Source organism: Salmo salar, chromosome 15 (assembly GCF_965601325.2).
Source record: "Salmo salar chromosome 15, fSalSal1, whole genome shotgun sequence".
Lineage (NCBI taxonomy): Eukaryota > Metazoa > Chordata > Actinopteri > Salmoniformes > Salmonidae > Salmo > Salmo salar.
Window position 1 is genome coordinate 64135733 of NC_138305.1, and position 72089 is coordinate 64207821.

General features: G+C 43.2%; 1 protein-coding gene across 2 annotated transcripts; it reads left to right on the forward strand.

Moving 5' to 3' along the window:
• The first annotated feature begins 35458 nt into the window (after positions 1 to 35458).
• On the forward strand, positions 35459 to 40075 carry LOC106571796 (osteopetrosis-associated transmembrane protein 1). 2 transcript variants are annotated; one of them, XM_014145255.3, is made up of 6 exons: positions 35459 to 35924; positions 36412 to 36526; positions 37282 to 37379; positions 37537 to 37647; positions 38792 to 38899; positions 39402 to 39819. In XM_014145255.3, the coding sequence occupies exons 1-5, from the start codon at positions 35538 to 35540 to the stop codon at positions 38852 to 38854; spliced, it is 774 nt and encodes a 257-aa protein (XP_014000730.2). In that variant the 5' UTR covers positions 35459 to 35537; the 3' UTR covers positions 38855 to 38899; positions 39402 to 39819. The 2 variants fall into 2 exon arrangements, with proteins under 2 accessions (XP_014000730.2, XP_014000729.2); XM_014145254.3 differs by having other exon boundaries at positions 35461 to 35924; positions 38734 to 38899; positions 39402 to 40075.
• Positions 40076 to 72089: the final 32014 nt, after the last annotated feature.

Here is a 72089-nt window from a genome sequence, read left to right on the forward strand (position 1 = left end):
GTTAATTAGAGTTACCAGCCTCAGAAATTGCAGCCCAAATAAATGCTTCAGAGAGTTCAAGTAACAGACACATCTCAACATCAACTGTTCAGAGGAAGCTGTGTGTATCAGGCCTTTATGGTCAAATTGCTGCAAAGAAATTACTACTAAAGGACACCAATAAGAAGAAGCAGTGATGAAAATTGTTAAGGGCCCAAAAAGGAAACATGCAAAAAATCCCTGCTGGGGGAAATGCAGGTTTTAACTAATTAAACAACAAAGAATATGATCTACATGATCAGTCTCTGTGAGTAAAATAAAAAGTGGTTAATGTGAACCTAACTCACAGCTAAACAATTTAAGGAAAGCAATCCAATGTTATTTGTTGCCTTGACTTGACACACATCTAAATATTGCACTTGGGGAAAAAACTTCTTAAAGTAGAAATAGAATAAAACAAACAGGCATTCTATTTTTGCTTTATTATAGTGGCCACTACAGTAGACATCGATCATGTGCACAAGGCTACATGTGTGCAAAAATAAGGTTCACTGAGTAAAAAATGTAATAATCGCCCCTCAGTCACACACACAAGTGTTACTGTCAAGTTCAACACAAAAAAAACAATATCTTTGGGCTACACTGCACATAATTACATTGTACACTTTCTGCCTGTGGACATCTGTTCTACAATGTGCCAGCAGAGCATGATACCATTTATTGGCATATTTGATATCTTTCTGGCAGAGTACACCTGGCATACCCCTTTTTATCCACTGTATTGAAAAAGTGAGAAAGAGGGAGTGTGTGGTGTTCCTTTCACCATAGTGGCATCCAGCTTAAGCCAGGCACAGCTCCAGCTACACTTGATCCCTGAATCCACTTGTTTAACAAGCAACGCCTCATTTTCACCTAATTATCTCATTCTGAAAATTAACCACAGAATGTTACCGAAGAGGGAAAACATTAGTTCAGATAGTAGTTAGTTCGTTAGCTAGTTAATATTTCACACAGATTGCCAGGGTCCAGTAAGCAACTAACGCATTATAATTTGAGGAACGGCAAGGAGTCGTATACCAGCTAATACTATAGCAAATTGGTTAGGTAACTAACGTAAGCTCATCTCATTTTGTAACGTTAGCTAGCTAACGACTGACTTTATTAGCCAGCTAATTTTCACACCATAAACTCAAGTATTTGATCAGTTAAGTTGGCTAATGTTGCTCAGCATTTCTCTGGCTAGCTAATGGAGAATTCGATCCAGCTAGCAGGATACTTATCAATGCTAACAATACCTGTTCCACCACACTTTCTCCCTCACCTCAAACTTTCCAAATGCCAGTAGTTTTTCTGTTAGAGCTGATGAAGTATGTTTCATCACCTTCTCACCCCATCTCCGTGGTCAGGCTTCTCACCTACCTCTTCGTTATCTTTCAGGGGATGCGCTGCTGTAACTGGCAAACTGCCTTTCCACTCTCTGCTGTCTTTCCAGAGCGCGCAGATGCTGTAACTAGAAAATTGGTTGTCTCCACTCTCTTTAGTCGTGTGCTGCATTCTGTTGTCATGTGAACGATTGGCTGAGGCTTGGATAAGGTACAGTATTGCTCCAAACGTGTATCACTCACTCACTTACAGCCAGTAGTGATCAAAGGCATTTCTCATTGGATCTACACAAATCACGTAGGTCCCCTATTTTGGATTCAAAATGGCAAATTTCGCCTAAAAGTGACTAGTTTGCATCCCTGAGAAGAGACTTGCTTGGGCCAAGAAACACAAGCAATGGACATTAGACCGGTGGAAATCTGTCCTTTGGTCTGATGAGTCCAAATTTTAGATTTTTGGTTCCAACCACCATGTCTTTGTGAGACGCAGAGTAGGTGAACGGATGATCTCCCCATGTGCGGTTCCCACCGTGAAGCATGGAGGAGGAGGTGTTAGGTTCTCTCGAGACCTGACTGCCCTTGACCAGCACAAAAACATCCTGTGGCGTTCTGCATTAGCATCGAATAGCCCCCGTGATATGCAACTTTTCAGGGAAGTTAGGAACAAATATACACAGGCAGTTAGGAAAGTTAAGGCTAGCTTTTTCAAGCAGAAATTTGCATCCTGTAAGACAAACTCAAAAAAAATTCTGGGACACTGTAAAGTCCATGGAGAATAAGAGCACCTCCTCCCAGCTGCCCACTGCACTGAGGCTAGGAAACACTGTAACCACCGATAAATCCACTATAATTGAGAATTTCAATAAGCATTTTTCTACGGCTGGCCATGCTTTCCACCTGGCTAACCCTACCCCGGTCAACAGCCCTGTACCCCCCACACAGCAACTCGCCCAAACCTCCCCCACTTCTCCTTCACCCAAATCCAGACAGCTGATGTTCAGAAAGAGCTGCAAAATCTGGACCCCTACAAATCAGCCGGGCTAGACAATCTGGACCCTCTCTTTCTAAAATTATCTGCCGAAATTGTTGCAACCCCTATTACTAGCCTGTTCAACCTCTCTTTCTTATCGTCTGAGATTCCCATAGATTGGAAAGCTGCCGCGGTCTTCCCCCTCTTCAAAAGGAGAGACAATCTATACCCAAACTGCTACAGATCTATATCTATTCTACCCTGCCTTTCTAAGGTCTTCGAAAGCCAAGTTAACAAACAGATTACTGACCATTTCGAATCCTACCATACCTTCTCCGCTATGCAATCTGGTTTCAGAGCTGGTCATGGGTGCACCTCAGCCACGCTCAAGGTCCTAAACGATATCATAACCGCCATTGATAAGAGACATTACTGTGCAGCCGTATTCATCGACCTGGCTAAGGCTTTCGACTCTGTCAATCACAACATTCTTATTGGCAGATTCAACTGCCTTGGTTTCTCAAATGATTGCCTCGCCTGCTTCACCAACTACTTCTCTGATAGAGTTCAGTATGTCAAATCAGAGGGCCTGTTGTCCGGACCTCTGGCAGTCTCTATGGGGCTGACTCTCTTCTCTGTATACATCAATGATGTTGCTCTTGCTGCTGGTGATTCTCTGATCCACCTCTATGCAGACGACACCATTCTGTATACCTCTGGCCCCTCCTTGGACACTGTGTTAACTAACCTCCAGATGAGCTTCAATGCCGTACAACTCTCCTTCCGTGGCCTCCAACTGCTCTTAAATGCAAGTAAAACTAAATGCATGCTCTTCAACCTGCCCGCCCGTCCAGCATCACTACTCTGGACAGTTCTGACTTAGAATATATGGACAACTACAAATACCTAGGTGTCTGGTTAGACTGTAAACTCTCCTTCCAGACTCACATTAAACATCTCCAATCCAAAATGAAATCTAGAATCGGCTTCCTATTTCGCAACAAAGCATCTTTCACTCATGCTGCCAAACATACCCTCGTAAAACTGACCATCCTACCGATCCTCGACTTCGGCGATGTCATTTACAAAATAGCCTCCAACACTCTACTCAACAAATTTGATGCAGTTTATCACAGTGCCATCCGTTTTGATGCACAATGGGTTTATAATAAATGGCTTATAAATGTATAACATTAGGCCTACTATTATTATCGTTGCAGTGCAGCATCCGGCATTGCAGAGCCTTTGCAAATATTGATGAAGATATTTTTTGGTGAGATGATTATCTACTTCACATTACATGCTATTCAAGTCTCTTTCCTTTCAAAATCACAAAAGGGATGAACATCAATTAATTTAACTCTAGACAGGGGAACAACGATTTCAAATAAGCAGACGGTGGTGCACCGTATGGCCAGAATCCATATAAAAACTGCATATTTATTGCCAGACTTCTGAGCAGGCGTTAGAATAGGCACTAATGCCACGCATTCTCTCCCCCTTATTTTCATTAGGCTCTGATGATTAGAGCCACTAACTAGAGCCACTCATTTCGCATTAAAGACCATTGTCTTGATTCAAGGGTTTTAGACAATAATCACATTCAGAATTTTATCCCAGATCATTTACCTTGACTCCGTGAATATTTGCTCCATGCCATGGCCACATTTGAAAATTGCATGGTGTCAAAACGCGCGGCGGTAAATAATGAGGTGAGTGACGAGATCAGGATGTGCACATACAGTATCTCGCCGCGCTCCTCTCCAACGATCACACATCTTCACACAAACAGTCATTCATTAAATGGCTTCCTCAACAACCTTTCTTCTCTCCTCTCTCTCTAACACACACACAATTGGACATTTTATAGTTTATTTTTTTCTCTCATCTTCCACTAATTTGAAGCTACACATTTCAAATTCCCAATCACTAAATTGATTGGGTTGAAGCTCATTTACTGCCTTTCTATACAATTCAAAAATGTCAAAATGCTTTTTGGAGAACAGAAAAAACAAGCAGAAATTACCCTAGCCATTATCAACTTGGTTGCTGGGGGTTCATTCACCTCAGTCAATCTACAAACACAGCCTTTCAGCTATACAATTTTAATGTTATAGCCCCAGGCAGGTCACCGATGATACAAGTCAGTATTCAACGTCCATTCATGTCTGAGGTCAGATGACATGGAAACCAGCCACTAGGGGCAACAATGAGCGCTGTTACCTTCAAGTGGGCTTTGGTTTAGCTTGGGCGTTGTGAACAGGGATGGCTGATGGGCGTAAAAAGAAAAGGTTCCTGGAGGCACCTTTAGGGGTTCCTCAGATTGCAACACTGGCGGAACCCCTAAAGGTGCTTCCAGGAACCTTTTCCCTGTTAAGGTTCCTGTAGGAACCTTTTATGTCCCATGTATTCTATTATGAATAATAATATAAAAATAATAATACAAATAACATTGAGTGGCAAACTTGTAAAGTCACAAAATAATTGTATTGACTTTAAAAGTCACAGAAATCTCACTTGCAGACATCACAGAAATCTCTGGTCACCCTTATCCCTCTCTACAGCAAAAAGTTTGCCATTTGTACAACATTAGTTGGTAATTTACCCCCCTCATCAATTCCCAGAACACATTTCTGAACAAATAGCTTAGTGCCTTTCATGATGCTGCATACTCAATATTAACCTCTTGACGGTCGCCTAGGATAGGGGGCGCTACAGCGATTTTTGAAAAGAAATCGTGCCCATTTTAAACGGCCTCCTACTCAAACTCAGAAGCTAGGATATGCATATAATTAATACTTGTGGATAGAAAACACCCTAAAGTTTCTAAAACTGTTTGAATGGTGTCTGTGAGTATAACAGAACTCATACAGATCGTAACAGGATGTGGAATTCTGAATTGCGGACTCAACTTCATCACTTCGCCTATAAATCACACCGTGAGCTATGGTTCATTGAGCACTTCCTATTGCTTCCACTAGATGTCCCCAGTCTTTACAAAGTGGTTTGAGCCTTCTACTGTGAAAACTGACAGAATGAGAGTCTGTGGAACGTGGTCACATGGGGAGGGCCATCACCATTATGACGCCGGCGCCCCTGGTTACCCTCCCCTTTCGAAATATTTTGAAAGACAATGCAATCATCCCCCTTGAATGTTATTGGAGCTCTGGTTGAAAAAGGCCCTAAAGATTTATGTTATACAACGTTTGACATGTTTGAACGAACTTAAATAAAATAAAAAATCAATTTTGGTAAGAGAGGAGTCCCGCGCACGACGGTACTTTTGGTGCAGCCTTCAGAACGCGCTAACAAGAAGACATAAAGGATTCACTTTTTCGAACAAAAATACATTTGTTGTGGACCTGGGAATCCTGGAAGTGCCTTCTGATGAAGATAATCAAAGGTAAGGGATTATTGACAATAGTATACAAGACTAGATTTGATATGCGATTGTTCCAGGATGGCACTGACCTGTATTGCTAGCCTATTTTTCTGAGTATCGCATTCCCTTTTATCGCAAAGTGTGATTACCCAGTAAAGTTATTTTTAAATCTGGCATTACAGGTGCTTTCAAGAGATATTCATCTATAACTCTTAGAATGACAATATTACATTTTAAAAATGTTTTCGAATAGTAATTTAGTAAACTGTAGCGCTGTTTCACCGGACGCATTTGAGGGAAAATAGTTAGTCAACGTCACGCGCTGATGTAAAATGCTGTTTTTATATATAAATATGAACTTTATCGAACAAAAGAATGCATGTATTGTGTAACACGATGTCCTAGGAGTGTCATCTGATTAAGATTGTCAAAGGTTAGTGCTGCATTTAGCTGTTTTTTGGTTATTTGTGATGCATGTGGTTGGTCGGAAAATGGCTATGTGGCTACTTCTACGATATACTCCTCTAACATAATCTAATGTTTTGCTTTTGCTGTAAAGCCTTTTTGAAATTGGACAACGTGGTTTGATTCAGGAGAGGTGTATCTATAAAACGATATAAAATAGTCCTATATTTGAAGAAAAAAAAATATATAAAATGTTGTTATGCAAATGGCGATAGGATTTTTCGCTGGATGTCCGTCCCGTAGCCCGTCCAGAGGTTAAAAAGGAAATGGACCCCCATTGCCACTCCCAATCCCATGGAGATGTCCTCCGGCTCTTCAGTGAGTAGCTCCTCTCCATCCAGGAAGAGTTGGATATGGCTCTCATCCGCAAAGGGATTCCCCTCTATTCTTATGCTAGGTGATGGGAACTTTACACACTTTAAGAAGTAAAACAATTTAAAATGAAGGTTAGTCAAGTCATATTTGAAACAGTAGGTTAACAACTGAGCATAGTACACCTTACACAGTACTACTAGCTTTGCATTGATTTATTTTTATGCTGGGAAATACATACCGTCTGTGACATACAGCCCACTTGGATCTTCTTTGAAGAGGTAGGGAAGGAGCAAAATGGCTGCAGTGATCTTCAGACCTTAAATTGGAGGGTGTGTAATAAAAAAGCTGGATTACAATCAATTGAATTAGAACGGCTCCTTTCTGTTAGGGTACATTTTACATGAAGTAACATTGATAATGTGTGATTTTTTTTTATAACTAAACCAAGATAGACCACTGTGTCACGTCCTGACCAGTTTAGGGATTATTTGCTATTGTAGTTTGGTCAGGACGTGGCAGAGGGTATTTTGTTTATGTGTTTCGGGGTGGTGGTGTATGTAGTAGGGTGTTTAATTTATTATTTCCGGGTTTTGGTCTATGTTCTATGTTTTGTATTTCTATGTTCTTTCTGGTTTGTTGTATTTCTATGTTTAGGTTGATGGGGGGTTGGACTCTCAATTGGAGGCAGGTGCTTTCTCGTTGCCTCTGATTGAGAGTCCTATATATGGGTAATTGTTTGGTTTGGTGTTGTGGGAGATTGTTTCTTGTTTTGCCTGTGTGAGCGTGACAAGACTGTTTTGTTGTTTGTGTGTTCTTCGTTTTGTTATTTTGGTGTTCTCTTTATTTAAAATAAATAACAAGATCAGCATCCACATTCCTGCTGCGTTTTGGTCCTCTATTCCCGACGACAGCCGTTACACACTGCTTGTTGTTTCCAATGATAACAAATGAGTCATAGTGGGCAGAACAAGGAAGGAAGTGGGCAGAGCCAAGCACGCGCTAGCAATATTCTATTGGCATGTTCTAGTATTCATTTGCACGTTTCATTTAGGGAAGTGTGCGTGTGCAATTAACTCCACACTTCTTCTAAACAGCACCATTTTTTTTTACTTTTGCAAAGGGTAAAGTCTACAAAACTTAGTCCACTCCATTCACATTCTATTTTTGGGAACAGAAAACTGTATTGAGATCAAATGTTTAATTGATGAAAGAAATTTGCAGGATGTCGTCCAAAATCCATCTCGTTCCATCTTCTCCCACAGCCAGCCGGCTTCCTCTCACTACCACAAGCATCCGCCAACCGGATGCTTCACAATTATATATCCTGAAACTAAACAAGAAACAAAACAAGGACAGCATCTGGACAGGGGGAACAAAAATGACATTACTGCGGACACTGGGAAGTGACAGATATAGGGGAGGCAATCAATAAAGTAAAAGAGTCCAGGTAAGTCCCATGAAGCACTGATGTGCCTAACGATGGTGACAGGTGTGCGTAATGATGGGCTGCCTGACACCCTCGAGCACCAGAGAGGGGGAGCGGGTGCAGGCGTGACACATCCTGTGAAATATATGTCCCATTGTTCTATCTGTGGTGCAATCTTGTAAAGATTCAGCAACTCCACAGCCATACCTCTCCGATTCTGCAATGATTTTATCGACCATTTTGTTTATAATGCATCATCAACATATCTTGGATTCAGATGACAGTACTTGGCTATGTTACAGTGAGGGAAAAAAGTATTTGATCCCCTGCTGATTTTGTACGTTTGCCCACTGACAAAGAAATGATCAGTCTATAATTTTAATGGGTGGATTATTTGAACAGTGAGAGATAGAATAACAACAAAAAAATCCAGAAAAACGCATGTCAAAAATGTTATAAATTGATTTCCATTTTAATGAGGGAAATAAGTATTTCCCTCATTAAAATGATTTCTGGCTCCCAGGTGTCTTTTATACAGGTAACGAGCTGAGATTAGTAGCACACTCTTAAAGGGAGTGCTCCTAACCGCAGCTTGTTACCTGTAAAAAAGACACCTCTCCACAGAAGCAATCAATCAGATTCCAAACTCTCCACCATGGCCAAGACCAAAGAGCTCTCCAAGGATGTCAGGGACAAGATTGTAGACCTTCACAAGGCTGGAATGGGCTACAAGACCATCGCCAAGCAGCTTGGTGAGAAGGTGACAACATTTGGTGCGATTATTCGCAGATGGAAGAAACACAAAAGAACTGTCAATATCCCTCGGCCTGGGGCTCCATGCAAGATCTCACCTCGTGGAGTTGCAATGATCATGAGAACGGTGAGGAATCAGCCCAGAACTACATGGGAGTATCTTGTCAATGATCTCAAGGCAGCTGGGACCATAATCACCAAGAAAACAATTGGTAACACACTACGCCGTGAAGGACTGAAATCCTGCAGCGCCCGCAAGGTCCCCCTGCTCAAAAAAGCACATATACATGCCCGTTTTGAAGTTTGCCAATGAACAGCTGAATGATTCAGAGGACAACTGGTTGAAAGTGTTGTGGTCAGATGAGACCAAAATGGAGCTCTCTGGCATCAACTCAACTCGCCATGTTTGGAGGAGGAGGAATGCTGCCTATGACCCCAAGAACACCATCCCCACTGTCAAAAATGGAGGTGGAAACATTATGCTTTGGGGTGTTTTTCTGCTAATGGGACAGGACAACTTCACCGCATCAAAGGGACGATGGACGGGGCCATGTACCGTCAAATCTTGGGTGAGAACCTCCTTCCCTCAGCCAGGGCATCGAAAATGGGTCGTGGATGGGTATTCCAGCATGACAGTGACCCAAAACACACAGCCAAGGCAACAAAGGAGTGGCTCAAGAAGAAGCACATTAAGGTCCTGGAGTGGCCTAGCCAGTCTCCAGACCTTAATCCCATAGAAAATCTGTGGAGTGAGCAGAAGGTTCGAGTTGCCAAACGTCAGCCTCGAAACCTTAATAACTTGGAGAAGATCTGCAAAGAGGAGTGGGACAAAATCCCTCCTGAGATGTGTGCAAACCTGGTGGCCAACTACAAGAAACGTCTGACCTCTGTGATTGCCAACAAGGGTTTTGCCACCAAGTACTAAGTCATGTTTTGCAGAGGGGTCAAATACTTATTTCCCTCATTAAAATGCAAATCATTTTATAACCTTTTTTACATGCGTTTTTCTGGATTTTTTTGTTGTTATTCTGTCTCTCACTGTTCAAATAAACCTACTATTAAAATTATAGACTGATCATTTCTTTGTCAGTGGGCAAACGTACAAAATCAGCAGGGGATCAAATACTTTTTTCCCTCACTGTACATTAGTTGTGCTTTTTACAATTTCTTTCTATCGGACTTTTGTCTACTTACAATGGCTGACAAAGGGAGTGCTGGTTACTGTTTTAAGATGTCCTTGGTGCCTTGATGTTTCATAAAAAGTTATCTTTCTCTTTCAGTCCTTTTCATTTTGTCTTGATGGGAATTTATGTTCGGTCTCTTTTTTTGGTACTCCAACTACATCTTTTCAACATGTAACTTCTGACTGAAGGAATCCTCACCAGTGTCAATCTGAAAATGAAATATAAATATTGTCAAATATTGATACATAGAGCATCAAACACAATCAAAGTCTATAGAAAAAGGCTAAATGTTCTCTATTCACAAAGCATCTCAGAGAGCTGATCAAGGATCAGGTCCCCACCTGTCCATACAATCTATTTATGATCTTAAAAACTGATCCGGGATCAGCGGTTCGACTTTGACCCACTGAATATGGGCCATTATTTTATAAGCAGTTACATTGGCTATTTTGGTCAGGTCTTCATTTTTGGTGTCATCTGGGCTTATTTTTTTCCCCTTTCCTCCCAAACATCATCTGCATTTCCTGTACTTGTGCAACACGAGCAAGTATTCTTGTGGCCAAGATTTCCTAATCTAAAGTACACTGTGGTCAATTTGTGCTTGCCTTTTTTAGAACCCAGTGGATTGACAAATTCAAATGAATCTACATAGAACTGCAGACGGAGGCTCTGGTTTGTCAGGTTGGGATTTGATTGGAACAATGCATCGTCAGTAAAGTATTCCAGAATTCATCATTATGTGGCTTTTGGTCTTGACTCAAGGTGGCCCCGACCTCTTCATTACTTGCAATTTTTGCAGTATGCTGACGAATGGGGTGTATTGAAATGACTTTGTATTATAACCTTCTTTGTTGCTCAGGGGCACTTCAATTGGCCTGACCATGCCCAATTCTTTCACACAGTAATGCTCCAGCATCCACTCAGAGCTTATTGTTAAGCAAGTCCCTGAGATCGTCATCTTCATCCACATTTATTTTCTTATTTGTAAGGTGAAACCTGAGGGCTTCACTGTAGTGTGTCATAAATGCATAAAAAATGGTTCTGAGGTCGTCAACAATGCTATTCTCTACCGTAGCTGGGATGCAGTGTTCTTCACTGATTTTCACAATAAAAATACATGTTATTTTTGAGACCTTCATTTAGCTCTTCAGTGTCAATCTCTGTGACTTGAACATGTTCAGCCGTTGGTAGATTCTATACATCGCTCACATCATCTTTAAATGAGATCAGTCCCAGTCTCAAATTCATCATGAGGGCAATTCTCATCTAAGTTGGCGCTTAAAAGCTCTCTGTAGTTTCGGCAGATGTGTGACAAATAGGCGCTGAAACATCTATTTGTTTTCCCACACCCATTAAGTCCACAGGTAATTAGAAAAAATGGTTCATGCTGGCCAATGTGTGTGAGTTGTCTGGACACAGAGAAAGTATGTTTGTTGCAAAGTAGACATTTGAAAAGAGTTCTTCATACAGATTGTGAACCTTGGAATGATGGGATGGAATTATGGAGATCATTGGTACTCAGCCGGCAGACATCTTCAAGGGACCAGTCTTCCACAGCAACACTTAAATTCCAGTTAACACTAAAATAAAAAGTGAAATGTATTAGTGAGGCTAAAGCAATACCTATACCGCTCTTTCCAGACAACCACCTGTCCTCCTAATTTGTAATTATGGTTGTTCCATAATGAAGAAGAGCTTGTCAGGAAAGGTGGTGATGTCTCTCTCTTATTAATCTGACGCCATGGGATTTTGCAGTCCCACACATTTAAGTGTTGACTCAGATAATATGATGCTCTTAACCTGTTGGGTCTAGGGGGCAGCATTTGCACGTCTGGATAAAAAAAATGTACCCGATTTAATCTGGTTACTAATCCTACCCAGTAACTAGAATATGCATATACTTATTATATATGGATAGAAAACACTCTAAAGTTTCCAAAACTGTTTGAATGGTGTCTGTGAGTATAACAGAACTCATTTGGCAGGCAAAACCCTGAGACATTTTCTGACAGGAAGTGGATACCTGATGTGTTGTATTGACTTTAAACCTATCCCATTGAAAAACACAGGGGTTTAGGAATATTTTGGCACTTCCTATTGCTTCCACTAGATGTCACCAGCCTTTACAAAGTGTTTTGAGTCTTCTGGAGGGAGATCTGACCGAACAAGAGCCATGGAACGGTGATGTCCCATTAGACACCTGGCGCGCTACTGTTGGGTACCCTCGTTCCAATACGTTATAAAAGACTATGCATTCGTCCACCTTGAATATTATTCATGTTCTGGTTAAAAAAGGCCCTAATGATTTATGCTATACAACGTTTGACATGTTTGAACGAACGGAAATATATTTTTTCCCCTCGTTCATGACGAGAAGTCCGGCTGGCTTACATCATGTGCTAACGAGACGGAGATTTTTTGACATAAATGATGAGCTTTTTTGAACAAAACTACATTCGTTATGGACCTGTGATACCTGGAAGTGACATCTGATGAAGAGAATCAAAGGTAATGGATTATTTACATAGTATTTTCGATTTTAGATCTCCCCAACATGACGTCTAGTCTGTATCGCAACGCGTATTTTTCTGGGCACAGTGCTCAGATTATTGCAAAGTGTGATTTCCCAGTAAGGTTATTTTTAAATCTGGCAAGTTGATTGCGTTCAAAAGATGTAAATCTATAATTCTTTAAATGACAATATAATATTTTACCAATGTTTTCTAATTTTAATTATTTAATTTGTGACGCTGACTTGACTGCCGGTTATTGGAGGGAAACGATTTCCTCAACATCAATGCCATAGTAAAACGCTGTTTTTGTATATAAATATCAACTTGATAGAACTAAAAATGCATGCATTGTCTAACATAATGTCCTAGGAGTGTCATCTGATGGAGATTGTAAAAGGTTAGTGCATCATTTTAGCTGGTTTTATGGTTTTGGTGACCCTGTCTTTGACTTGACAAAACATTACACACAACTCTTGTAAATGTACTGTCCTAACATACTCTAAATTTATGCTTTCGCCGTAAAACCTTTTTGAAATCGTAAAACGTGGTTAGATTAAGGAGATGTTTATCTTTCAAATGGTGTAACATAGTTGTATTTTTGAAAAATTTGAATTTTGACATTTATTTGGATTCAAATTTGCCGCTCTTGAAATGCACCTGCTGTTGATGGAGTGCACCACGGGTGGCACGCTAGCGTCCCACCTAGCCCCAAGAGTTAATGGGGCATTAAGTTCTTCTTCCATGTCAACCAAAATTAAATAAAACGAGCCTAGTTGGACAGTTATGAAGGCTTCTTGATATACAGTTGAAGTCGGAAGTTTACATACACTTAGGTTGGAGTCATTAAAACTTGTTTTTCAAAGACTTCACAAATTTCCGGCAAACTATAGTTGTGGCAAGTAGGTTAGGACATGTACTTTGTGCATGACACAAGTAATTTTTCCAACACTTGTTTACAAACAGATTATTTCACTTATAATTCACTGTATCACAATTCCAGTGGGTCGGAAGTTTACATACACTAAGTTGACTGTGCCTTTAAACAGCTTGGAAAATTCCAGAAAATTATGTCATGACTTTAGAAGCTTCTGATAGGCAAATTTACATAATTTGTCATGATTCCCACCGACGATGGCGCCCCCTCCTGCTCGGGTGGCGCTCGGCGGTCATCGTCACCGGCCTATTAGCTGCCACTGATTCCCATTTTTGTTTTCCCCCTTTTTGTGATTGTGTGCACCTGTTCTTAGTGGGGGTGATTAGCGGGGCTATTAGTATTAGCTGGTCCGCCTTCTCATTGTACGGGATTGTCATTCCTGTTTGTGCTTGTGTTTATGCTTGTGCGTTAGTTTTTGCGCCGCATGTGTTTTCCCCTGTGTTTGGGGAACTTTATTTTGTGTGCGCGTTATTCGCTGTTTGGGGTGGCTTGTGTGTGCTCGCCTGTTGACCCATTAAAAAGCCACTACCCTGTGCTCGCTGCTTCCTGCTTTTGATTCCTCACTCACGACGCCCGAGCCTTACAGAATCCCGCACCACAGTACTATGGAGTCAGCAGGAGCAGCGGCCAACCCCCTTCCCTCGATGGAGGAACGCGTGCTCCACCACACTACTGTCCTCCACCGAATCGGATCCGCGATGGATCAGATGATGGAGAGGATGGACCGATGGGAGAGGAGTGGTCTCCTCTCTCCACCTCCGGCTCCTCCGACGCAGCCACCTCCCGCCTCCCACTGCGTCTGGCTCTGGCGCGCTTCGTCTGGCGCTCCCGAGGGAGTATGATGGAGAGGCGGCTGGGTGCCAGGGATTTCTGCTCCAGCTCGAGCTGTACCTGGCCACCGTCAGACCTGCTCCCTCGGGAGAGGAGAGAGTGAGTGCCTTCGTTTCCTGCCTGACGGGCCGAGCTCTGGAGTGAGCAAATGCTGTCTGGAATGGTCCAGACTCGGCGAGGGATCACTACCCAGAGTTCACCCGCCGCTTTCGGGCCGTGTTCGACCACCCTCCGGAAGGAAGAGCGGCGGGTGAGCGGCTGTTCCACCTCAGGCAGGAGACGAGGAGCGCGCAGGACTTCGCGCTGGAGTTCAGGACCTTGGCTGCTGGGGCGGGGTGGAACGACAGGGCCCTTATAGACCATTACCGGTGTAGTCTCCGGGCGGACGTCCGCAGGGAGCTAACCTGTCGAGACACCGCTCTGTCTCTTGATGAGCTCATCGATATGTCCATCCGTCTGGACAATCTGCTGGCTGCCCGCGGGCGTTCGGAAATAGTCCTGTCCATTCCACCTCCGTGCACCCCCGCCCCTACTCCTATGGAGGTGGGGGGGGGGGGGGGGGGCTGTGCCAAAGGGTACCGGAGGAGGTGGCTCCTCCTGCACCAGCTGTGGTCGGAGAGGACACACGGCCGACCGGTGCTGGAGGAGCCAGTCTGGGAGTCGAGAGGGCAGGCAGAACACTTCTCGGTCACCCCAGGTGAGTCAGCACCAGATTCACCCAGAACCCCCTGTTGGTCACGTGTTCTTACCTATTTTGTTTTCAGATTTTTTCCCCCTCTTCCCAGCATAGGGCGCTAGTTGATTCAGGCGCAGCTGGGAACTTTATGGATTGCGGACTTGCCATTAAGCTGGGCATTCCGCGAGTGCCGATAGATTCCCCCTTCCCAGTGCACTCCCTAGATAGCCGACCATTAGGGTCAGGGTGTGGGAGATAAGCAGCTGTGCTGAAGGGGAAAGAACATAAATATTTTGGCTATAGGAGGAGAAGAAGACATCTGGTTCTGATAGAGCAACAGGCCACGGTGGGAGGCATAGCGACCTGACAACCAGACTTGAGTTATGCAGAAAGGGCCCCAAATACTCAAGATAGCCAGACAAAGGGGTACAGAGGAAAGGATGAGCATACACTGCATGCATTATTTTTGTACCACATGAGGAGGCCCTGCTAGCATTATAATCTATACAGCTGTCAGATGTGGGCGTTAACAAGCAACAACTGATATGGAGAGATAATGGTAAAGAACGGTCAAGGGAAGCTATTTTCATATAGAGGGAGGGGACTCTATACGTTATGCAAAGACATAATCATATAAAGATAGGACTCTGTAATATGAGAATTTAGTCTTTTCCATGGAGGGGCTTGGCTCTGTTACGTGTGTAATCGGGTCCTTCCATGGAAGGGCTCGGCTTTGCTACTCTGTATTAAAGTCTATATTGAATTCACAAGTTCTTGTAAGAGTATTATGTTCTTAAGACAATTTTCCACGACATAAATGGCGAGCTTGCCAGGAGATCGAAGGAACCTCGGACAGTGTCGTTCTTGGCTGGTGACAGTTTCTCTGGACAATCTCACAAACGGGTGGCCGCCCAACTTTATACAGGTAAGCTTGTTCTTACGCAGTTGAAATGTTTGTGTAGATTGCTTCAGGAATTCTGTCTCAGCGGAGGGGACGTCACGTAGGTCTCTCTTTAAATTCCCCAAAAAAACAGTAATACTAAGAGCTTTTGAATTCAATAGAACTGCATGCATGATTGAATTTTGGGGGTTGTTAAATGTAATTATATGTACATTTGTGAGGATTACATGCGTAGTGAGTTGTGAACCTGCTGGTGTTGGGTGTTTAGCGGAGGGGGCTTGCGCTTGCGCTGATCGGACCGCTCTAACGGACCCACGTGTGGTTTGGTTGGGTGGGGTTGTCCCGTCTGATTCTACTTGGCCGAGCTTGACTGTTTCAGGATCTGTTTTGGGATGTGCGTTAACACAGCCCAATCAACCTGATCTGGCGGATCGTGTTGGGTGTGTGATTCGGGATTCGGGTGTGTGATTCAGGTTGCTCCTCTCTGCTCTGGCTGGGTGCCGGCAGAGGACATCTTGGATCCATCTATGTTGAGGGATTTCCATCGCCTCCGTCCGGATCGCCCTGCGCCTCGCCCTCCGGGTCGTCCTCAAGGCCGGTGTCGGGGCGCTGCAGGAGCCGCGCGTCAGGAGGGGGGTACTGTCACGATTCCCACCGACGGTGGCGCCCCCTCCTGCTTGGGTGGCGCTCGGCGGTCGTCGTCACCGGCCTATTAGCTGCCACTGATTCCCTTTTTTGTTTTCCCCCTTTTTGTGATTGTGTGCACCTGTTCTTAGTGGGGGTGATTAGCGGGGCTATTAGTATTAGCTGGTCCGCCTTCTCTTTGTGCGGGATTGTCATTCCTGTTTGTGCTTGTGTTTACGCTTGTGCGTTAGTTTTTGCGCCGCATGTGTTTTCCCCTGTGTTTGGGGCACTTTATTTTATGTGCGCGTTATTCGCTGTTTGGGGTGGCTTGTGTGTGCTCGCCTGTTGACCCATTAAAAAGCCACTACCCTGTGCTCGCTGCTTTCTGCGTTTGATTCCTCACTCATGACGCCCAAGCCTTACATAATTTGAGTCAATTGGAGGTGTACCTGTGGATGTATTTCAAGACCTACCTTCAAACTCAGTGCCTCTTTGCTTGACATGATGGGAAATCTAAAGAAATCAGCCAAGACCTCAGAAAAATAATTGTAGACCTCCACAAGTCTGGTTCATCCTTGGGAGCAATTTCCAAACACCTGAAGGTACCTACCACGTTCATCTGTACAAACAATAGTACGCAAGTATAAACACCATGGGACCACGCAGCCATCATACCGCTCAGGAAGGAGATGTGTTCTGTCTCCTAGAGATGAATCAAATCAAATCAAATGTATTAATATAGCCCTTCTTACATCAGCTGATATATCAAAGTGCTGTACAGAAACCCAGCCTAAAACCCCAAACAGCAAGCAATGCAGGTGTAGAAGCACGATGGCTAGGAAAAACTCCCTAGAAAGGTCAAAACCTAGGAAGAAACCAGGCTATGAGGGGTGGCCAGTCCTCTTCTGGCTGTGCCGGGTGGAGATTATAACAGAACATGGCCAAGATGTTCAAATGTTCATAAATGACCAGCATGGTCAAATAATGGTAATCACAGTGAGCAGGTCAGGGTTCCATAGCCGGAGGCAGAACAGTTGAAACTGGAGCAGCAGCACGGCCAGGTGGACTGGGGACAACAAGGAGTTATCATGCCAGGTAGTCCTGAGGCATGGTCCTAGGGCTCAGGTCCTCTGAGAGAGAAAGAAAGAAAGAAAGAAAGAAAGAAAGAAAGAAAGAAAGAAAGAAAGAAAGAAAGAAAGAAAGAAAGAGAGAGAATTAGAGAGAGCATACTTAAATTCACACAGGACACCGGATAAGACAAGAGAAATACTCCAGATATAACAGACTGACCCTAGCCCCCCGACACATAAACTACTGCAGCTTAAATACTGGAGGCTGAGACAGGAGGGGTCAGGAGACACTGTGGCCCCATCCGATGATACCCCCGGACAGGGCCAAACAGGCAGGATATGACCCCACCCACTTTGCCAAAGCACAGCCCCCACACCAGTAGAGGGATATATTCAACCACCAACTTACCATCCTGAGACAAGGCTGAGCATAGCCCACAAAGATCTCCGCCACGGCACAACCCAAGGTGGGGCGCCAACCCAGACAGGAAGACCACGTCAGTGACTCAACCCACTCAACTGATGCACCCCTCCTAGGGACGGCATGGAAGAGCACCAGTAAGCCAGTGACTCGGCCCCTGTAATAGGGTTAGAGACAGAGAATCCCAGTGGAGAGAGGGGAACCGGCAATGCAGAGACAGCAATGGCGGTTCATTGCTCCAGTGCCTTTCCGTTCCCCTTCACACTCCTGGGCCAGACTACACTCAATCATAGGACTTACTGAAGAGATGAGTCTTCAATAAAGACTTAAAGGTTCTAGTGAGATTGCTAAGGCGAACACCGCGTGTTTAGTTTTGCCCCACCTGGGTCGAGGCACAGACACGGTTTCAATGGGGATAGCTGAGCTGACTACACTAACTGTGCTAGTGGCAGACTCTACTAAGCTTGCAAGCTGGCTAACAGCCTGCTGCCTGGCCTGCATCCTATTTGATTGTGGAGCTAAGGGTGTTAGAGCCCTGTCTATGTTCGTAGATAAGATGAGAGCACCCCTCCAGCTAGGATGGAGTCCGTCACTCCTCAACAGGCCAGGCTTGGTCCTGTTTGTAGGTGAGTCACAGAAAGAATGCCAATTATCTACAAATTCTATCTTTTGGGAGGGGCAGAAAACTGTCTTCAACCAGCGATTGAGTTGTGAGACTCTGCTGTAGAGCTCATCACTCCCCCTAACTGGGAGGGGGCCAGAGGCAATTACTCGATGCCAACACATCTTTCTAGCTGATTTACACGCTGAAGCTATGTTGCGCTTGGTGACCTCTGACTGTTTCATCCTAACATCGTTGGTGCCGACGTGGATAACAATATCCCTATACTCTCTACACTCCCCAGTTTTAGCTTTAGCCAGCACCATCTTCAGATTAGCCTTAACGTCGGTAGCCCTGCCCCCTGGTAAACAGTGTATGATCGCTGGATGATTTGTTTTAAGTCTAATACTATGGGTAATGGAGTCGCCAATGACTAGGGTTTTCAATTTGTCAGAGCTAATGGTAGGAGCCTTCAGCATCTCAGACCCCGTAACGGGAGGAGTAGAGACCAGAGAAGGCTCGGCCTCAGACTCCGACTCGCTGCTTAATGGGGAGAACCGGTTGAAAGTTTCTGTCGGCTGAATGAGCGACACCGGTTGAACATTCCTACAGCATTTCCCTCCAGAAGCCATGAGAAAGTTGTCCGGCTGCGGGGACCGTGCGAGAGGATTTATACTACTATCTGTACTTATTGGTGGCACAGACCCTGTTTCATCCTTTCCTACACTGAAATTACCCTTGCCTAACTATTACATCTGAAGCTGGGCTTGCAGCACAGCTATCCTCGCAGTAAGGCGATCGTTCTCCTGTATATTATGAGTACAGCGACTGCAATTAGAAGGCATCATGTTAATGTTACTACTTAGCTTCGGCTGTTGGAGGTCTTGATGAACCATGTCCAGATAAAGCGTCCGGAGTGAGAAAGTTGAATTTAAAAAAGTTGAGTGAGGGATAAACTAAAAATATAAACGCTAATTAAAAAGTAAAAACCGTAAAGCTGTCAGGTAGCAAAGTAAGGTTAGCAACAAAACGCACAGCAGCACGTAAACAAGTCTGCAAGTTGTGAACGTATTTTGGTGCGAAAAGTGCAAATCAATCCCAGAACAACAGAAAAGGACTTTGTGAAGATGCTGGAGGAAACAGGTACCAAAGTATCTATATCCACAGTAAAACAAGTACTATATCGACATAACCTGAAAGGCCGCTCAGCAAGGAAGAAGCCACTTCTCCAAAATGGCCATAAAAAAGCCAGACTACGGTTTGCAACTGCACATGGGGACAAAGACCGTACTTTTTGGAAAAATGTCCTCTGGTCTGATGAAACAAAAATAGAACTGTTTGGCCATGATGACCATCGTTATGTTTGGAGGAAAGGGGGAGATGCTTGCAAGCCCGAAGAACACCCTCCCAACCGTGAGCACGGTGCTGGCAGCATCATGTTGTGGGGGTGCTTTGCTGCAGGAGGGACAGGTACACTTCACAAAATAGATGGTATCATGAGGTAGGGAAATTATGTGGATATATTGAAACAACATCTCAAGACATCAGTCAGGAAGTTAAAGCTTGGTCGCAAATGGGTCTTCCAAATGGACAATGACCCCAAGCATTCTTCCAAAGTTGTGGCAAAATGGCTTAAGGACAACAAAGTCAAGGTCTTGGAGTAGCCATCACAAAGCCCTGACCTTAATCCTATAGAACATTTGTGGGCAGAACCACACCTGAACCAGAACTAACTCAGTTACACCAGCTCTGTCAGGAGGAATGGGCCAAAATTCACCCAACTTATTGTGGGAAGCTTGAGGAAGGCTAAAGAAAACGTTTGACCCAAGTTAAACAATTTAAAGACAATGCTACCAAATACTAATTGAGTGTATGTAAACTTCTGACCCACTGGGAATGTGATGAAAGAAATAAAAGCTGAAATAAATCATTCTCTCTACTATTATTCTGACATTTCATATTCTTAAAATGAAGTGGTGATCCTAACTGACCTAAGACAAGGAATTTCTACTAGGATTAAAAATCAGGAATTGTGAAAAACTGAGTTTAAATGTATTTGGCTAAGGTGTATGTAAACTTCCGACTTCAAATGTAATTACATGTTAGAGAGCTTTAATCCTCTCTTCTAAAGATTTACCTGTAATCTAGCTAGGTTAATCCTTTCCCTTTTAATAGTCAAAATAAACTGAGTAATAATTTTGCCGATGGTATTAAAGCTGCAGGCAGGTATGGACAGTGGAAACATGCTGATGACTTCATTCAGTTTAGGAGCTTTAACCATCTTTATAACATGTGGCATACCCCACAATGAGATTTGTAGCTTATCCCAGTTCTTAAACTGGAGTTGAATTTTGCTCAAATATACAGGTAATTTTCTGTATAGCCTGTGTGCATTATGGAACTGTTTCGTAGTCTGTTTATTTTGTTTTGAGTGTTCTTTCTAATAAAGTAAGAAGCTGAGCACTATAACCGCTGCGCCTTGGTCTGTCCCTTTCGACGCCTGTGACAGAACCACCCGCCAAAGAAGGACCAAGCAGCTGAAGAGGGAGCAGCAGGAGAAGTATTTGGAGTCATGGACGTGGGAGGAGATCCTCGATGGCAAGGGTCTATGGAGCCAGGCTGGGGAGTACCAGCGCCCGAAGGCGGAGCTGGAGGAAGCGAAGAGGTAACGATGGAAGTACGAGGCGTTGTATCCTCCTATTCAGGAGGTGGAGGGGCAAAAAAATTGGGTGGGGGGGGGGGGGGGGGGGGCATAAGGGGAGTGTTGCTAGGTCACGGGGGAACCCTGACCTAACTTCCCGGGCTATTCGGAGGGAGCCATGGAGGAAACCAGGCCGGTCGAGGAGTCAAGAGCGGATGACGATGCTGGATTCTGGAGAAAGGGACTGGTGGAGAGCGCATGACGAAGCAGACGCACAGAGGGAGGAGCTAGGCAGCATGGAGGTATGCGCACTATGTCGCCCATAAACACTCAGAGCCCGGTGCGGTCGATACAGGCTCCGCAACGTTGTCGTGCGACAGCTAGCCGGCAGCCAGGAAAGAGTGTGCCGGCGCAGCGTAGCTGGCCTCCAGTACGGCTCCTCAGCCCAGGATATCCCACGCCTGCTCCACGCACAATACCCTGCATTCCCCAGCACAGCCCAGTTCGTCCTGTGCCAGCGCTTCGCCCTTGCCGGGATAGAGTGAGCATGGAGCCAGGACGGGTTATGCTGGCTGTAAGTGTCAGACCTCCAGAGAGAATCCTGGGCCCAGTATATCCTACGCCTGCTCCAGGTACGGTGCGCCGCATTCCCCAGCACAGCCCAGTTCGTCCGGTGCCAGCGCTCCGCCCTTACCGGGCTATAGTCAGCATTGGACCGGGACGGGTTGTGCCTGCCCTGAGCGCCAGACCTCCAGTGCGCCTCCAAGGCCCAGTACGTCCTGTGCCTGCTCTGCACACTCTCCGTCCAGCGACGCTCTTCAGGTCGGAGCCTCCAGCGACGCTCCCCAGTCAGGAGCCTCCAGCGACGCTCCTCAGCCCAGAGCCTCCAGCGACGCTCCCCATTCAGGAGCCTCCAGCGACGCTCCCCAGTCAGGAGCCTCCAGCGACGCTCCCCAGTCAGGAGCCTCCAGCGATGCTTCTCAGCCCGGAGCCTCCAGCGACGCTCCCCAGTCAGGAACCTCCAGCGACCCTCCTCAGCCCGGAGCCTCCAGCGACGCCCCTCAGCCAGGAGCCTCCAGCGACGCCCCTCAGCCAGGAGCCTCCAGCGACGCTCCTCAGCCAGGAGCCTCCAGCGACGCTCCTCAGCCCGGAGCCTCCAGCGACGCCTCTCAGCCCGGAGCCTCCAGCGACGCCTCTCAGCCCGGGGCCTCCAGCGACGCCTCTCTGCCCGGGGCCTCCAGCGACGCCTCTCTGCCCGGGGCCTCCAGCGACGCCTCTCAGCCCGGGGCCTCCAGCGACGCCTCTCAGCCCGGGGCCTCCAGCGACGCCTCTCAGCCCGGGGCCTCCAGCTACGCCTCTCAGCCCAGAGTCTTTGGAACGGGAGCTAAGCCCAGAGCATGAACCACCTCCGTAGTGAGAGGATTGGCGAAGGGGGGGTGTAGCACAGGAAACGTCGTTGACGGTGGCCACCCTCCCTTCCCTCCCTTTAGGTTTGGGGTTGGTTTTGTGGGGTTTTTTGTTTTGGAGGTGCAGTCGGGGTCTGCACCTTTGGGGGGGGGGTACTGTCACGTCCTGACCAGTAAAGGGGTCATTTATATTTGTAGTATGGTCAGGGCGTGGCAGGGGGTGTTTGTTTTGTGTGTTTTGGGATTTTTTGGTTCTAGGGGATTTTGGTTCTAGTTTTCTATTTCTATGTTTCTTTTTCTATGTGTGGCCAGGTATGGCTTCCAATCAGAGGCAGGTGTCTTTCGTTGTCTCTGATTAGAAGCCATACTTAGGCAGCCTGTTTTTCCTGTGTCTTTGTGGGTGGTTATTTTCTGTATAGCCTGTGTGCCTTATGGAACTGTTTCATCGTCTGTTTATTTTGTTTTGAGTGTTCTTTCTAATAAAGTAAGAAGATGAGCACTATAACCGCTGCGCCTTGGTCTGTCCCTTTCGACGCCTGTGACACACTGCAAATACATCCAAATGATTTATAGAGGCTAACCTGTTTGTAGATCCATAGTGAGTTTTAAACATTGTCTTGATATGGTCTGAAATACAGAGGACAGAAAAAGCCACCCCAATACACCAACCTGAAAGACATCAATTAGACACAAACACAACATAAACAACATGAGTATTCGATATAAAATGCATCTAATTAATCTGATCAGTTTTATGTATTCTTCTTTTTGTCAAGTGTAACAACCTACATTTGGTCGTGTGTGTGTCTTACCTGTTCATGGAGGTTGATACATTTCTCGATCAGAGCTCACAGCTCCCAAACTCTCCACCACTTAACTGGACCTGGACAGGATAAACCAGGTACTAAAGGGAGGGGCTAAACGGAGGAGGATGGAAGGAGATGGTGAGAGAGTGTATCATGGGACTAAATGAGGACTGAAATGTCTCAATATTTAATCTAGCTAGCTAAAGTTAGCTAACATTACAGTAAGTTTAACTAGCTAGCTAACATTAGCGAGAACGTACCAACACTTATACAACAATTACCAGCTAACATTACAGGCTATGTAGCTTGGCTAGCTGATGAAAAACAAAGATTACATTACATTATGTATTTTTGTTTTGTTATTTGATAGTAGTTTGATTAATTATTATCTTAGTTAGCGAATAGCTAAGGTTCACTCACCTTTCACATCAATCTGTTGCAAGTCATCTCTTATCTGTCGCGTCTCTCCAACCATCCGCGCGCTTCCCGCTTCCAGTTGTCTTTTGACCAACGTTCTCAATTTTAATTATACACCCTTTACTCATGAGCGCACTGGTGGTTCCAAAATGAACCCCTCTTTTGAAAAGGGTTCTTCAAAGCACCCCTTAAGTCTACAAGGTTCAAAAACAAACAGACGGCAGTGTATAGGTTCTTATATTAACCTTAAGGTTATTTTTTTTTTTACCTTATATTATACTAAAGGATCCTACAGGAACCTTAAGGTTAGTTTTTAACCTTAAATTATCCTGAAGGATCCTCCAGGAACCTTTTATTTTTACCGTGTAGTTGCCTACTTGAGCCTACCGCGAGTTTGTTTCACGTCTCAAGCTGCGAGATGGAGATAGCCATTTGAGAGAGTGGTGAATGTGACGCTAAAATAGCAAATCCAGGAGGCAAATCAGGACTCAGGCGAACTTAACAAACAAACCACTGTTCATGATTCCACTCATTCTGAGCTTTAATCAACACTGGGAGCAATATTTAGATGTTTACCCATAATAGATTTTCTTTATTATGTACAAACCATATACACTGACTATACAAAACATTACGAACACATGCTATTTCCATGGCATAGACTGACCAGGTGAATCCAGGTGAAAGCTACAATCCCTTATTGATGTCACTTGTTAAATCCACTTCAAATCAGTGTAGATGACGGTAAGACAGGTTAAGGAATAATTTTTAAGCCTTGAGACAATTGAGACAGATTGTGTATGTGTGCCATTCAGAGGGTTAATGGGCAAGACAAAAAATGTAAGCTCCTTTGAACAGGGTATGGCAGTAGGTGCCAAGTGCACCGGTTTGTGTAAAGAATTGCACCGCTGCTGGGTTTTTCACGCCAAACTGTTTCCCGCCTAAATCAAGAATAGTCCACCACCAAAAGGACATCCAGCCAACTTGACACAACTGTGGGAAACATTGGACCTGCATCCCTGTGGAACACTTTCAACACCTTGTAGAGTCCATTCCTTGACGAATTGAGGCTGTTCTGAGGGCAACTCCATATTAGGAAGGTGTTCCTAATGTTTGGTACACTCAGTGTGTATTTTGTTATAGTCTTTATTTATTTCGACTTTTTCGAATTTACTAAGGTTTGGATCTCGGTGTCCTTATATGTAGTTACGGCAATGATACTAGAATACTACATAAACTGCATACTCATTTCGGCGTGTAATGGTAGTTTGTCTACAAAATATTATTAATGTAACTCAAATAATATTTTCATAAAGCACAAAAAGTTTGACTTTGTTGCTCGGTCTCCCCTATGACAAAGTTAGCAGTAGGCCTATGACAAATCGGGTTTAGGGTCATTAAATATTCTGTGGATGATGGACGGTGGCGGTGGGTTGAATAAAAAGAAAACAACAGCCTACCTTAAAACAGCCATCAATGTATAATTATTGTGCAATTTATATGTATAGGCTACATTGAGGATTTTCTTTCATTATTTTAGGCTATATGGCATTAGTGCTTAACCAGTGGCGACCCGTCATTCAAAAAATAAATGTAAAAAAAAGAATATATATATATATATATATATATATATATATATATATATATATATATATATATATATATATATATTTCTGGGCTTGCCTGTTTCGCATGTTATTTTGACATTAATACGGGTCACATATCAGTTTGCAAACAATGTAAAAGAAGATATACACTACCGTTCAAAAGTTTGGGGTCACTTAGAAATGTCCTTGTTTTTGAAAGAAAAGCACATTTCTTGTCCATTAAAATAACATCAAATTGATCAGAAATACATTGTAGACAATGATAATGTTGTAAATGACTATTGTGGCTGGAAACGGCTGATTGTTTATGGAATATCAACATAAGCGTACAGAGGCCCATTATCAGCAACCATCACTCCTGTGTTCCAATGGCACGTTGTGTTAGCTAAAAACAGACGTCTCACAAGTCCTCAACTGGCAGCTTCATTAAATAGCACCCGCAAAACACCAGTCTCAAAGTCAACAGTGAAGTGGCGACTCCGGGATACTGGCCTTCTAGGCAAAGTTGCAAATGTCATGACGTTGGCCTGTGGGTAAGGTTTATGACCCCCCCATAAATACCTTTCTCCCTTCCCTCTCTCTCTGACTCTACTGAAGGACTCTTGAATAGCCTTTGTTAAACATAGAGAGTCTGGGAACATCAAACAAGTGGGGGGAAAGGAACCATATTTCGGTAATAGAACCAGTTGAAAATATGCGTTGGTACTTAATGAATATGATGTCAGTTCGGTTGTCATCTGAGACATTATGACTGATGACAGGACGACATAAACTGTATCTGGGAAAGTCTACACATTCTAGTTATCAGATTCACATGGAATTGTTGTGCAATTTAAATGTTTGAATATGAAACTATTTGTGAAAAGGTTAAATGTAATTTTAGCGTCCAAATGAGAGAATTGGGTTTTCATAAGGTTAGAGCCCTGCTCAATCAGTGGCCCGCCCCTGTGAAGAGACATGGGTTATAAACTATGAAACACACCCTTCTCTCCCTCCACTATATAAGCTCTTGACGAAAATGTAACCTTCTGTTCCGAGGACGAAAGGACGACGGTCCATACGTTAGAAAGGACTAACATGTCAACTACAGAACTAAACCAACCTCAGCATGAGCTTTGGTTGTGAATGGTATGAACTTTGAACTCTTATTCACTAAAGAAGTGAGACATCCTAGCCGTTGAGTTAGCAACAGCAGCTGTAAACGTGGGCTAGGAAAGGACGGACGACGTATCCAGTCTAACACACAATGAAGATACTACAATGTATCCAATTTACCACCAGATACATTCTTCCGAGGACAGCATGATCTCTGTTGGGCAACACGACCAGCATCTACAACCAACCTACCGAAGTGCAACTCAGAGTAAATATTTACTGCATTTCCCTTTTCCAAATGGGCGGTAATTTAGAATGCATAAGATACTGTATTTACGAAAGCTTAGCTTCTCCCTTTGTTCCTGTCTTCCCGCTCTTTCATTCAAGCCCAACCCCCTCTCTTTGTGTAACAAGCCGTCATACAGGTTCCGTCCACCAGGGACGTTTTCTGTATGACATTATTTGCATTCTGTGTATATGTAATTCTGTGTGATTAGTTAGGTATTTAGTAAATAAATAATTAAACCCACTTTTGTATTGCTGATTCAACTTGTTAGCCAGGGTTCGTGAAGATAACCAAGAATTTACAACTTTCAGATGAGACTGAAATAAGGTGACGATTAATATTGACTGCTGTTGATGTAAAATATTACTAGGTCTTTAAGAGTTTATTCGGAAGATAACAGCTCTATAAACATTCTTTCGTGGTGCCCCGACTTTCTAGTTAATTACATTTACATGATTAGCTTAATCAGGTAATATTAATTACAGAGAAAGGATTTTATAGAATAGCATGTCATATCACTTAATCCGGCATAGCCAAAGACATAACACAAAGAAAAAGCCATATCTCAGACTGGCCAATAAAAAGAAAAGATTAAGGTAGGCAGAAGAACACAGACACTGGACAGAGGAACTCTGCCTAGAAGGCCAGCATCCCGGAGTCGCCTCTTCACAGTTGACGTTGAGACTAGTGTTTTGCGGGTACCATTTAATGAAGCTGCCAGTTGAGGACTTGTGAGGCGTCTGTTTCTCAAACTGGACACTCTGATGTACTTGTCCTCTTCCTCAGTTGTGCACCGGGGCCTCCCACTCCTCTTTCTATTCTGGTTAGAAACAATTTGAGCTGTTCTGTGAAGGGAGTAGTACACAGCGTTGTACGAGATCTTTAGTTTCATGGCAATTTCTCGCATGGAATACCCTTCATTTCTCAGAACAAGAATAGACTGACGAGTTTCAGAAGAAAGGTCTTTGTTTCTGGCCATTTTGAGCCTGTAATCGAACCCACAAATGCTGATGCTCCAGATACTCAACTCGTCTAATGAAGACCAGTTGTATTGCTTCTTTAATCAGCACAACAGTTTTCAGCTGTGCTAACATAATTGCAAAAGTATTTTATAATGACCAATTAGCCTTTTAAAATTATAAACTTGGATTAGCTAACACAATGTGCCACTGGAACACAGGAGTGATGGTTGCTGAAAATGGGCCTCTTTACGCCTATGTAGATTTTCCATAAAAAATCTGCCGTTTTCAGCTACAATAGTCATTTACAACATTAACAATGTCTACACTGTATTTCGGATCAATTTGATGTTATTTTAATGGACCAAAAAAAAGTGCTTTCTTTCAAAAACAAGGACATTTCTAAGTGACCCCAAACTTTTGAACAGTAGTGTATATATCATTGAGTTAATAAAGCCGCATACAAACATGGTCTCTTTTTTGTTTTCTTGAGTAAGGCAGCTCCAAAATGCAGCTGTTACAGCCTAGCTCAGTGCTGTCTGTGGTGGTGGGGCAAGCCAGCAGAAAATAGGAGCGTTGCACCGTGATTGGGTCAGTGTTCTGTCACCGCCAAGTCTAAGTCCTTACTAAGGGTAGACATAAAAAATTCTAGCCCTTTGGCTGCTGCCATAGAGTTACGTTAGAAGTGCCCTTCCAAGAAGGCTCAAGGTCATTGGCCACAGATAAAATGAGACACACGCTCACCTGATCTCGCAGGTACGTCTACTGAACTGGAAGCCGCAAGAATGATGATAGCAACACTTGCTACATATTACATAATCCTATAGGATCAGTGGCGACCCGTCATTTAGGGCAGGTGGGGCAGAGACCTGTTTTGCGCCCCACATTTTTTGCAAATTATAATTTTTTCTAAATGGGCTTGCCTGTTTTGCATGTTATTTTGGCATTAATATGTGTCACATATCAGTTTGCAAACAGCGTAAAGAAAATATGTATAATTGAGTTAATAAAGCTGCATACAAACATGGTTGTTTTTTTGTTTTCTTGAGTAAGGCAGCTCCAAAATTCAGGTGTTTCAGCCTAGCTCACTGCTTTCTGTGGTGGTGGGGCAAGCCAGCAGAAAATACGTAGCGTTGCGCCGTGATTGGCTCAGGGTTCTGGGACTTATGGGGACACTACGTCACCACCAGGTCGAAGGGTAGACCTCGAAAATTCTAGCCTTTTGGCTGCTGCCATAGAGTTACATTAGAAATGCCCATCCAATAAGGATTAAGATCATTGGCTACAGAGAAAATGAAGTCAAATCATGTTATATGTACAGTAGCTTTGATTGGACTGATCATGTCAACATCTTCCTTTCAAAATCTTAACTAGCAGTCATCATCATGAATCAAGTCAACAATCTACTGGCAAATCATTTTTAATCCTTGTCTTATGAAGAGAAATTATAGATAAAATGTATCGGTGCTCATTGGACATAAACATTACACAACAAGTTGGAAATCGCAAATTAAACAACGAGTGGTTTGTAAGGAATCGATGACAGTGGCCTACTGCAAGCATTGCAACTGGAAAGTAGGGAATAAACAAGCTCAGAATGGGAAAATACGTTTTGAATGGTCATCCAACTTTCTCTTTCTTTGATGACAAAATTTGCTCACGAAGGACCTTTGCGCCACCTTCCTGTTCAAATGAGCACATCACAACAAGGTGAGTCAAAAAATGTCTTACATGCTGCTGCATAAATTATGTAATATGGCAGGGAGATATGTGTACTGTAGCTAAGAAAGTAATACTAAGTGTATGTTGTGTTGTAAACTGTTAGTAGCTCATGTGCCTCACTCTAATAATTTGGTATATTTTCACCTCTTAATTTCACCTACTGTTCTGACTCGGTGGTGCAGATGTAGCCTATAACCTGTTTTTGAGAAATGTAATCATCTAATATTGTAAGTGCTTTCATTGTCTGCTTATTTGCCCCCTTTGTTTATCCTACGGTTCTGACTTGGTGTACAGGGAGAACACTGTAAGAACGGCCAATGTTCTGGATTCTGTTGCAAGATCAAATCCCTGAGCTGACAAGGAAAAAATCTGTCGTTCTGGCCCTGAAGAAGGCAGTTAACCCACTGTTCCGGCCGTCATTGAAAATAATAATATGTTCTTAATTGACTTTCCTAGTTAAATAAAGGTAAAAAAATATATATATTTATATTGACTACGTCCGTCCTGGCTCGCTCATTAATGTCTTAATCAAAATGACGGATTGCCTCTTATCACCTTGTCTTCCCCTTATTCCAAAGTTTGTACATCTCAATTGTCAGTAGACACCACATTTGTTAAAGCAAATCGACATTAACTTTTTCTGCCCGTTCCCAAAAGCATTTGACGTGTAGACTATTTGGGCGTATACAGTAATGGCCAGTGGTGATTTTAGCATGTACACTACCGGTCAAAAGTTTTAGAAACCTACTCATTGAAGAGTTTTTCTTTATTTTTACTATTTTCTTTATTGTAAAATAATAACGAAGACATCAAAACTATGAAATAACACATGGAATCATGTAGTAACCAAAAAAGTGTTACATCAAAATATATTTTATATTTGAGATTCTTCAAATAGCCATCCGTTGCCTTGATGACAGCTTTGCACACTCTTGGCATTCTCTCAATCAGCTTCATAAGGTAGTCACCTGGAATGCATTTCAATTAACAGGTGTGCCTTGTTAAAAGTTCATTTGTGGAATTTCTTTCCTTCTTAATGCATTTGAGTCAATCAGTTGTGTTGTGACAAGGTGGGGGGTATACAGAAGATAGCCCTATTCGGTAAAAGACCAAGTCCATATTAAGGCAAGAACAGCTCAAATAAGCAAAGAGAAATGACAGTCCATCACTACATTAAGACATGAAGGTCAGTCAATACAGACAATTTCAATAACTTTGACAGCTTCTTCAAGTGTAGTCGCAAAAACCATCAAGCGCTATGATGAAACTGGCTCTCATTAGGAACGCCACAGGAATGGAAGACCCAGAGGTGAGGATACTGTAAGAGGATACTGTAAGTTCATTAGAGTTACCAAATAAATGCTTCACAGAGTTCAAGTATCTCAACATCAACTGTTCAGAGGAGAATCAGGCCTTCATGGTCGAACTGATGCAAAGAAACCACTACTAAAGAACACCTATAAGAAGAAGAGACTTGCTTGGGCCAAGAAAGACGAGCAATGGACATTAGACCAGTGGACATTTGTCCTTTGGTGTGGGAGTCCAAATTGGAGATTTTTGGTTTCAACCGCCGTGTCTTCGTGAGACGCGGTGTGGGTGAACGGAAGATCTCCGCATGTGTATTTCCAACCGTAAAGCATGGAGGAGGAGGAGGTGTTATGGTGTGGGTGTGCTTTGCTGGTGACACTGTCTGTGATTTATGTAGATTTCAAGGCACACTTAACCAGCATGACTACCACAGCATTCTGCAGCGATATGCCATCCCATCTGGTTTGGGCTTAGTGGGACTATCATTTGTTTTTCAACAGGACAATGACCAAACACATCTCCAGGCTGTGTAAGGGCTATTTTACCAAGAAGATGGAGTGCTGCATCAGATGACCCGGCCTGCACAATCCCCCGACCTCAACTAAATTGAGATGGTTTGGGATGATTTGGACCGCAAAGTGAAGGAAAACCCTCCTCTCCTCCCTTTCTGCATCCTTTGATTTTCTCTGTCCCCTATCCTCCAGGCCGGCTCGGTCCTCCCCTCCAGCTCCATGGCTCGACGACTCACTACGAGCTCACAGAACGGGGCTCCGGGCAGCCGAGCGGAAATGGAGGAAAACTCGCCTCCCTGCGGACCTGGCATCCTTTCACTCCCTCCTCTCTACATTCTCCTCTTCTGTCTCTGCTGCTAAAGCCACTTTCTACCACTCTAAATTCCAAGCATCTGCCTCTAACCGTAGGAAACTCTTTGCTACCTTCTCCTCCCTCCTGAATCCCCCCCCCCCCCCTCTCTGCGGATGACTTCGTCAACCATTTTGAAAAGAAGGTTGACGATATCCGATCCTCGTTTGCTAAGTCAAACGACACCGCTGGTCCTGCTCACACTGCCCTACCCTGTGCTTTGACCTCTTTCTCCCCTCTCTCTCCAGATGAAATCTCGCGTCTTGTGACGGCCGGCCGCCCAACAACCTGCCCACTTGACCCTATCCCCTCCTCTCTTCTCCAGACCATTTCCGGAGACCTTCTCCCCTTCCTCACCTCGCTCATCAACTCATCCTTGACCGCTGGCTACGTCCCTTCCGTCTTCAAGAGAGCGAGAGTTGCACCCCTTCTGAAAAAACCTACACTCGATCCCTCCGATGTCAACAACTACAGACCAGTATCCCTTCTTTCTTTTCTCTCCAAAACTCTTGAACGTGCCGTCCTTGGCCAGCTCTCCTGCTATCTCTCTCAGAATGACCTTCTTGATCCTAATCAGTCAGGTTTCAAGACTGGGCATTCAACTGAGACTGCTCTTCTCTGTGTCACGGAGGCTCTCCGCACTGCTAAAGCTAACTCTCTCTCCTCTGCTCTCATCCTTCTAGACCTATCTGCTGCCTTTGATACTGTGAACCATCAGATCCTCCTCTCCACCCTCTCCGAGTTGGGCATCTCCGGCGCGGCCCACGCTTGGATTGCGTCCTACCTGACAGGTCGCTCCTACCAGGTGGCGTGGCGAGAATCTGTCTCCGCACCATGCGCTCTCACCACTGGTGTCCCCCAGGGCTCTGTTCTAGGCCCTCTCCTATTCTCGCTATACACCAAGTCACTTGGCTCTGTCATATCCTCACATGGTCTCTCCTATCATTGCTATGCAGACGACACACAATTAATCTTCTCCTTTCCCCCTTCTGATAACCAGGCGGCGAATCGCATCTCTGCATGTCTGTCAGACATATCAGTGTGGATGACGGATCACCAGCTCAAGCTGAACCTCGGCAAGACGGAGCTGTTCTTCCTCCCGGGGAAGGACTGCCCGTTCCATGATCTCGCCATCACGGTTGACAACTCCCTTGTGTCCTCCTCCCAGAGTGCTAAGAACCTTGGCGTGATCCTGGACAACACCCTGTCGTTCTCCACTAACATCAAGGCGGTGACCCGATCCTGTAGGTTCATGCTCTACAACATTCGCAGAGTACGACCCTGCCTCACACAGGAAGCGGCACAGGTCCTAATCCAGGCACTTGTCATCTCCCGTCTGGATTACTGCAACTCGCTGTTGGCTGGGCTCGCTGCCTGTGCCATTAAACCCCTACAACTCATCCAGAACGCCGCAGCCCGTCTGGTGTTCAACCTTCCCAAGTTCTCTCACGTCACCCCGCTCCTCCGCTCTCTCCACTGGCTTCCAGTTGAAGCTCGCATCCGCTACAAGACCATGGTGATTGCCTACGGAGCTGTGAAGGGAACGGCACCTCCATACCTTCAGGCTCTGATCAGGCCCTACACCCAAACAAGGGCACTGCGTTCATCCACCTCTGGCCTGCTGGCCCCCCTACCTCTGAGGAAGCACAGTTCCCGCTCAGCCCAGTCAAAACTGTTCGCTGCTCTGGCACCCCAGTCGTGGAACAAGCTCCCTCACGACGCCAGGACAGCGGAGTCAATCACCACCTTCCGGAGACACCTGAAACCCCACCTCTTTAAGGAATACCTAGGATAGGATAAAGTAATCCTTCTAACCCCCCCCCCCCCCCTTAAAAGATTTAGATGCACTATTGTAAAGTGGTTGTTCCACTGGATATCATAAGGTGAATGCACCAATTTGTAAGTCGCTCTGGATAAGAGCGTCTGCTAAATGACTTAAATGTAAATGTAAATGTAAGGAAAAGCGCTCATGTTTGGGAAAGATTTGGTAACGTGGTAAAAAGAGAATGATATGTTATGTGTGATGATTGTGAGATACTATACAAATTTGACAGTCACAAGATGGGGACTTCAAATAAGCTTATGGCACATTAAGGTACTGTAGCCTACTTTTCAGATGGTTTAAATGGAAACTGAAATCTGGACAATGACTGTAGGTCTATAACCTTTCACATAGCCTAACATTAACTCATGCAGAAAGATTAAGAATTTCTTGCAGTAAAAATGTAGGCTAAATTTGGACTCTGGAACAGGAGTGGAGAAATATTATTTATTTATTTTAGTATCTTGATGGAATGCGAACGTGCGTTTAGAAACTGTTTGTATAGAGGTGATATCTTTATCAGCATCCTAAAATTGGATTAGTATTTAAACCACATAAAATATGCATCCAAGCCAAACTGAAATCTTATCAGAAACATTTTGGGTCGTTTTTAAAGCTTTCTATTTCCTTACAACCTGTCAAACTGATGTCCATTGGAAATGTTGCACAGAAAATCTTTCCTATTTTTTTGGAGTTATTGCATTTTCTCCACGTCCCTAAATGTCTTTGCTCCACGAAAGAAGCAGAGATGACAGAGAAATGTACTAATGTCAACTAAACTGAAGCATTCATTCTATAATTTATGACATCATTCTGGTGAGCATGAGTTTATTTAGTCATCTAGGGCAAGATATCATAACAGAAGAGAAGCTGCATATCTAACTATAGACAAGTTGACTAACAAAAAGCAGTAGCATAGGCAATCTAAATCAGGCAACAACAAAAAATCTGCACCCCGTCATAAAATCTTTCCGCTGTCTGTTATTGTAGCCTGAGGTGCGGGCCTTAGATTTGCACATATTGTTGGGTGGTTGTGTAGAGTAATTAGCAATTGCGGGCAGGTGTGGGTGAACAAACAGCCGACCTTCGCACAAGTAATGTTTAGCTAGCCCGTGACACCGGCATGAGCAGTTAGCACCCACCGAACGACTTGGGAAACCCAGCTTCAGCTTGATTACAAATTAATTGGGAAAGAAATGAAAGCTTCACTAGCTACCAATCTATTTTAGTTTCACTGTCCGATCCTTCAAAAAATGAGCTTACTAATTGTTATTTTATACCTTTTCACAAACGGTCTGGTATGTGTTGCTTGATTTGAGCAAGTTAACCGAAATATATCAAAGAATATGACATGCGTCCACGACTAGTCAGTGGCTAGTGCGTGGCAGTGATCTAGCTAGCTAGCGTTACTTTTCAGTAATTAGCTGTCCTCCTAAATGCAGTCAAAGACTTGAACATGTTTGTCTGAAAACGAACTAGTCACCAGTGGTGAAATATGTCTAACCAGTTGGCTTATGTAGCCTGTGTGCCCATGAGCTCCCAAGTGTAGATACTAGCTAACTACCTAAAGCTGGCATGGGGCTATGGTTGGCTACTGTACTGGAGTGGCAGGTAGCCTAGCGGTTAGCGTGTTGGGCCAACCAAAAGGTTGCTGGATCGAAACGCTGACAAGGTAAACATCTGTACTTCTGCCCATGAACAAGGCAGTTAAACCACTGTTCCCTGGGAGGCCGTCAATGTAACTACAAATGTGTTCCTAACTGACTTGCCTTGTTAAAAGATGTATGTATGTATGTATGTATGTATGTATGTATGTATGTATGTATGTATGTATATATATATATATATATAGTAACGACCCTGGGTTTATAAAATCTGCCACACGAACATGCTTTTGGGGCACAGTCAATAGCGCGCTGGACTTCGGGCAAGAAGGCCGAGGGTTCGAGACCTGCTCCCTGCCTGTTTCATTACAATATGGTTTCAGATCCGATGCAAGAGAAATTGTCCGCCATGTTTTGGTAAGGGCTTAGAGGGACGTCACGCACTCAAGAAGGCTCAACCAATCACTCGACAGGTTCTACATCGCGTGCTTTACACACCAGGAACAGGAAGTGATGGACTGTTATGAAGAGTGAGTTTTGGAATACAGTCACGGTTTGGAAGGTGCTTCTTCAAACATGTATATCTTCCAGGTGGCTGCGTTATTGATAGCGTTGCTATATTATGGCAATGCTCAAACGTTTACTGTCGCTGTGAACTCCACCATCCTGGGTTCAGAGTTGAGCGCAGACGGCTTGAAGCAGCTCGCTGCGGCAGTGGCGTCGCAGTCGCCCGTGTTTCAGCCTAGCCGCGGTTCCTATTTTTCTCTCAATCTGTTGTCGGCGTTTCCAGAAGATCTGGAGGTCAGCGATTACTGCGTCGAGCTGCTGGCTATCTTTGGGCAGCGATATTCAACCTATGTGAATTGTTTGGTGTCCGCCGCGCGTCCTGTCAAAGTGTGCCAAAATTGTTATGGCACCTACGACAACCTTATGGAAATTTACACAAACATATCATCAGACCAGGTAGGCTAAGTAAGTTAGCATTTGTGTTTTCTCAGTGGACTTCTTTGAGTTTATCATTGTGTTTTTAATATTATGCGTTTCGATGTTTTTGTCCTGTGCTGCGGGTTAATTAATATATATCATCTATGGGTTAATACGTGCGCCATTGTCACATGCGTCATGGGACCGTTGCTAATGCGCCTCTGGTTGCAGTATAACATGTATAGTGGTGAGGTGTGTACTGTGTAGTAGGGGGAAATAGGAGATCACAAGACTAGCCATCCTAGTCACATGCCTGGTGACTAGGAGAACAAAAGCCACGACTGACTGTTGCCATAATGGGCGTTAAATAGGTATTCTATAGCCTAGTGGCAATGTTTTGCCACATCAATTTCTCAGTACTTTAAGCTGTATCCATTGAATCCTCAATATAAGAATCTAATTAGTAAGGCTAAACAATAGGGATGGTAAACGCCCTCATTGAGACTGCTTGTGTGTCTGTTTCCAGATGGGCCCAGGGAATGTGAGCTGCAGAGACAGCCTCCTGCGTTCTGATAGGCTGATGTTGGTGTTCCTGCTCTACAACAACCTGAAGGACATCTGGACTGGTTCAGAATGTAACAGTAGGTGGACTGTCTTATATTATAAACACATGAAGCTTTTTTTCCTATTGCTGATATGTATACCAAACATTAGGAACACCTTCCTAATATTGAGTTGTATCTCCCCACCCCCTTTGCCCTCAGAACAGTGTCAATTCGTCGGGTCATAGACTCTACAAGGTGTCGAAAGCGTTTCACAGGGATGCTGGCCTATGTTGACTCCAATGCTTCCCACAGTTGTGTTAACTTGGCTGGATGTTCTTTGGGTGGTGGGCCATCCTTGATACACATGGGAAACTGTTGAATGTGAAAAAATCCAGCAGTGTTGCAGTTCTTGACACAAACTGGCACCTACTACCATACCCCGTTCAAACACACGTGTCTTGCCCATTCACCCTCTGAATGGCACACGTACACAATCCATGTCTCGATTGTCTCAAGGCTCAAAAATAATTTAACCGGTCTCCTTCACTTCATCTACACTGAGCTGAATTTGAAGTGGATTTAACAAGTGACATTAATATGGAATCATAACATTCACCTGGCCAGTCTGTCATGGACAGAGCAGGTGTTCTTAATGTTTTGTATGCTCAGTGTATATTATTACCTTTTCTATGTCTCAATAAGTCCCTTGCTTCCTCTCCTTGCCTCATTTCTTTTGTGATAGATTCTTTGAATATAATTGATGTGTGCCAGGAGGCAGAGTATGCAAGTTTGATCTTTAACCCTGCCATGGTACATCATTTCTGAATGATATCTGACTTCCTGTTTCTAAGGTTGTGTAAGCCTGGGACTCCACAGCCTGACCAATGACACCCTTTACTTCATGGCCACTCTAAACCAGTCCCTCAGATGTTTTGAGAAGTTCCAACAGGTGGGTCACTGTTGTAAGTCAAAGAGAAAGATTGTTTAGCTAGTGCATACCAAAAGCCATCTAAAACCACTAGGGAGGGAGAGAGGAGTATAGAGATGAAGTTTATAAATTACTAAAACGGTTTCCAACTGTTTGTGATTTATTAATTTTTTTCCAGGGGAACCACTCAGCGCTATGTAAGGAGTGCAAGACCACATACAGAGGACTGAATGAGCTGTACAGCCGCATGGAGAAGAATCGCACACTCTGCATCGACATTGAGGACTCTGTATGTATTTCACAGCCACAGTTTGTCATTACATCTTGTGCTTTGTCATTCATGTTAGCCTCTGAAGCCCAGGCTTGTCACGTATTGTTCAAAAGCCTGGGGAAGTTCTCCTCAAAAAGACGATTAAAAGGTGTGGATTATGATGGCATCGAGATGGAAACTAGTGACATGTTTACACTTATCAAACCAATTAAATATTTATTCTACCTCGGAGCCAATCAAATGCAAGCGTTGAATGCCAGTGCTCCCATTCGAACGCAAAATCTAATACTGAAGTACTACAGACTTGCAATAGTCAAGTCAACGAGACTTGGAAGGATGGCCACGTGAGACTACATTAATGTATAATGTGCACTAAAGATATGGAATGTCAAAGTTTTTCGTGCTATATATAGTAGAGGTCTGTTTGTGCACTAGTGCCCAGGAGACTGCAAAATACATTGGAGAAGGTAAAGTTTAGCAAGCTTCCCCACTTCAGTGAGAGCACAACTAATAGATATGTGGAAGATGTAAAACAGCACCCACTAGGGGGCTCTTAGGCTGTGTTTAGACATGCAGACAAATTGGTTGTTTGATTAATTAGATCAGATCTTTTGCCAATAATTGCCTGTCTAAACGTAGCCATTGAGAAAGGAACAGCGAGATGTCACCAGGGTTGCGGCCCAATCATCACTCCTTTCTGTCAAAGTGTGCACTTGCTCAATTTCCTTCATGGATTTGAAAGGAAATGACTGGTATGGAAAATCCCTCTAGCCCAAGTCAACACCAATCCAATGCTTTTAAACTTGAGTGGGGTAGTGAACGGGTGCATACTTCAGGACAAGGAGAGATTATTGGGACGCACCCCAGTTCTGGTGGTGCCAGTGAGTTTCAAAGGAGGAGGTGACGTAGAGACTAGTAACTAGAAAGGGGCACTAGGGACAGAAGGCCAAAGCCAGAAATGGAGCAAGGCAGTCAGATGGACAAAAAAAGAGTGAGCGACTTAAGAATAGAGAAGTGGGCGAGAGAGAGAGACTTTATCCCCTTTGTGGTTCTTTAAGCTCTTGTGTTGATGGTGGGTGGGGGGGGGATCTTGCCTTGTTTCAGATGAATATGACCCGCAGACTGTGGAGCAAGAATTTCAATTGTTCCTTCCCCCGGGCAGAGAATGTTCCTGTCATCGCCGTGTCCAGCTTCATGCTCTTTCTGCCCATCATCTTCTACTTGAGCAGTTTCCTTCACTCGGAACAAAAGAAACGCAAGCTCATACAACGTGAGTAACCGGCTTAAAACATCCATTCTTGCACAGAAAGATTTGACGGGTTGGTTGGGTGGGAGGCTGTAGGGTGGGGGGCCTTATTGGGGTGTCACAGGTTTTTAAAGTGAAGTATGTATGGAAGCCAGGGTGTCTCCTGCATGAATGTTCCTGGTTTATAGAGATTTTATTGAAGGGGAGAAGGGAGTTCGTCAATGAGTGCCCCCTAATAATGTGGGCTGGAGAAGGAGGGGTGAGGTAATTCAAGCTGTTGGGAGTGGTGGAGGGGAGCAGTTTAGGGGTTTCCTTGTTAATAGTGGGTTTAGGGGTTTCCTTGTTAATAGTGGGTTTTGGGCCTACTAACGATCTAAGCCGGAGAGTCAGAGTAATACATTACGTTGTTTCTTTGACACATGTCATTATGGTGAATCAACAATCTTAGATGAAATGTTCCTGTGTTAAATGTTGTTTAGAGGTGATGGGTGGTGGCTAACAGTAACACTTCCTGATTCCTCTCCAGCCAAACGAGCCAAGTCCAACACCAGCCTCGTGAACATCCAGGACAGGTTAAGCTGAGGAGAGAGAAGGTTAAGGAAGAAAGCGTTATGATGAAGAAATGGATGGGGAGGAATGTTTGTCGTCCTCAGCCCCCTGTTCCTTTGGTTTGTCCAAAACCTCTCCTGGATGCAAATGTAATTTCCTCTGTGACTGTGGTTTCAACCAGTTCTGCAACGACAGAGAAGTCAAAAAGAGCTCCCCCTGTGGGCGAGAAGGATGCCAATCATCAGTATTTCTTTTCCTAAGATATTATAGCAAATGGAAACAACGGAATATTTGTAAAAGATTTGTTATAATTGTACTGTTCATGTCCCGCTTTGAACCACCTACCCCCACCCCACCCATTGCTTTTACAACAAAATACACACAATAGAAATGCACCATGACTGCTGCTGATTTATAAGCAAGGGGGAGTTTATTTTTTTGTATTTCATTATTTATCTTTGTGTCAAGAGATGAGAAATGGGTTTTGTCTCTCTCTACTGTAACGCCACTGTGACACGGACTGGCAGGCAGGCGGACTGGCAGACAGAAAGCACTTGATGTCCCTTAATGTGACATACCTGCCATGTAAAAGTGGATGACAGCTGAGATGGAGAGACACTGCTGAAAAAAATAAAGGGAACACTAAAATAACACATCCTAGATCTGAATTAATGAAATAATCTTATTAAATACTTTTCTTTACATAGTTGAATGTGCTGACAACAAAATCACACAAAGAATCAATGGAAATCCAATTTATCAACCCATGGATTTGGAGTCACACTCAACATTAAAGTGGAAAACCACACTACAGGCTGATCCAACTTTGATGTAATGTCCTTAAAACAAGTCAAAATGAGGCTCAGTAGTGTGTGTGGCCTCCACTTGCCTATATGACCTCCCTACAGCGCCTGGGCATGCTCCTGATGAGGTGGCGGATGGTCTCCTGAGGGATCTCCTCCCAGACCTGGACTAAAGCATCCGCCAACTCCTGGACAGTCTGTGGTGCAACGTGGCGTTGTTGGATGGAGCGAGACATGATGTCCCAGATGTGCTCAATTGGATTCAGGTCTGGGGAACGGGCGGGCCAGTCCATAGCATCAATGCCTTCCTCTTGCAGGAACTGCTGACACACTCCAGCCACATGAGGTCTAGCATTAGGAGGAACCCAGGGCCAACCGCACCAGCATATGGTCTCACAAGGGGTCTGAGGATCTCATCTCGGTACCTAATGGCAGTCAGGCTACCTCTGGCGAGCACATGGAGGGCTGTGTGGCCCCCCAAAGAAATGCCACCCCACACCATGACTGACCCACCACCAAACCGGTCATGCTGGAGGATGTTGCAGGCAGCAGAACGTTCTCCACGGCGTCTCCAGACTCTGTCACGTCTGTCACATGTGCTCAGTGTGAACCTGCTTTCATCTGTGAAGCGCACAGGGCGCCAGTGGCGAATTTGCCAATTTTGGTGTTCTCTGGCAAATGCCAAACGTCCTGCACGGTGTTGGGCTGTAAGCACAACCCCCACCTGTGGACGTCGGGCCCTCATACGCCCTCATGGAGTCTGTTTCTGACCGTTTGAGCAGACACGTGCACATTTGTGGCCTGCTGGAGGTCATTTTGCAGGGCTCTGGCAGTGCTCCTCCTGCTCCTCCTTGCACAAAGGCGTAGGTAGCAGACCTGCTGCTGGGTTGTTGGCCTCCTCCACGTCTCCTGATGTACTGGCCTGTCTCCTGGTAGCGCCTCCATGCTCTGGACACTACGCTGACAGACACAGCAAACCTTCTTGCCACAGCTCGCATTGATGTGCCATCCTGGATGAGCTGCACTACCTGAGCCACTTGTGTGGGTTGTAGACTCCGTCTTATGCTACCACTAGAGTGAAAGCACCGCCAGCATTCAAAAGTGACCAAAACATCAGCCAGGAAGCATAAGAACTGAGAAGTGGTCTGTGGTCACCACCTGCCGAACCACTCCTTTATTGGGGGTGTCTTGGTAATTGCCTATAATTTCCACCTGTTGTCTATTCCATTTGCACAACAGCATGTGAAATGTATTGTCAATCAGTGTTGCTTCCTAAGTGGACAGTTTGATTTCACAGAAGTGTGATTGACTTGGAGTTACATTGTGTTGTTTAAGTGTTCCCTTTATTTTTTTGAGCAGTGTAGTTACAGTTATAGTGGCCCAAGAAAATTGTCCGATAGACCTATTCAGATAGCAGCCGATAAGACAGCTAACGATTAGCTGGCCGCAGATGGGCGTTCAGGTTACGTTTTGAAGGAGGGGCCAGTTGGATAACTCCCTCGGGCAGATAACGTCGGTAGTCCAGTCGTGAAGGCCCGATGGGGTTCCGCATCGGCAGTAAAACGGGTCCGGATAGGTGATTGTAGCCCAGGATTGGCTGATGGAACTCTTCAGCTGGCTAGCTCCAGAATAATTGATGTTAGGTCCGGGACCAACGTTAGCCAATAGTCACTCGGATAGCAGCTAGCTAGCTGCAAGATCCAGGTGTAAATGTCCAGAGCTTGCGGTAGAAATCCGCGGATATGGAGAGAAAATAGGTCCGGTATGCTCTGGTCTGAGTTGCGTTGTACAAAACTGGTGATAGCTTTTTGAGCTAAGGGATAGCTGATGACCGCCAACCGCGGTTAGCTGAATTCTAACGTTAGCTAGTTAACCTCTCTGGGCTAGGCGGGACGAATTCGTCCCACCTACGTAACAGCCACTTGCAGCCTGTGGCGCGATTTTCAAAAAGTAAAAAATCCTATTACTTCAATTTCTCAAACATATGACTATTTTACAGCTATTTAAAGACAAGACTCTCGTTAATCTAACCACACTGTCCGATTTCAAAAAGGCTTTACAACGAAAGCAAAACATTAGATTATGTCAGCAGAGTACCAAGCCAGAAATAATCAGACACCCATTTTTCAAGCCAGCATATAATGTCACCAAAACCCAGAAGACAGCTAAATGCAGCACTCACCTTTGATGATCTTCATCAGATGACAACCCTAGGACATTATGTTATAGAATACATGCATGTTTTGTTAAATCAAGTTCATATTTATATCAAAAACCAGCTTTTTACATTAGCATGTGACGTTCAGAACTAGCATACCCCCCGCAAATTTCCGGGGAATTCGCTAACATTTTACTAAATTACTCACGATAAACGTTCACAAAAAGCATAACAATTATTTTAAGAATTATAGATACAGACCTCCTCTATGCACTCGATATGTCCGATTTTAAAATAGCTTTTTGGTGAAAGCACATTTTGCAATATTCTAAGTACATAGCCCAGGCATCACGGGCTCGCTATTTAGACACCCGGCAAGTTTAGCACTCACCATAATCATATTTACTATTATAAAAGTTTGATTACCTTTTGTTGTCTTCGTCAGAATGCACACCCAGGACTGCTACTTCAATAACAAATGTTGGTTTGGTCCAAAATAATCCATCGTTATATCCGAATAGCGGCGTTTTGTTCGTGCGTTCCAGACACTATCCGAAATAGTAAAGAAGTGTCGCGCGCATGGCGCAATTCGTGACAATAAAATTCTAAATATTCCATTACCGTACTTCGAAGCATGTCAACCGCTGTTTAAAACCAATTTTTATGCCATTTATCTCGTAGAAAAGCGATAATATTCCGACCGGGAATCTGCAATAAACTAAACAGCCGAATTAAAATACTCCACGGGGGCTAATCGCGCACGCGCCTCACTCCATTGTCACCTAATGGGACACTTGAATAAGATGATAATCTGTTTCAGCCTGAGGCTGCCTCGTCAACCTTCATGATTTTCCCGCGTCCTGAGAGCCTATTGGAGCCCTGGGAATTGTCACGTTACAGCTAAGATCCTTACTTTTCAATAAACAGATGCAAGACGCACGACTCCTTGTCAGACAGGCCGCTTCCTGCATGAAACCTTGTCAGGTTTTTGCCTGCCATAGGAGTTCTGTTATACTCACAGACACCATTCAAACAGTTTTAGAAACTTCAGGGTGTTTTCTATCCAAACCTGAACAATAATATGCATATTCTAGCTTCTGAGTTGGTGTAGGAGGCAGTTAAAAATGGCCACATATTTTTTCCAAAATTCTCAATACTGCCCCCTAGCCCAAACAGGTTAACTGGCTAACTTCTGGCTAGCTTCTGTTGTGGATTTCAGATTTGAGGTATATACTACTTTTTTTTTTTTTTGGTGAGGCGGGTTGCAGGAGAGTGTTTTGAAGTTGAGTTTTTAGAAAAAAATATATAAAAAGATATGCGAAGAAAATATGTAAATATATATTACACATGGGACACGACAAGACGAGGACCACGGACGTCTGACTGCTATGCCATCTTGGATTAGAATGATTAGCCAGTATAAATGCTAGATTATGCAAAAACAGGGAGAAGGGAGAATCTGTAGACATGCTGAGTTAAAAGAACATACTCTTTGCCAGAAATCAACCAGATTTCACAAGACCACAACGTATGCAAATAGGTCCCCCTTTGTGCCTTACACCCCCAGCACAATAATAAAATTTCTGAGTGTGTTCTATGGATGGTCTTAAACTGCAGTAATTTATGTCAGATTATATGAACATGACTGGGCATTCTAACATATCTGTATCCATTCATCATCATCAACCACGTCTCCCAGGTATTCCTCACACTTTTGTTTTACATGTTTTGTGTCATCGAGAAAAGCCTTTATCAACCCTTGACATAGTTTGGATAGCATCTGTCTTGTCCAGTGTTTGCTGGATAGAGAGAATAAAGTGTTGTATCTGCAAAAATTCACCTCATCTCTGTCACAGACTGGTCTTCCCTGGCTGCCTGACCCTGCTGAGACGCATGTCACCATCTGATCCTCCTAAAATAAGGCATGACAAAGAATTACCTTGGTGTTCATTTATACATATTATCCAAGAATAGAATCAATGGTTCAATAATTGAAATTACCATTATTCCCAGTTCCCAGACTGTAGTTTAAAGCTTAAGCTGCTGTACTGTAGCTACTGTACTGTAGCTACTATAGGTCTACCCATCTATTCAAGACGGAACTTTGTATCATTCACTGAATATACTGCAAAATTCACCTGAGCTCCATAGACAAGTCTCCCCTGGCTGTCTGACCCAGCTGGGGTCCCATGTCAACATCTGATCCTGCAAAGACATGATGAGCATTGTGTTTTGTACTGACTGCACTAGAGGGCTGCATTCCCGCGGGTCCAGACAGAGATCATTGCGGCGCGGGGGGGGGGGGGGGTCAGACAGACGACTTTGGGATGAAAATATTTTTGCTGTCCCACCGATTGTTTTGAAACGATCCTCTTTCTGCTCTGTATGCGTTAGCCTACCTATTGTATTAAAAACGCATATTTTTCTTATTATTCACACACAGAATTCACTGCTTCAACTTCAGTAGCATACCTCTCCTAGTTGGGCTTGAGAGTTTGTGTGCCTAGTATGTGTGGTCTCCTTGAAATAGAGTAGGCCGAGAATCACGTGGCACCTAACTTGAATATGAAATTAACTTAAATATGATTCAACTGTAGTTTACTACAGTGTCTGTAAATAAATATTGATAATGAAAACAAGTAGAGGGCGCTCAACCAACGTGAGTCGAAGTGCAATCAAAAAATGTAATCATTGAAAAAGAAAAGGCACAACGCACACATAGGTTAGGCTACTATGGTGAGCAAGCGTTGCACCTTTTCATTTTCAATAAGTATGGATTACCCATTTATTTGTCTCTGCCTGCAAATTGTCATCCTAAAATGTAGGCTATATCCTATACAGCGCCGATTTTAGCATGTACATCTTGGTGGGGCCAGCAAAAAAATTGGGATGCATGCCAGAAAATCCACAACACTAAACAATACATGAATTGCCCTATAACGGTGACAAACTGTGCCCACAAACGTTTAGGGCCTACATAAAGCTGTGCCAACAGTAGTCCCAACATCTTATCAATGCTTCTACACCTGGCTATCAGCGGAGCCTTGTCTGGCAGCGAAACAGTTCATTCAGCCTCATTTACTGCCTTTTAAAAAACAATAGATGGTATGGCTGACTTGCTTTAACAAATGTGGTTTCTAATGACAAATGTACAAACTATGGCATAAGGGGACGACAAGTGGTTAAGAGGCAATCCGTAATTTCGATTAAGACATTAATGAGCGAGCTAGGACGGGCGTAGTCAATATAACTATTTGTTTAGCGAATTCAGAACATGGGCCGTTCTTACAGTGTTCTCCCTGTACACCAAGTCAGAACCGTAGGATAAATCAAGGCGCATATAAGCAGACAATGAAAGCTCTTACAATATTCAATGATTACATTTCTCTAAAACAGGTTATAGGCTACATGTGCACCACCAAGTCAGAACAGTAGGCGAAATTAAGAGAGGTAAATATTAGGGTGAGGCAGGTGGACTACTAACATCTTACTACACAACATACACTTACTTTCTTAGCTACAGTAAACATATCTCCCTGGCATATTACATCGTTTATGCAGCAGCATACAATACATTTTTGGACTTACCTTGTTGTGCTGTGCTCATTTGAACAGGAAGGTGGCGCGGTGGTCCTTCGTGGGCAAATGTTGTCATCAAAATCTGTCATTCTCTGGATTAATGGTGCTTTCAAAACAACTGGGAACACTGAAAAAATGGTCGAATCATGATGATGTCATTGATCTTCAGGTCATAGCGCTCTAGAAAGAGGCCGGATTTACAATTCCAAGTTGAATGACCGTTCAAAACGTATTTTCCCAGTCAGAGCTCATTTATTCCCAACTTCCAGTTAACTTGACTTCAGTGAGTTCAAGACTTCGCAGTTCCGAGTTAACAGTTGTTTTGAGCGCGGCACATATCATGCTTCACTGACAGCATGGTCAATGTTGAATGTTTCTCATTTAAAATTTGGAAAAGAGCCCCTTAATCCCAGATTTGGGACCACACAACCACTGTTACTGATTCCTTCCAAACCACTCATTGTTGAATTTGCGATTTCCAACTTGTTGTGTAATGTTTATGTCCAATGGCCGATGAGCACCGAAACATTTTATCTATAAGTTCTCTTCATTATTTCTCTTTATATGACTGTCACCTGTTTCTGTTTCACTTGTCTTTGTTCTTGTCTCCACCCCCCTCCAGGTGTTGCCCATCTTCCCCATTATCCCCAGTGTATTTATACCTGTGTTCTCTGTTTGTCTGTTGCCAGTTCGTTTTGTTTCGTAAAAGCTCCAGCGTTTTTCCCCTTGCTCCTGTCTGTTCTAGTTCCTGTTTTCTAGTTTTTCCAGTTTCGACCATTCTGCCTGCCCTGACCCTGAGCCTGCCTGCCGTTCTGTACCTTGCCACACCATACTGGATTGTTGACCCCTGCCTGCTCTGACCCTGAGACCTATGTTCTCTGTTTGTCTGTTGCCAGTCTGTTTGTCTGTTGCCAGTCTGTTATGTTTCGTGAAACCTACAGTTGTTCTTCCTGTAAAAGTTGTGTCATACTGCAGCACAACTTGCGGGCTGCCGCAGAAATCTATGGCACGACCCTTGCCTGCTCTGACCCTGAGACTGCCTGCCGTTCTGGATCTTTTGCACCCTATCTGGATTACCGACCTCTGCCTGCCCCTGTACTAGTAATAACCTTTTGTTACTTCGACACTGTCTGCATCTTGGTCTTACCTGAAACGTGATAGTACGAACTGGCCATGACTGACCCAGCAGACTCGGACCAGCTCCGCAACGTCATTTCCTACCAAGGAGCCACCATTGGAAGGCACAAGGAGTTGCTTCAAGGTCTTATGGAAGGGTTCCAGACCTTGGCTGAACGCCATGACCAAGCGTTGAACACATTGCTTTAGCAATTCCGCAGGTTGTCTGTTAGGCAGCCTACCATGACAGTAACCTCCCAGCCCCTCAGTAACCCGGCTGTTAGCAGTACCGCCTCCCTGGTCACCCCGGTTTCCCGGGAACCCGGCTTACCTCACCCGGAACGCTTCGATGGAGAGTCAGGCACCTGTCGGCCTCTCGCCTGGGCTACGGCAGTATGGGAACAACAGTTGGCCATATGTTTCAGTCTGGAGGAGTTCGTGGCAGAGGTAAAGAAAGTTTTTGATGCTCCATTGTCCGGGAGAGAGGATGCCCAGAAGTTACTCCAGCTTCGGCAAGACTCCGGCAGTGTGGCAGACTATGCAGTGGATTTCCGCACGTTGGTAGCTGAGAGTGCTTGGAACCCAGAAGCGCTGTTCGACATGTTCCTGCACGGAGTATCGGAAGAAGTAAAGGATAAGCTTGCAGCCTGGGAACAACCAACAGATCTCGACTCGCTCATCGCCTTGACCATTCGGATCAATGGGCAACTACGGGAACGAAGGAAGGAGAGGAGATTTGATTTCACTCGCCCGTCCAAAAATTCCACCTCGCCTCCAAGGCATCCCAGAAGTCCCCGACGGCTCCGTTGCCAAGTAAACCCGAGGCTACCCGAGTTCCCCCGAGAGTCTCCGTAGACTGGCGATTCACCTCTTCCTGAGCCTATGCAACTAGGCAGAGCTAGACTGTCTCCAGTTGAACAGCTATACATGCTTCACACTAAGAGTTGCCTGTATTGCGGGACTACTGGTCATTTCGTCTTCACCTGTCCACTAAAAGACCCAGCTCACCGGTAGGAGCGAGAACTCTGGTAGGCCATACAGAACTTTTCCTCTCCTCTTACTCGCACCCATTTTCATGTTATTTTGTTGTGGGGGAACCAGTCGAAATCTCTCCGGGTACTCATCGACTCTGATGAGAGCTTTATGGACGCTACCCTGGCTTCCGAGCTGGACATTCCCACTCAGCCCCTCTCCATTCCCATGGACGTTAGAGCACTGGACGGGCACTCTATAGGCCGGGTCACCCACAATACCACCCCCATCAACGTGTGTCAGGGAACCACAGCGAGACGGTCCAATTCCTGCTCATTAAGTCTCCTCAGGTTCCCGTGGTATTGGGTTTCTCCTGGCTCCAGCGACACAATCCCCTCATTGACTGGTCTGCTGGTGCCATCATGGGCTGGAGCCCGTTCTGCCATACCCAGTGTCCTGGCGCAGGCTGTGTTGACTTCAGGCAATGGGCGTGGAAGTTGCCCTGGACCTCTCCACCTTTCCCATGAAGAACCAGGACCTCCGGAAGGTGTTCGATAAGGCCCGGGCCACTTCACTTTTGCCGCACCGACCATATGACTCCGGGATTGACCTTCTCCCAGGCACGACTCCGCCCCGGGGACGACTGTACTCTCTGTTGGGTCTGGAGACCAACATTGAGGACTCCCGAGCTGCAGGGTTCTTCTTTGTGGTGAAGAAGGACAAAACCCTGTGCCCGTGCATCGACTACCGGGGTCTCAACGACATCATGGTGAAAAACCACTACCCACTACATTTCATCTCCTCGGCCTTTGAGCCACTCCAGGGGGCCACTGTGTTTTCCAAGCTAGACCTACGGAATGCCTACCACCTGGTGCAGAGACGAGAAGGGGACAAGTGGAAGACTGCCTTCAACACAGCCAGCGGTCACTACGAGTATCTGCTCATGCCATTTGGCCTTACCAATGGCCCTGCTGTGTTCCAGGCTCTGGTTAACCTTTCTGATGCAGGCGTTCCACTAGCGACCCACCTCGACAACATCCGGTGAAATTGCAGAGCGCGAAATTCAAATTACAGAAATATAAATATTTAACATTCATGAAAATACAAGTGTCATACATCAAAATAAAGCTTAACTTCTTGTTAATCCAGCCGCTGTGTCAGATTTCAAACTGGCTTTACGGTGAAAGCACAGCATGCGATTATCTGAGGACAGCGCCCCGCATACAAAAACATTTTTCAACCAGGCAGGTGCGCCACGAAAGTCAGAAATAGCAATATAATAAAAGCCTTACCTTTGAAGATCTTCTTCTGTTGGCACTCCAAAAGGTCCCAGCTACATCACAAATGGTCCTTTTGTTCGATAAAGTCCTTCTTTATAACCCCAAAAAACTCAGTTTAGCTGGTGCGCTTCATTCAATAATCCACCGGTTTCCCTCCTTCAAAATGCATACAAAATGAATCCCAAACATTACCAATAAACTTCTCCAAACAAGTCAAACAACATTTAAAATCAAACCTCAGGTACCCTAATACGTAAATAAACGATACAATTTAAGACGGAGAATCGTTATTGTCTTTACCGGAGATAAACAACAAAGAACGCACTCTTATCCACACGCATGAAAACACTACAGCCAAAATGGGAGCCACTTAGAAAAACTACAAATTCTAGCTCATTTTCCCATGTTGACATGATGGTTTGTTGACATGAAGATTTGTCCTCGGGGTTTTGCCTGCCATATCAGTTCTGTTATACTCACAGACATTATTTTAACAGTTTTAGAAAGTTTAGAGTGTTTTCTATCAATTCTGCCAATTATATGCATATCCTAGCATCTGGGCCTGAGTAACAGGCAGTTTACTTTGGGAACGCTTTTCATCCGGATGTCAAAATACTGCCCCCTAGCCCAAAGAGGTTAATGATGTTCTCCGCGACATGTTGAACCGGTTTGTCTTCGTCTACCTCGATGACATCCTCGTCTTCTCCCGCTCCACCCAAGAACATGTGCTCCAAGTCCGACAGGTTCTCCAATGCGCTGCCTTGTCTCCGCCAAACCCACCACAACTAGTGTGGGTCAAATACGCCTGCAACACCCTCCTTGCTCTGTCACCGGTCTATCGCCCTTTGAGTGTTCCCTGGGGCATCAGCCCCTGCTCTTCCCTGAGGAAGAGGTCGGCATACATTCGGCCCATATGTTTGTCCTCTGCTGTCGTCGGACCTGGAAGAAAGCCCTGACGGCTCTTCTCAAGACCACCTCGAGGTTTCGACGACAAGTGGATCACCACCGTACCCCGGCTCCCCGGTATCGTCGCGGGCAGAAGGTATGTCTGTCCACCCGGTATCTGCCCCTCCGGGTGGAATCCCGCAAACTCTCCCCCGGTTTATCGGCCCTTTCCCCATCTCCAAGGTCATTAGCACCTCTGCTGTTAATCTTCTGTTGCCCCGTACCCTCCGTATACATCCCACTTTTCATGTGTCCAGAGTTAAACCCATGTCTCACAGCCCTTTGTCTCCTATTTCCAGGCCCACCCCTCTCTCCCGTCTCATCGACTGCCAACCGGCGTACACGGATTTCCAACGCCGGCACCCCAGTCAACCAGGTATCCAGGTAGGACGCCAGGTGGTAACCCTTCTAGTTCCTGTTTTCTACTTTTTCCTGGTTTCGACCATTCTGCCTGCCCTGACCCTGAGCCTGCCTGCCGTTCTGTATCTTGCCACACCATACTGGATTATTGACCTGCCTGCTCTGACCCTGAGACCTGTGTTCTCTCTTTGTCTGTTAGAATAAAGTACATGAGCTCGCACACACCCAGAAAAATTTGTTTGTGTGGAGGTGCTGACTAAAGGCGATCAAAATAAAGAGAGTCGCACACTCCATATAAACTCCCAGTCATTTATTGGGTATTTACCAATGTTTTGGCATCACTGTTCCTTCTTCTGGGTAATGTCATGAATACTTGAACCAGGTTATGTAGACAAACAGTGCAATTAGTGCAACCAATGACAATAGTGAGGGGTGTCTCATAATGATTATGTTAATTAGAATGAATTTGTGAAACTGTTCAAACAATAGTTTTTGGCATATTAAATATATTAGGCTATTGTTATAGAAACATAATTGAATATTGTACGTAATATTAGCATCAACATACATTATTGTTTAATTCAATTTCACATATTTAATTGTTTCGTATTTTGTTTCATATTTGTTACATGTAATCTGTTGGTTCAACCTTAATGCATAATAAGCATCATCAACAGGCGGAACATATTAGGTGTACGCTAATACGCTGTAGAAAGAATATATCAATTTATAAGACTTGTTCATAAAATAAATAATTTTTCATAAGGGCCTGAGATCAAAGTCAATATTCAGACTACTAGGGGTCAATGTTTTTAGATAGGATATCCAGTAAGCCTCCCTTTGTAGTAGTAGGATCTCGATGTTACCTCCTCTCCTTAGTAGAGCAACATGCTCAATGCCTGTGTATTTGAGGGAGGAGATTGAATGGTTAGCTTCAACAAAGTGAGTTGCTAATGGATAGTCAATGTTCTTACACCTGATTGAGGTGTGGTGTTCAGCTATGCGTTGTTTTAATTGTCTTTTCATTCATGTTGCGACCATGCTTATAGACCACCAGTGGGGGTTCCTTGAAGAGGTGTGCAATTATTTTTGTCTGATTGCAGAATATGCCAGTGCTTTTTCAGGATTGCTTTCATTTTCTCCTAACCCTTGGTGTACTGAGTGCAAAAGACGGCTGCGTTGTTTTTATTCTTTAGTTGAGTTTTTAGTATTTCCTCTCTTGGTTTTTGAGATATTTTCATTTCAGCATCAAGAGTTTTGTCCTTGTAGCCTTTCATTTTGAATTGATCTGTTATTTTTTTTTTAGCATTGCTGTCAAAATCTGTCTGGTGGCCACAGATTTGTTTAACTCTGTGTAACTGGCTATATGATACACCATTCTTGAGGGGAAGAGGATGCATACTATCCACACATAGCAAGGTATTGCGATCTATGGGCTTTGTGTATAAATCTGTGTGTAATGGATTATTCTCTTTGATGATCCATAAATCCAGGTAGTTTATTTTTCTCTCATCAGTCTGCATGGTGAATTTGAGGTATTCAGAGCTCTTGTTTAGTAGAGTTTGGAATTCATTTAGTTCCTGCTGACTTCCTTCCCAAAGCACAAAGACATCATCTATGTATCTCTTCCATAGGATGATTTTAGGAAGTAGGGGGTGTGTCTCTGTTTTGTAAAGGAGTGCTTCCTCAAATTTTCCCACATGCAGGTTTACATAGTTGTGGGAAAAGGGGGAGCCCATGGCTACACCCAGAATTTGAAGGAGAAAGTCTGACTCAAAGACAAAGTAGTTATTGGATAATACCAGTTCAGTAAGTTGTAAGATGCAATCATTGGATGGAGCAAGGGTAGAGTCTCTCTGCTGAAGGAAGTGTTGCAGCGCCTGCAAGCCTCCAGTGTGTGGGATGTTAGTATACAAGCTCTCCACATCAAAAGTGGCCAGCAGGGTGCCCTCTGGTATCCTTCCTAAACCCTCTATCAATGAGATCATGTGACTAGTGTCTTTGACATAAGATGGGAGATTCTCAACCATCGGTTTAATGCGTAATTCACAAACTTAGAAATGTTGGATGTCACAGAGTCGATTGCTGCTTCAATGGGTCTACCTGGAGGAGGAGATACTTGTTTGTGTAAAGTAGCGACTGTATATAAAGTTGGTATCTTGGGAAATTTCATATTCATATTCCTTTATATAAATAGGCCCATGTGCACCTTAATATTGGGGGTGCACCATGCGGCTGTGCCTAATGGGGAAAGGCGGTGCGCCATGCGGGTATCCTAATGGGGAAAGGGGGGATGGAGCCAGTCAGTCGCAACCCAGGGAACATGGAGATGCGCGGTCAATCCTTCGTCAGCTGAACTGCAACATGTCGGCTAAAGCGATTTAATTCATGAATGCATTTTAAAATGTTTAATATTGTGATAGTGAAGAGCACAATTCCTCTCAAGAGAATTAACATTACAGTTACACCAACTGGTAGGCTAATCACACAATTGTACAAAATGGTAAGAGAACTGGTGAAGAAAGTTATCCCTCTACATACAAATTTATTTACCGGAATCTCTAAATGAAAATACTGGCAGATCCATAAAATGTCCTTGTACAGTAGTAGATCTAATTCAATTTAGAGGATTCTAAATTAATATCTAAGGGGCTTTTACACAATTAAAATGTATACGTTTATTAAGTAGTCTTGCTTGTCTCAGAGCAGCACGAAACGGTGCTGAAATTGTTGACCACACGCGGGTAGGCTATTGCTTGTTGGGGGGGGATTTTCACACAGTTGCCTGGCTATTAAACTAATCGTTGGATAACAGATCAACTCTCCGAACTCATTAACACACGTTACTTTGTGTGTTTCGATATTTTCTCTCTCTCACTCACTTGCTGTCTTGACCTCTGAATGCTCGGCTATGAAAAGCCAACTGACATTTACTCCTACACCCTAAAAAGAAAAGGTTCCTGGAGTATCCTTTAGGGGTTCTTCAAATTGAAACTGTGGGGGAACCCCTATAAGTTTTTCGGAAGAACCCTTGATAAAGGTTATTCGATGCAGCCCTTATAATGGTTCCTCGAAGATACTTTTGGGATTCATTTTTTTTAACTCCCTGTCCACCCTCCCTCCATTATAAAAAATATTTTAATAATGCAAATATTGACAATATTTATTTAAATAATGAATTGTTTATTTAGTGGCACCACAAATGTGAATTAATATTTACAAAACAATTTACCAAACATTATATAATTGCATTTTTAAAAATGTAACGTTTATTTAACTAGGCAAGTCAGTTAAGAACAAATTCTTATTTACACTGACGGCCTACCCTGGCAAAACCCAGATGACGCACGGCCAATTGTGCACCGCCCTATGGGACTCCCAATCACAGCCGGCTGTGATACAGCCTGGATTCAATCCAGGGACTGTAGTGATGGCTCTTGCACTGAGCAAGAGACATCACTGTAGGCTACTGTAAGCTACACAATGAGAAAATGAATAAATAATGAAATGTTAATTATTTAAAGCAGCCCTTGTGGGCCCGAGCCCAATCATCGTCAAGAGATATGCTGGACCCTATGTCAGAGAGGTGTTTTTGGGACCACATCTTGTCTATTGTCCTGCTAATAGCCCTTGTGAAAACAACATGTTTTCAAAAGGCCTCCAGGGCTGACAGAAGTTCCTTACTTTTCCCCCCTTCCAATTGCCTCTTCCATTTATTCCCATAGTAATTCGTTATGGTTTGCATTGCAAATGAGGGCATAAATTGGGTCAAGACGCTAGCAGAGTAAGTAGATCTTTATGTAGTAAAAAAAAAAGGTTAAATAAAAATAATTAAATAAGACCTACAACACTTTTAACAGAACATTACTCAATACTAGTGAGACTCATGTCACCTACGGTAGGCCTACAGTATATCTTAAAAAAAATAATCAGTGATGTGACTCTCCATCAATAATTACATTTAGAGGGTTGGAGGATTCTAAATTAATATCTAAGGGGCATTTTTAGGGCAAATCTGATCTGTGAGAATATCTAATATAATATCTAATAATAATAATGGCTTTGTTTAAAAAAATAATGATATTTTGGAGATATTTTTGTTTTCAAATAACCGAAAGTGAGCGATTGTAATCTGACTAAAGGGAAAAAGGCCATTCAACATGGGGTGAGACATTCTTACTAATTTGTAAATAAAGCCAGTTTGTTATTTAAAATTATTTATTTCTGTTTTTAGAGGGAGAGAAACCAAAAGCCCACTGTGCCAATTTTTTGGACAAGGACCTCCCGGCCGGCCAAACCCTCCCCTAACCCGGACGACTCTAGGCCAATTGTGCCCCGTCCCATGGGTATCGAACCAGCATCTGTAGCAACGCAGTTTGCACTGAGATGCAGTGTCTTAGAGCGCCTCACCACTCAGGAGGCCCCATCCACAAAGTTTTTAATGTTGACCAATTGCCTTGCACAAAGTATCAAAATACTACTTAAACAGAGACATTCAATGACATCAGCAAGAGATATGCTGGACTCTATTTCAGAGAGGTGTTTTTGCAACCACATCGTGTCTATTGTCCTGGTAATAGCCCTTGTGAAAAACCTGTGTTTGAAAACATGAACGATGTTTTGGAGATTATTTCATTTTCAAATAAGTTATAGGCTGTACTAGAGAATATAAAATATTTTTTGTAAGAATATAGTATAAGGGATTGATTTTAAGAAATGTAGCTTAATATTATGGTGTTTCTATTCCAAGAAAAACGAAACCCTCAGGGTTTACATTAGGAAAATGTGGCGCTGTGCAACGTGACCTTTATTTAACATGACCTTTATTTAATAGGGAAGTTAAGAACAAATACTTATTTACAATGACCGCTTACACCGACCAAACCTGGATGCCGCTGGGCCAATTGTGCGCCGCCGTATGGGACTCCCAATCCCGGCCGGTTGTGATAAAACCAACCTAAGAAATACATTTGGCGATACAATTCCCCCCCCCACCCTCCTTCTTGGCAAGAGTCTATTGTCCTGCTAATAGCCCACAATGTGACCGGTCGGGAGTAGACTACAGTAAGAGCAAAATAATCCTAACATTTCCACACCCTAATTGGAGATTCAGTGAAAACAAAAATCTAATTGATTTATCAAGACCAGTCCCCATGCTTGTCTCAGAGCAGTGCTGTCTTGACCTCTGAATGCTGTCTTTTCCCCCTTCCACTTGCCTCTTCCATTCATTTTGAAAGCTTATTTTCCAGTAAGCATAATCAGTGCTCTAACTCTAACCCCTTGTGCTGGTCTGGAGCAGTGACGCAGTGATGCAGGGTACTGTACTAAACCACAAATTACCTCTAAGTCCCTGGATTTGCCAGTAGATTGTCAACTTGATTCATGATGATGACTGCTAGATGATGACTGCTTCATGATGATGACTGCTAGCTAATTTTGAAAGTATGGTGTTGACATGATCAGTCCAATCAAAGCTACTGTACATATAACATGATTTGATGTAATTTTATCTGTGGCCAATGACCTTGAGCCTTATTGGATGGGCATTTCTAATGTAACTCTATGGCAGCAGCCAAAAGGCTAGAATTTTTTAGGTCTACCCTTAGACCTGGTGGTGACGTAGTGTCCCCATGAGTCCCAGAACCCTGAGCCAATCACGGCGCAACGCTTCGTATTTTCTGCTGGCTTGCCCCACCACCACAGAAAGCAGTGAGCTAGGCTGAAACACCTGCATTTTGGAGCTGCCTTACTCAAGAAAACAAAAAACCAACCATGTTTGTCTACGGCTTTATTAACTCAATAATAAACATTTTTTTTACGTTGTTTGCAAAATGATATGTGACACATATTAATGCCAAAATAACATGCAAAACAGGCAAGCCCATTTACAAAAAATTATAATTTGCAAAAAAATTTGGAGCTCAAAACAGGTCTCTGCCCCACTTGCCCTAAATGACGGGTCGCCACTGATCCTATCGGACTATGTAATATGTAGCCAGTGTTGCTATCATCATTCTTGCGGCTTCCAGTTCAGTATCCGTACCTGCGAGATCAGGTGAGTGTATGTCTCAATTAAATAGAGTAGGCTATAGCCTATGTATACATGGGCAAATAAGCACAGGGCAGTTATCTTTCCAAGGAAATGCACTTCCTAAATAAGCGTATGATTAGGCTATAGTTTACTACATTACCTAGTCATTACCTAGTAATAGGGTTAAATATTGACCACCCATATTTCACCGTCTGAAAATCTTCCCACTCCTAAAAGGTAGCCTATAAAAATAGCTCAAGAGAAAGTGCAAGTCTCTCCAACTCTGCTCTCTTCAAACTACATCTAGCATACTGGCTGATATAGCTCAGTAATACAATATAAGGGCCATGTGAGAATCTCTTTAACCTATTTATGAAGTATTTTTGTGTATTTGATATTCCTATAGGGCACAAAATATGCTGGGACCATGGCTGGCAAGTGAACTGCATCATATATGGCTAAAATAACATTGTGGGACTGCTCTAGGGCTTGTCACCAGTTCTTGCGGTAGTGGGTGGGAGTCGGGCAGAAAACCAGCAGGTGGGGGCGGAGCGGGATGAAGAAATCGGTCCTGCACAGACTGTGCACCATGACAGTAAAGCCTGTAACTTTAGATTTGTTTATTACTGTGTCCTTGTGAAAAGTAGGGAATTAGCTAGGGAAACTGAGAGATCAATAACGTTACCTTGACATACTGACTAGTACAACTCACATTGCACAGAAATGTCAGAATATCAATCTTCAATCGCTTTGGCTGACGGTTTCATCGTTTGGTTAAGGACTAGTTTGATTAATGTCTAGTTTGATTGAGCCAAAAATAATAGCTAATGTATGCCAACTTTTGGCCAGCTCTCTCTCTAACAGTGCATCAACTGGCGAAAGCTTGCCAAGTATATTTTCTTCTGAAACGTGACAAAACAAAGTCTACAAAACATTTCCATACAAACAACTGCTGTTAGATAGTAACAATAGCCACCTCATATCGCTATATGACAGATCTGACCTGGCTAGGTCTGACCTGGCTGTGGTAGCTACTTACTAGAGTAGCTTATTCATTCACCTCAGTCGAGAAGGAATTAAACATTAGCTAATGTTACGGCAGTTACAATACTAGCTCAGCGCTGCAAATAAACACTGGTTCAATTTTTTTCTGTTAAGTTAAACGAGTTACCTTATCAGCTACATCAGTCAACTAAAGAGTAGCCAGTTACTTGCTTTTACAACTCAGTGAAAGAGCGCAACACATTTCTTTAAAAAAAAATGTAACCTTTATTTAACTAGGCAAGTCAGTTAAGAACAAATTCTTATTTACAATGACGGCCTACTCTCACATACACACTGAACTATGCTCAACACTCCCGTGCTGGTCCAGTCAGCCTTCCAGAAGCTTTGCCTCCTAAATCCATTCGCATAAACACTCAAAACAGCCTACCTGAGCACTCAGAGGCGTCTGTATGGTCGTAAAGCACACCCTTGCAGTGTTTTGTATCACATTCCAATGATTAAACTGGGGCGGGGGGGACAAAAATGCAATTTCAGAATAAGGGGTTATTGTATCCTCAGCTTGACAAAACAAAATTATGACATGAAAAACCTGTGTCTCACCGTCTGACTGTGAGATTCCACATTGGATGATACGAAAAAACTGTCTTAGTAACAAATTGCATTACTTATTCAACTGACAAAACTGAGGATGCTATTAAAGAATGACTGTTGCTGTTTATCATTTGAAATGTTGGTTTAAAACTTAAATTAATCACTTTTTTTATTAATATTTTCTCTTCACATTTGACTTCTGTTACAGTGAGGGAAAAAAGTATTTGATCCCCTGCTGATTTTGTACGTTTGCCCACTGACAAAGAAATTATCTTTCTATAATTTTAATGGGAGGTTTATTTGAACAGTGAGAGACAGAATAACAACAAAAAAATCCAGATAAACGCATGTCAAAAATGTTATAAATTGATTTGCATTTTAATGAGGGACATAAATATTTGACCCCTCTACAAAACATGACTTAGTACTTGGTGGCAAAACCCTTGTTGGCAATCAGAGGTCAGGTTTGCACACATCTCAGGAGGGATTTTGTCCCACTCCTCTTTGCAGATCTTCTCCAAGTCATTAAGGTTTCGAGGCTGACGTTTGACAACTTGAACCTTCAGCTCCCTCCACAGATTTTCTATGGGATTAAGGTCTGAAGACTGGCTAGGCCACTCCAGGACCTTAATGTGCTTCTTCTTGAGCCACTCCTTTGTTGCCTTGGCCGTGTGTTTTGGGTCATTGTCATGCTGGAATACCCATCCACGACCCATTTTCAATGCCCTGGCTGAGGGAAGGAGGTTCTCACCCAAGATTTGACGGTACATGGCCCCGTCTATCGTCCCTTTGATGCGGTGAAGTTGTCCTGTCCCCTTAGCAGAAAAACACCCCCAATGCATAATGTTTCCACCTCCATGTTTGACGGTGGGGATGGTGTTCTTGGGGTCATAGGCAGCATTCCTCCTCCAAACACGGCGAGTTGATGCCAAAGAGCTCCATTTTGGTTTCATCTGACCACAACACTTTCACCCAGTTGTCCTCTGAATCATTCAGATGTTCATTGGAAAACTGCAGATGGGCATGTATATGTGCTTTCTTGAGCAGGGGGACCTTGCTGGCACTGCAGGATTTCAGTCCTTCACGGCGTAGTGTGTTACCAATTGTTTTCTTGGTGACTATGGTCCCAGCTGCCTTGAGATCATTGACAAGATCCTTCCGTGTAGTTCTGGGCTGATTCCTCACCATTCTCATGATCATTGCAACTCCACGAGGTGAGATCTTGCATGGAGCCCCAGGCCGAGGGAGATTAACAGTTCTTTTGTGTTTCTTCCATTTGCGAATAATCGCACCAACTGTTGTCACCTTCTCACCAAGCTGCTTGGCGATGGTCTTGTAGCCCATTCCAGCCTTGTGTAGGTCTACAATCTTGTCCCTGACATCCTTGGAGAGCTCTTTGGTCTTGGCCATGGTGGAGAGTTTGGAATCTGATTGATTGATTGCTTCTGTGGACAGGTGTCTTTTATACAGGTAACAAACTGAGATTAGGAGCACTCCCTTTAAGAGTGTGCTCCTAATCTCAGCTCGTTACCTGTATAAAAGACACCTGGGAGCCAGAAATCTTTCTGACTGAGAAGGGGTCAAATACTTATTTCCCTCATTAAATTGCAAATCAATTTATAACATTTTTGACATGTTTTTATGGATTTTTTGTTGTTGTTATTCTACCATTAAAATTATAGACTGATCATTTCTTTGTCAGTGAACAAACGTACAAAATCACCAGGGGATCAAATACTTTTTTCCCCTCACTGTATGTGTGCCATTCAAAGGGTGAATGGGCAAGACAAAAGATTTAAGTGCCTTTGAACGGGCTATGGCAGTAGGTGCCAGGCACACCGGTTTGATTGTATCAAGAACCGCAACGCTGCTGGGTTTTTCACGCTCAACAGTTTCCCGTGTGTATCATATTATTCTTTATTTATTTATTTTGGAACTCAGTCGGGCTTTTAACATAATGCTGCTGAGAGTAGAATGCACAAGGTTTAATTTAGAAATGTGATATTGCATGGTTAGTTTTCCTCTTGTTATGCCATTCACTGACATACCTTCGAGAGTTATGTTTAACATGTCAGAAATTATTTTGTTGAGTCACTCAGATATCATAACTAGGGTTGCAAAGGAAGTGTATATTAATGGAAACTTTTTAAAGTTTCATAACTTCAAGGAATATATGGAATTTTATGAAACGACATCTAGTGGCATTTTTGGGTACTTAAGATATATTTAAAAATATATATAAAATAAGATTATATAAAAAAATAACAACATGAATGACAAAACTGTAAAACATGACCCTAAATATAAACCATCAACTCAGTGAATACCATTGTAAATAAGAATTTGTTCTTAGCTGACTTGCCTAATTAAATAAAGGTTAAATAAAATACAAATTAAAAAAATATGAAACAGCAGGTTTGTTCCTTTCGTCGTTGTCAATCATTGGTGAAATTAGCATTATGACAATATATTTATTTAAATCATTCAAAACCCTTTATTAATGCAATTGCAGACAGAAGTTGACAATCAGGAACATAGCACGCATGTTTCCGAGTAAGTTCTGCATCAAAGGAAAAGCCCACGTTGCTTTTATCATGCTTGTAGTCAACCCCCTGTGATATCACTGCATACGTCATTACCTGCTACTCCTCAGACCAAGCCCATGCATACACAGCTATACTAACTTGCAAGAGATACAATAGTTCCAGTGTTTTCTAAGGCCTCAGCAATAAATGTCCACTCCCCCAAGTTCATTTATTGTGGAATGTCTGACTAGTCTCTTATCTCCCCCACTCTCCTGCAGAGCTCCTTCTTCACAGTCACACGTTTCTAAGAGGGGCCTCTTTATAATGAGGCAGAGAATTAGAAACAACTGTGGAACAATATTAAAACCTCAATGTGTATATATATTGTTAATCTGTAGTTCACCCTATAAATGTCTTATAACCCCTCCCCTTCTATTAATATAACATAAGCATAATCAATTATTCTAATACATGAAACATTTGTACAGTCCTTATGATGACCCCTAGGTGAACCCGACATATCCAATGGGTTGGACGGTCCTTTTCTTGTCAATCATCTTGAAAAAACATACTTAAAACTGGAAATCAACCAATTCTAAATTAACGTTAACGTGTCGATGTTGTGGATGTTTGTGTGTGGCTGTATGTTGTCATTTGTATGTATGTTTTGTTCCCAAGAATAAATAAAACAAAATAAACATCTCTGGGATCCAATCAGATCACTTTTGATTTCCAATTGGAAAAAAAGTAGTCCAACAGGATTCTGATAAAGGTGATACAAAATCGTATAGGATTGCGAGAATCATATAGGGTCCAATATGATTACATTTTATTTCCAATTGGAAAACAGTACTCCAATAGGATTCTAACAGGTTTCTGATTGAGGTGACACAAAATCCTATAGGATTGTGAGAATCTTATAGGATTATATTGGAAAAATTACTAATTGTATAATCTATTTCTTATTTTATTTTCATAACATTGCAGACTAAATTCCTCACCGCACTGCATCTCAGTGCTAGAGGCGTCACTACAGACCCTGGTTTGATCCTGGGCTATATCACAACCGTCCGCGATCGGGAGTCCCATAGGGCAGCGCACAATTGGCCCAGCGTCATCCGGGTTAGGGGAGGGTTTGGCCGGGGTAGGCTTTCGTTGTAAATAAGAATGTGTTCTTAACTGACATGCCTAGTCAATATAAGGTTAAATAAAAAATATTCCTCAACAATACAACAAATTACCATGCACATCTCTCATTTAATTGGGCCTATGTAAATAGATAGACTATTTCAAGTTTTAGTTTATGTGATCCCATAGACAGCACGGTTTATAGCCTACAGAAGAATTTAACAGATGAACATCAAGACAGTTGATCTTTTACTTTGAAGTACAGTACCAGTCAAAAGTTTGGACACACCTACTCATTCAAGGGTTTTTCTTTATTTTTACTATTATCTACAGTGTAGAATAATAGTGAAGACATCAAAACTATGAAATAACACATATGGAATCATGTAGTAACCAAAAAAGTGTTAAAAAAATCTAAATATACTTTATATTTGAGATTCTTCAAAGTAGCCACCCATTTCCTTGTTGACAGCTTTGCACACTATTGGCATTCTCTCAATCAGCTTCATGAGGTAGGCACCTGGTATAAATTTCAATTGACAGGTGTGCCTTTTTAAAAGTTAATTTGTGGAATTTCTTTCCCTCTTTATGCATTTCAGCCAATCAGTTGTGTCGTGACAAGGTAGGGTTGGTATACAGAAGAAAGTCCTATTTCTGGTAAAAGACCAAGTCCATATCATGGCAAGAACAGCTCAAATAAGCAAAAAGAAACGGCCATCCATCATTACTTTAAGATATGAAGGTCAGTCAATATAGACAATTTCAAGAAATGTAACAGTTTCTTCAAGTGCAGTCGCAAAAACCATCAAGCACTATGATGAAACTGGCTCTCATGAGGACCGCCACAGGAATGGAAGACCCAGAGTTACCTCTGCTGCAGAGGATAAATTCATTAGAGTTAACTGCACCTCAGATTGTAGCCCAAATGCTTCACGGAGTTCAAGTAACAGACACCTCTCAACATCAACTGTTCAGAGGAGATTGCGTGATTCAGGCCTTCATGGTCGAATTGCTGCAAAGAAACCACTACTTAAGGACACCAATAAGAAGAAGAGACTTGCCAAGAAACACGAGCAATGGACATTAGACCGGTGGAAATCTGTCGATTTGGTCTGATGAGTCCAAATTTGAGATTTTTGGTTCCAACTGCCGTGTCTTTGTGAGACGCAGACTAGGTGAACGGATGATCTCCGCATGTGTGGGTCCCACCATGAAGTATGGAGGAGGAGGTGTGATGGTGTGGGGGTGCTTTGCTGGTGACACTGTCTGTGATTTATTTAGAATTCAAGGCACAATTAACCAGCATGGCTACCACAGCATTCTGCAAAGATACACCATCCCATCTGGTTTGCGCTTAGTGGGACAATCATTTGTTTTTCAACAGGACAATGAGCCAACACACCTCCAGGCTGTGTAAAGGCTATTTGACCAAGAAGGAGAGCGATGGAGTGCTTCATCAGATGACCTGGCCTCCACAATCACCCGACCTCAACCCAATTGAGATGGTTTGGGATGAGTTGAACCGCAGAGTGAAGGAAAAGCAGCCAACAAGTGCTCAGCATATGTGGGAACTCCTTCAAGACTGTTGGAAAAGCATTCCTCATGAAGCTGGTTGAGAGAATGCAAAGCTTTATTTAATTAGGCAAGTCAATTAAGAACAAATTATTATTTACAATGATGGCCTACCCCAGCCAAATTGTGCGCCACCCTATTAGACTCCCAATTACGGCCAGGTGTGATATAGCCTGTATTCGAACCAGGGACTGTAGTGACGCCACTTGCACTGAGATGCAGTGCCTTAAACCGCCTCGTCCCAAGGGAGCACACACCTACTTGAATGAGTAGGTGTGTCCAAACTTTTGACTGGTACTGTATGTAGCCTACTGTCATTTCAATTTGTTTCGAGTAGCCTAGACAATGCTTCAGAATTCGCAGGCAGTCCAGCATATTTATGTTATGGGGTAAAAGTCGATGCAAAACATTGTTGAATTCTGACAGGTCCACAACAATTTGCCATTGGTTTCTCTTTCAGAAACTGTCAGTCCTTTGCCAGATACAGCATAAATGACTGCAAAACATTTTTACATTCTGCCAACACAGTAAATGGACTGGTAGCTTTTGTAAAATATTCGACAGTAGCCTATGGCTAAGCTACAGTATTGCTATGACTGCGACGTCATAGGCCTAAACCTATTTAATCCCAGAGCATATACCAAGACAGAACATAGAAACACTATAATCTATTGATAAACAAAATATTGTACAAAAAATCTTTCTTTGTGTAGAAGTGTGAGCTGTAGCCTACTTTTAAATTGTTTCCAATATACAATCAATGTCACAGAATCGTCGTGGCCTAATTTCAATAGTGCCATATTATACAGCAAATAAAAGGGGTTATTGTCACCATAAAAGGTGAATGGAGGGTGTTTTCTGGGCGGAGTTTTAATACTTGTTCATGCGTGCACAGTTTTACTATATGACAGGACAGGTCTGATTTATAATTGGAAACATGCAGGTCTGATTTATAGCAGAAAACGTGAATGTAGGCCTATGGTGTACATTTATTAATCTCAATATTTTTGGACATAGGTATTCTTTTCAGAAATGGCTCACACAGATATTTAGTGTGAAATGTACAGATTTGTAACCATTTGTATTTGTATTTATTATTGATCCCCATTAGCTGCTGCCAATTGACAGATTTCACAGCACACTGTGTGCCCTCAGGCCCCTACTCCACCACTACCACATATCTACAGTACTACGTGTGTGTGTGTGTGTGTGTGTGTGTGTGTGTGTGTGTGTGTGTGTGTGTGTGTGTGTGTGTGTGTGTGCCAATGTTTGTGTTGCTTCACAGTCCCCGCTGTTTTCCATAAGGTGTTTATTTAAAAAATATATATATATATCATTTTACTGCTTGCGTAAATTTCACACTAAATATCTGTGTGCACCATTTCTGAAAATAATAGGTATGTCTACAATATTGAGATTTATAAACTTGTTTAGTTTGAAAGATGTTTAGTGTGAAATGTACTAATTTGTAACCGTTGCGTAAATTTTACATTTCTGAAAAGAATACCTACTATATGTCAAAAAATATTGAGATTTATCAATTTTGCTTATGCCATATATATGCATGTTTCCCGTTATACATCCTGTCCAAATGGTAAAACTGTGCACACCTGAACAAGCATTAAAACTCTAGGAATTTAGTCTGCAATGTTATGAAAATAAATAAATAGGAAATATGTCTAATAATTTTAGATTTCAACAATAAAACAAACTTGATTTTTGCTCTTCTCAATGGTTGCAACTTGTCATTATGTTTTATGAATAAGCGTATCATCATATCACCCACTTGCACAAAATACTTAGGCTTGTAATACATTACTTCAACCACTAGATGTACAACGCATGGTTTAAAGTTTGCATGGAGGAAAGGACATTCTCAAGTTCTGTTTTTTTATAAAAGATAACTGTTGCAGGAAAACGGCGCACAACATATATATTTGTATGTACTCACGGTTTATAAATGAGGCCCCTGAAAGGTGACTAAAGTGAAGCCTTGAGATGATAAAATACATATAGTGGAGAATGTATTTCAGCTCCTTGTTTGCTTTGTAACCTGGCCTTCACATTTGATTATTCTTTTTCAATCTAATTGTTGCTCAATTACTTTTTTGCTGTCCTCTTCACAACAGGTCATGCCCTACTCAGCAGCTAATTCCTCTAACCCCCCCACGTGAAGTATGAAGTAGCCAATGTTTCCTTATTTTTGCCAATATTAAGAAACTGTTAGGGCTTAAGTTGTTATGCAAACCCCTTTTAAGCTGTCGATTAGTTAACTGGCTAAAGGTCAGTCTAAGCTACCTCTCAACCTCAGAAAGATGAATATGATTCTTTGTTTGTTGCAGGGGGTAAACATATGCCACACACATAGACACACACACAGACAGACACACAGACAGACACACACGAACAAAGAGAGAGCAGAGCATGTGCAGCTGAGTGAATGGTGCTTATTATACACCTTTGAGAGGGGTCAAAGTCTGTAGATCCAATAGCTGGCTTATGGTATTATGATAGATTATAGAATCATTCTCTTATGGCAGCAGTCATTCAGATGTAATCACATGCAGCTAGATGCAAAATAAACCCCTCAGCCCTCTTTCTGAAGGGCCATTGAAAATAAGGCTCTCTCTCCTCCTTCAACCTACCCTTGGCTCCCTCAACCCTACAAAGGTCTTATGACAGGTCAGCTGTTGGTGACACGACAGATGCCAGATCATAATCAGAAACCTTTGCTGGCTGACTTATGTCCCAGTCCCTTTGGCTCAGTAGTGAGGACTGGAGAGAGGAGAGCCACTCGAGTCCTAACGGAGTGAGAGCCCCAGGGAGTGTGGAGGGGGTCTGTCTGTGCTGCTGGGGAGGTGGACATCTGACCTCTGTGGATGGTGCTGTGCACTGGACAGGAAGGGCCCAGGCAGTCTGCCATCAGCCTGAACAGACATCTTCATAGAGGGGAGGGGGGTTGTGTTTCTGTACAGAGTCAGCATAGATGGGGTAAGGTTGTCTTAGAAGATGAGGGGGATGGGGATACCAAGGAGCCCCAGAGCTGGATTTGACAGAGGATACTGTAGGTCTACATTGGTCATTGCTGTACAGTGCAAGAAAGAACCTCTGCTCTTTCCTAACCTCCCACTCATGTTGAAGCTGCGCTGATAAATCACACTATGACGGTATAATGGTATCAGAAGGTATGCTGCTGCTCTCTGTTGGTGACATTGATTCAGTGAGAGAGAATGAGAGGAGCAGATTTCTAGACTATGCCCACTGGGGGGCACTTTAAAACTACCCCTGGCAAACCCAGAACTTTTTGTTGCACTCACCTTCCACTAAAAAGGCACCTCTCTCCTCAAGCTATGGAGAGGTAGTTGGTTTATGAAATATATAGCGTATAAGTGACCTTGAAACGCATGCACGTACATACACACGTACGTATGTACAGTTGAAGTCGTTAAAACTCGTTTTTCAACCACTCCACAAATTTATTGTTAACAAACTATAGTTTTGGCAAGTCAGTTAGGACATCTACCTTGCGCTTGACACAAGACATTTTTCCAACAATTGTTTACAGACAGATTATTTCACTTTTATAATTCACTGTATCACAATTCCAGTGGGTCAGAAGTTTACATACACTAAGTTGACTGTGCCTTTAAACAGTTTGGAGAATTCCAGAACATGATGCCATGGCTTTAGAAGCTTCTGATAGGCTAATTGAAATAATTTGAGTCAATTGGAGGTGTACCTGTGGATGTATTTCAAGGCTTACCTTCAAACTCAGTGCCTCTTTGCTTGACATCATGGAACATTTTTACAAAAATCAGCCAAGACCTCAGAACAAAAATTGTAGACCTCCACAAGTCTGGTTCATCCTTGAGAGCAATTTCCAAACGCCTGAAGGTACCACGTTCATCTTTACAAAAAATAGTACGCAAGTATAAACACCATGGGACCACGCAGCCGTCATACCGCTCAGGAAGGAGAAGCGTTCTGTCTCCTTGACATAAACGCACTTTGGTGCGAAAAGTGCAAATCAATCCCAGAACAACAGCGAAGGACCTTGTGAAGATGCTGGAGGAAACAGGTACAAAAGTATCTATATCCACAGTATAACGAGTCCTATATTGACGTAACCTGAAAGGCCACTCAGCAAGGAAGAAGCCACTGCTCCAAAACCGCCATAAAAAAGCTAGACTACTGTTTGCAACTGCACATGGGGACAAAGATCGTACTTTTTGGAGAAATGTCCTCTGGTCTGATGAAAGAAAAACAGAACTGTTTGGCCGTAATGACCATCGTTATGTTTGGAGGGAAAAGGGGGAGGCTTGCAAGTCGAAGAACACCATCCCAACCGTGAAGCACGGGGGTGGCAGCATCATGTTGTGGGGGTGCTTCGCTGCAGGAGGGACTGGTGCACTTCACAAAATAGATGGCATCATGAGGTAGGAAAATTATGTGGATATATTGAAGGAACATCTCAAGACATCAGTCAGGAAGTTAAAGCTTGGTCACAAATGGGTCTTCCAAATGGACAATGACCCCAAGCATACTTCCAAAGTTATGGCAAAATGACTTAAGGACAACAAAGTCAAGGTATTGGAGTGGCCATCACAAAGCCCTGACCTCAATCCTATAGAAAATTTGTGGGCAGAACTGAAAAAGCGTGTGCGAGCAAGGAGGCCTACAACCTGACTCAATTACACCAGCTCTGTCAGGAGGAATGGGCCAAAATTCACCCACTTATTGTGGGATGCTTGTGGAAGGCTACCCGGAACGTTTGACCCAAGTTAAACAATTTAAAGGCAATGCTACCAAATACTGACCCACTGGGAATGTGATGAAAGAAATAAAAGCTGAAATAAATAATTCTCTCTACTATTATTCAGACATTTCATATTCTTAAAATAAAGTGGTGATCCTAACTGACCTAAGACAGGGAATCTTTAGTTGGCTAAGGTGTATGTAAACTTCCGACTTCAACTCTGTATATATATCCATTGATTCTTGAGGAATATAACTTATAAATGCCTCATGAACTTAGTTAAACCGTCACACTCCATGAGAACCCAAAATATAAGATTGTTTTTTCCAATGTTTGTAAACATTGTAAATATAAACAAACACTGTAAAGCCTCATAACATGGTTAAAATAATAATTTTGATATCATGGACGGTCAGTCCTTGCATCCATAGCTCTGTCTATTAATCTGCGAGTGGTTAAATTTCTCCAGGCCCATCCCTCAGCTTTTTACCAAAACAGAGGCGGGGGACACATTTTGTTATTGTTTCATCTGTGGATTTGCCCTTTAAACAGCTGCATATTATCAAGATATCAAAGTGTCGCTAACAAAAAGATAAACTATAGGCCTATAGCAAATGTAGCATATGGCATTCATATTTCACATGTAAATATCACTTTTCAGTAGTGCTCAAAGTATGCCATTCCATGAGCGCAGCTTTTATTTTTCAACTTGAATCAATGAGCCCAATCAGTCCTCCATGACAACAAAATCTTAAACAACGGAGTAGGGCTGGCTAATAAATCCTTCGTTTTGGGGTCATGCTCAGGTAAAACAATTTGGCTAATCTATACTTCCATATTTCCAAGTCCTATTCTTGAATATCAAGGGGTTAGAAGAAGCCTACATAACCAACTCATGAAGTAAAATGTAACATCCATATGGTCAGCTATGTAAACTTTAACATGGATTTATCCTGCAATAGATGTTGTTAAATTGGTAACATACATTTTTTTCTTCTTCTAATGCCTCTTAACGGGAAAGTAATCTAAAGGTAACTGAATGTAATCAGATTACGTTACTGCGTTTGGGTAATCCAAAAGTTACAATTTTGGACAGGTAACTAGAAAATGTAATGGATCACATTAAGAAAGTAACCTACCCAACCCTGTAGGACTAATGTCTGTATTGAACATTATTGACTGGTGAGGGTATGTTGTTCCATCCAAAACAGGTTATTAGGAAGATAATCATAAATATTTACACTTCATTCAGGTGGAACATGCAGGACAGGACTCACAAGTGTATACTGTAGCACTGAATTTGCTGTGTTTCCTCAGATCACCACAAAGGGGCAATGTTGAGGTTTTCAGCAAGGTAAATTAGTTAGGATTTTGTGTGCTGTATGTGTACATGTTTAAGAAAAGTTATCACTGCTAGTGTGTGCTTGTGTGACCATTTAAGTCTCTCTGTGTGTGAGTGTGTGTGTGCGCGTGGTGTGTGTGTGCACGTGTCTGTCTGTGTGTGAATGCGTGCGTGCGTAGGTTTGTGTTGTGTGTGACCGATATAGGGGTTCTGGAGTTTGGATTATCTTGCACTAGGTTTTATTCAGAAAGGCTAGCCTTTCTGAATAAGTGTGAGGTGGAGAGGAGAAAGGCTGCATTGTTATGGTCCAGATGACTGTCAGCGGTGCCTTAGAAAATAGATTATAGAAAATAGATTAATTCACAGGGGGCTTAGGAGAAACGCAGTTGGAAAAACCAACCCGCAGACCATGACTATGATCAAGCTCTTTTAACGGCGGTCAAAGGGTTAAAGGGTTTTATTACATCAAAATGTCATAAGCATTCACACACTGATATTGAAACGTCATAGGCATTCACAGTGATATTAAAGTATAAAATGCATTCACACTGATATCAAAGTGTCATAAGAATTCATTTCACACTAACATTAAATGTTGAAAGAGCTTATCAAATGTAGGATTACATTTCACAAGTCCAACTATAAAGTACACCTGAACACTGGTATTCAGCACTGTATTCAGGATTAAGCTTTAATGTTTTATGTGAATCTCACTCTCCCTCCTCCGCTCCAACCTTGTCCTGCTGTCTGGTTCCAATGTGGTTTTACTTTGGGGCCAGGGGATCCTAAGAAGGCCATTCCCGCATGCTCTCAGTATATGTTAACGCTGCCAGTCAAGCAGAGCACTTCATTGTAAAAAAAAGAAAAAAAAGGAGTAAAGCACAGGCTCGATTAATGTTCGTCAATCAGTGTTTGTGTGTGTGGGTGCTTGCATGCATGCCAATGTTTGTGTATGCGTGACTGCATAGTATGGTAATCACATAATGGTTCAGTGTGATACAGATACCACAATGAACATAATTCCATACATAAAATATACCATTTGTATAATTCAAATGCAGTGTTACCAAACTGTTTCCAGTATGACGACGAATCATGCATTTTCCACAATTTAGGTTAAGTGTAAATTCATGGCCAAACAGCATTCCATGTTATCCAACTGGGTCAGAATTCAGTCCACTCTACTACCCAGTGGAACAGATCATTCTCAATTTCCTTACTTCCTTGTACTGCTTATTCCTAAACACCCTTGTTGCGCCACAGAAACAGAGGAAGAAATTCCCTGGCATCAAATGAAAGAAGGACAACTCTCCCTCCATGGCCGATAAGCGATTCATACACTTGTACTCCCTGTACTCCCACACAGCGTTCAAATTGTAATCCCACCCATTTACGAGAAATGTGAATGTCACAGGGAGATAAATCTAACGATTTGAAGTATCCAGGGTGGAGTGCTGTGTTGTTGTTTTACTCTGACTCGCAATTCCCCAGTAACAGGTTAGTTATCGGAGGGACTTCTGAGTCATACTTTATTTTAGAACGAGAATTAAAAGTTTCACTGAGGTTGCAGTGCCTCATGGTGTCTGTCTGCATAATGGATACAAGGAAGCCAAGGACGGTTAATTTCCACATAGTCATTCCACAGACACTCCACAAGTAAAGACTGCATTCACTTGAGAGAAATCAAATACATACAGACTGAAAACCAACATGACTTTATTATAGAGCCCGCTGCACAAGGACGCCATCTTGAACCTGACATCCTGAGCGTCAACTCAACAATGCATCCACAGCAACAGATGGAGCCCCATAAATCACAGGCCACGAGCGCCCGGGAGAGCCCAGAAAGATGGCAGGATAACTGGGGGGAGGAATTTAGGCAAGCTCCTGGTCTATGCCTACCCATCAAGGTCCAGAGGGGGCATGGGCCCAAGTGAGTCGTTGCCCATAACTCTCCCATTCTTTTGTGGCAGGGCTTTGTGTGTTTTTTCTGTTCTAATTTTCTCTGGAGTATATCAAGCTATGGGAAATGCTTGTTGAATGGTGGTTTTTACTACTGCTGCTCTTAGCTCCCCACAGAGGCAAAACAGATGTTAGGGTGGATTGTGTGAGGGAGAGGGAGAGAGAGTGTAATTTGGCAGTGTCCACACCTACAGTACATTTTTCTGGGAGTTTCTGACCCGATATGTGTCACCCGGTTTTACCAGTGGTGTAAAGTACTTGGGTAAAAATACTTTAAAGTACTACTTCTGTCATTTTTTGGGGTATCTTTACTTTACTTAATATATATTTTTGGACCACTTTTATTTTTATTCCACTACATTCCTAAAGAAAATAATTTACTTTTTACTCCATACTGTTACGTGCCTCCTTAGAGGATGGAGGTGCAGGGAGCAGGAGAGCAAGGAAGTCCCAGTGGCACAATCGTTTATTAAGGAGTCCCAACTCAACAACAACATGGGGGGAAACACGCACAAACGAAGTCACCACACACAGGGAAGT

Coding starts and splice junctions, on each gene's coding strand:
- LOC106571796 (XM_014145254.3), top strand. CDS start 35,538: ATGTATATCTTCCAGGTGGCTGCGTTATTGATAGCGTTGCTATATTAT. Junction 36,527..37,281: donor GACTGGTTCAGAATGTAACA/GTAGGTGGACTG, acceptor CCTGTTTCTAAG/GTTGTGTAAGCCTGGGACTC. Junction 37,648..38,733: donor GCATCGACATTGAGGACTCT/GTATGTATTTCA, acceptor GCCTTGTTTCAG/ATGAATATGACCCGCAGACT.